The 72,089-nt window shown below is 44.1% G+C and overlaps 1 protein-coding gene and 1 non-coding gene across 2 annotated transcripts; both read left to right on the top strand.

The window, feature by feature from the left end:
- Window positions 1-38,094: 38,094 nt before the first annotated feature.
- On the top strand, window positions 38,095-58,396 carry LOC126098319 (uncharacterized). The gene is made up of 3 exons (XM_049910602.1): window positions 38,095-38,959; window positions 39,149-40,682; window positions 58,099-58,396. The coding sequence occupies exons 1-3, from the start codon at window positions 38,095-38,097 to the stop codon at window positions 58,394-58,396; spliced, it is 2,697 nt and encodes an 898-aa protein (XP_049766559.1).
- Window positions 58,397-65,625: 7,229 nt separating this feature from the next.
- On the top strand, window positions 65,626-65,699 carry Trnas-cga (transfer RNA serine (anticodon CGA)). The gene has a single exon. It is a non-coding gene; the product is annotated as a tRNA-Ser (tRNA).
- Window positions 65,700-72,089: the final 6,390 nt, after the last annotated feature.

Here is a 72,089-nt window from a genome sequence, read left to right as displayed (position 1 = left end):
AGCTTCAACACGATACCACAGTTCATCAACAGTAGTGACTGGCGTATTGTGATGAGCCAGTTGCTCGGCCACCATTGACCAGACGTTTTCAATTGGTGAGAGATCTGGAGAATGTGCTGGCCAGGACAGCAGTGGAACATTTTCTGTATCCAGAAAGGCCCGAATAGGACCTGCAACATGCAGTCGTGCATTATCCTGCTGAAATGCAGGGTTTCGCAGGGATCGAATGAAGGGTAGAGCGTCGGGTCGTAACACATCTGAAATGTAACGTCCAATGTTGAAAGTGCCGTCAGTGCGAACAAAAGGTGACCGAGACGTGTAACCAATGGCAGCCCATACCATCACGCCGGGTGATACGCCAGTATGGTGATGACGAATACACGCTTCCAATGTGCGTTCACCGCGATGTCGCCAGACACGGATGCGACCATCATGACATCATGATGCTGTAAACAGAACGTGGATTCATCCGAAAAAAAATGACGTTTTTCCATTCGTGCACAGAGGTTCGTCGTTGAGTACACCATCACAGGCGCTTCTGTCTGTGATGCAGCGTCAAGGTTAACCGCAGCCATGGTCTCCGAGCTGATAGTTCATGCTGCTGCAAACGTCGTCGAACTGTTCGTGCAGATGATTGTTGTCTTGCAAACGTCCCCATCTGTTGACTCGGGGATCGAGACGTGGCTGCACGATCCGTTACAGCCATGCGGATAAGATGCCTGCCATCTCGACTGCTACTGATACGAGGCCGCTGGGATCCAGCACGGCGTTCCGTATTACCCTCCTGAACCCACCGATTCCATATTCCGCTTACAGTCATTGGATCTCGACCAACGCGAGCAGCAATGTCGCGATACGATAAAACGTAATCGCGATAGGCTACAATCCGACCTTTATCAAAGTCGGAAACGTGATGGTACGCATTTCTCCTCCTTACACGAGACATTACAACAACGTTTCACCAGGCAACGCCGGTCAACTGCTGTTCGTGTATGAGAAATCGGTTGGAAACTTTGCTTATGTCAGCACGTTGCAGGTGTCGCCACCGGCGCCAACCTTGTGTGAATACTCTGAAGAGCTAATCATTTACATATCACAGCATCTTCTTCCTGTCGGTTAAATATCGCGTCTGTAGCACGTCATCTTCGTCGTGTGGCAATTTTAATGTTGCAACTCAGTAAGAGTTCTAGTTCTCAAATATTCGACGAATAAAATCTGGGCACTCGCGCGACGTAGCGTACACTTCTTTTTCACACCCACCCCCATCTCTTCGATAGGTAGTTGGTACCTACCCGCACAGCGATAATTTTCAGGCAATAAGTGACGTGTGTATCAAACTTGGATGAAATCGGTGCAGTAGTTTCGGAGGAGATGTGGAACATACATTCATGTATTTTAATAATATGTTTCTTTTTTCTCATGACCAGATTTTGATGAAATAAAGCCTATACAGTGCCCAAAGCCATGCTCAAGTTACCTCAGAATTCGTGAAGTAGTTTAGGAGATCAGTGTGTTCAAAGACAAACTGACAGACACGGTGGTTTTTTAATTTTATTATTGGTATAGATGACATCTTCGCCACTAGCTGTCGTCTGCTGTCTTCATGAAACAGCTTTGTATGTGAGCACAGTCGTGGCGTATACCTTTGTGGTAGGCTTGGTGAGGTTGGTAATGCTGACGTCAGAGGTTTTCCGGCCAAGTTAACGGGCAAGCAGAATTTGGAGAGGGCACGCACTGTTGCATCCGGGACGTCACTTGGAGCGTACTAACTGCTGCCGCTGTTCCGGGTGCCCTCTGCGTGTCCTGCGTGGTAAAGTGTACGGACGCTTTTACACACACCATGATGCCGGTAGCCTTTTCGCCAATGGCTTTGCGGCAGTGTTAACAGCGGCTCTCTTCAGATCAGCGAAATTAAGCCCTGTCGGGCTGGGCTAGTACTTGGATGGGTGACCATCCGGTCTGTTGAGCGCTATTGGCAAGCGGGCTGCACTCAACCCTTGTGAGCCAAACTGAGAAGCTACTTGAGCGAGAAGTAGCGGTTCCGGTATAATAAACTGACGTGCGGCCGGGAGAGCGGTGTGTTTACTCCATATCCGCATCCAGTGGATTGAGGATGACATGTCGGCCGATCGGTACCGTTGGGCCTTCTACGGCCTGTTCGGGCGGAGTTTAGTTTAGGTAGCGTTTTCACCATAGCCGCTTGAACCCTGGGAGCCTATTGGGTAAGTCTGTCAGTGCCTGTATCCAGAACTCACACGCGAGCTTATCGTGGTAATTATTTCGTGGAGTCAGTCTTTCACTCTAAGCACCCTGATGTAGCTTAGTGTGTTCAAATTGTCGCCAAGTCCTGTGGACTTAACGTAATACAAATCGACGGGCAGTGAACGAGTCCTCTTCACACACGCCCTCAGGAAGTTGTAGTCCATTTCTGTTCGTTCTGAAAGTGTAAATGTATTTCATGTATAGCTCTTTCGACGAATATGTGTGATGCCGTATTAGCACAGTTTCTGTATTCCAAGTTTGCCACCAACAGGTTGTGACTGATAAGTTTGTCTAATGAGGCATGCATTTCCAACTAAATTGTAACTGGAGCCCTTTAACAATGTGCTTGTTTTGTAGTTCCCATGTTACAGTTGTACTAAAGTAAATTTTTTATTCACTTGACCTCACGAGTCCACATACTCGATTTACCATTGGAAACCACCTTCTAGAAATAAGGGCACTCGCACTGAACAGCTACATCGTTTAATTCTGATGTAGACGCAGGTGACTATGTTTCAGAGCACAGCAGAGTTTTCATTGTGCAAGGCAACATTTTCAATTTCAGGGTCACGTGCAGCAATTTGTAGAGTTTAATTTCTTGTAAGAACCGATGTAGAATCACTAACTATGAAAGACTGGGGTTAGCTTCCCAGCCAATTTGTCATGCAAGAAGAATAGGTTAAATTCACTTATTTGCTTCCAGCCATACCGTACGATATGTAAACTTAAACATAAGAATGACATTCACCTTAGCCACTACTTTGTCCAACCTTACATCAACAAGATGGGGCCAGGCCTTCTTTTAAGTAACATTACGTAAAGTATGAATGTGGAGAAGGACCTATCTTCGAATTATTAAGCAACAAGTGTAGATAAAAATCAGTTGTATTATTCCTCAGCCGGCCGTTGTGGACGAGAGGTTCTAGGCGCTTCAGTCTGGAACCGCGCGACCGCTACGGTCGCAGGTTCGAATCCTGCCTCGGGCATGGATGTGTGTGATGTCCTTAGGTAGGTTTAAGTAGTTCTAAGTTCTATCGGGCTGATGACCTTAGATGTTATGTCCCATAGTGCTCAGAGCCATTTGAACCATATTAATCCTCACAAACAACATAGCACAATCTCTCATGGGAGGAATCCTATTCATACCACTAGTTACACACTCAAGCTTCTACCTTCCGAAAAACAATCCGACGCCACCCATGAAACAAACCTTGCACTTCTCGTGAATCTTAACATAGAAAAATTCAATACGAACTACACTAAAATGAGTTTAGAAATCATGTAGTAACCAGTGTCCAAATACTTAATACACTCCTGGAAATAGAAAAAAGAACACATTGACACCGGTTGTCAGACTCACCATACTTGCTCCGGACACTGCGAGAGGGCTGTACAAGCAATGATCACACGCACGGCACAGCGGACACACCAGGAACCGCGGTGTTGGCCGTCGAATGGCGCTAGCTGCGCAGCATTTGTGCACCGCCGCCGTCAGTGTCAGCCAGTTTGCCGTGGCATACGGAGCTCCATCGCAGTCTTTAACACTGGTAGCATGCCGCGACAGCGTGGACGTGAACCGTATGTGCAGTTGACGGACTTTGAGCGAGGGCGTATAGTGGGCATGCGGGAGGCCGGGTGGACGTACCGCCGAATTGCTCAACACGTGGGGCGTGAGGTCTCCACAGTACATCGATGTTGTCGCCAGTGGTCGGCGGAAGGTGCACGTGCCCGTCGACCTGGGACCGGACCGCAGCGACGCACGGATGCACGCCAAGACCGTAGGATCCTACGCAGTGCCGTAGGGGACCGCACCGCCACTTCCCAGCAAATTAGGGACACTGTTGCTCCTGGGGTATCGGCGAGGACCATTCGCAACCGTCTCCATGAAGCTGGGCTACGGTCCCGCACACCGTTAGGCCGTCTTCCGCTCACGCCCCAACATCGTGCAGCCCGCCTCCAGTGGTGTCGCGACAGGCGTGAATGGAGGGACGAATGGAGACGTGTCGTCTTCAGCGATGAGAGTCGCTTCTGCCTTGGTGCCAATGATGGTCGTATGCGTGTTTGGCGCCGTGCAGGTGAGCGCCACAATCAGGACTGCATACGACCGAGGCACACAGGGCCAACACCCGGCATCATGGTGTGGGGAGCGATCTCCTACACTGGCCGTACACCACTGGTGATCGTCGAGGGGACACTGAATAGTGCACGGTACATCCAAACCGTCATCGAACCCATCGTTCTACCATTCCTAGACCGGCAAGGGAACTTGCTGTTCCAACAGGACAATGCACGTCCGCATGTATCCCGTGCCACCCAACGTGCTCTAGAAGGTGTAAGTCAACTACCCTGGCCAGCAAGATCTCCGGATCTGCCCCCATTGAGCATGTTTGGGACTGGATGAAGTGTCGTCTCACGCGGTCTGCACGTCCAGCACGAACGCTGGTCCAACTGAGGCGCCAGGTGGAAATGGCATGGCAAGCCGTTCCACAGGACTACATCCAGCATCTCTACGATCGTCTCCATGGGAGAATAGCAGCCTGCATTGCTGCGAAAGGTGGATATACACTGTACTAGTGCCGACATTGTGCATGGTCTGTTGCCTGTGTCTATGTGCCTGTGGTTCTGTCAGTGTGATCATGTGATGTATCTGACCCCAGGAATGTGTCAATAAAGTTTCCCCTTCCTGGGACAATGAATTCACGGTGTTCTTATTTCAATTTCCAGGAGTGTATTTCGCAACCTCTCCAAGCCTATACCATTGCACCTCAAATGGCAGAAAAGAAAGCTACACAGTAAACAAATAGGAATGAGCTTATCACTAAACCGTCAAACAAAAGTAATCACGAGAGAACGGTACGCTCCATCAAATATAGCTCCGGTACTAAGGCTGTCTTCGTAGCTCTCTCACGACTGGAATGCAACGATCACTAGAAATAGAATAGGAGTCTCCGGCTTCATTTAATTAGCCAATAAATGACGTTCCAACCTTGTGACTGGCTGAAACCAACAGCTCCACGAAAGACTACACTCCCGTTGCAGAGATTTACCAAAGAACTTAAGAAACTACCTGAATCGATACATATTAGAGCAGATCAGTTAAAATCTCAGAGATAGTTGTAAAATAAGCGTTACGCCTACTGAAAAAGGACAATAGCAGGTGTGGAAATGAGTCACTAAACAGGCACCTCTCAAGAAGGCAGACCAGAAATACTGTATACTGCAGAAACTATTAAACTAACCACATAAATTAAGTTCGAAAAATTTGAAGAAAATTGAAAGAAGAATCCAAAGAAAAATACTAGAACCCAAAAATAGCAGTGACTCAGAATACACATTAAGGTCTAATAGAGGACTACAGTATATCTGGAAGCTGTACAAATAACAGATGTAGCGAGAACAATTAGATTAAAGTCTGTGGGCTCATATAAGGGATGAATACAATGACAGAGTAACTAATCAAATCTTTGACTTTCTGAACAGTTACAAATACAAAATCACATGGTTGACAGAAGTAGGACGACACACGGGAAATTTAGGAGTCGATATGTTCACAGTACGAAAAAGAACACCTTTTAAAGACGCAACAGAAAAGGCCGGCTTTCAGGGCAGAACAAAAAAATCAGAAACTAGAGGGGAGAGGACATATGAAGAGAAGGAACGGCGTTCTCGAAGAACGAAAGAACTATTACCCCAAAGGAAACTGCAGCTGCAAACAAAGACGCAAAAACAAACTTGATTTGTCGTACCCTCCAGAAGAGTTATTGGGAATTAAAAAGGAAAACAAAGGATTCTTGGGCATTTATTCGGATTAACTTTTTTCTTTCTACTGCGGACAGGTACCTGTCCCCAAAGGTATTGAAAGTCTCTTAGAATCACCCTGTATGTATTTCATTAGCCTGATGAAGTCTACCAGCAATAGCGGCCGAAACATTGGAGTGTCTGACATGATGCAGTCTCTCTCTCTCTCTCGCTCGCTCGCTCTTTCACACACACAGAAAGAGAGAGAGAAAGAGAGGTACGTCTTTAATTAAAAACCGACCACGTTCCTTTACGACTTCAGCTGGTCGCTGCTGTAACAGCGCAGTCCCGCTCCGAAGCAAACAGCAAAACTGGCCGCCGTTGAGACGGCGCTCCGCTGAGACGTTGCGTCGACCCGACCCGCCTCGTCTGTGTGCACACGACGCCAACTTGGGCCTGTTAATTATGCCCGGCTCGTCTCTTGCGGCTCTGCTAATGAGGTTAAGACAGGATCCCGGCTCAGTCGGCGAGATCAAAGGTACACAGCTGACGGTGGCGCCTGCTTCGCTGCCACGTGTGGATGCCGCCGACAGCTTGACAGCCACGTTGTTAAGAGGGAGTCGTTGTGTGTATGTGAGCAAAGCGGCGGGAAGAGCATACCTATGGCTACTAGTTCTCTCTACATCTTCCCGGAGCTCAGAGCTTCTTTCACAATTCGCATTTCCTCACCAATGTTACTTCGAACCACACTGGCAGAACCTGAAATCTTAGGATTCGTTATGGTTCTACACTGTCGAGTGACATTCATGTAAGTACCTGTCAAAAACCGGAATATCCAATCAGTGAGATTCTGGAAGATATCCACAGGGGTGTGGAGTCATGCCCGCACCAGTCGCCGTGCCCAGCTGCTCTACGTTTCTCGGTTGAGGATTCATGACGGTAAATGCATCATTATCCACTGGCTTTAAATCCGGGGAGTCTGGTGGCCAGGGGGGTACTGTAAACTCATCCTGGCGCTCTTAGAATAATGCACGTACACTGCGAACTGTGTGACATATTGCATTGTCCTGCTGGTAAATGGAATCATGGCGAGGAAAAAGAAACCGTATGTAGAGGAGAAACCTGGACTTAGGGAAAAGCAGAATTCGGTGTGCACTGGGCCGTAATCAGTTACCGTTGGTTGCTCAGTTCTTTTTAAATCATGTACACTTTATTTGGAACAATTGCATTTAAGGTTGACAATAAGGAACAATTATCAAATTTGACTGTTAAGACACAATGTCTAACCTAAAAAATTCTTAAGCAAATTGTACTCACAGCTGAAGGCCTTACTGACCAGAAATTCAAATTATTTGTCGGCTGAAGGCCCCAATAGTAATAACTCAAAAAACAATTTGGCGGCTGAAGGCCTGGATAGCAAATTGTTAAGAACAGTTAAATTTCTCCAAGAGATACTGAAATATTTTAAAGAAGGACAATCATCAAAATTTCACTGTTAAGAGACAATATCTAATTAAAAATTCTTAAGACCAATTGCGTTCATGGCTGAAGGCCTTATCGACAAGAAATTCGAATTATTTGTCGGCTGAAGGTCCTAATAGTAATAATTCAAAATTAAAATATATTTAAAAAAACAGTCATCAGAATCTGATAAAATAAAGAGCGAAGTGGGCCTCAGACAGTGCTCCAAGGATCGAGCTGGGAAAGTAGCTTAACTTCGTAAACGTTGAGACAGGCAGCCAACAGTTGTATTCACGTAACCGGATGGCAACTCAAACTAGTGACAGCTTAAATCGCAGACCAACACTCTTGCAAAATCTACCTAACGTCTGATAACCAATACAACGATGGAATAACGCAGGCAGTGCGGAACTGGTGGACAGCACTATGTCTTCAGAATCCGGTGTTTAGAACATCAAGAAGCAGAAGGAATCACTACGACCAAAGTATTCTAAAGGAAACAAAATATCCGAACCACAATCAAGGAGGCTGTCTGTCGAACTACACGCCTTACCGAACAGCAGCGGCAAGGCGAGGAAAGATACAATGTCACGAAAATACCCTAACCTCCAGGACAGGTAACTGGAGCGTTAGCGGCCACTAGGCAGAAAAATACTGCTGGTTGAACTTCACCGATAATAACACAAGGAATTCGATGATTACTAATAAGAACTGGAGGACAGCTAACTAATTTCTCCAACTCCAAACACTTCACTCGTTGCCCCTCGTCTCAGCGACCCTGCGAGCAGCAACGCGCGAACAAACGGCGTGATCTCAAAATAGTGGAGGTTTCAGTAGTGGGTTAATGTTCACTCAACTCACGTCCCGGGTCCGGTGGACAACGAGTCTGTGGCCCTCGCAACGACAGCCCGTCAAGCCGGCAGTGCCTGCGTGCATGTCCTCGCACCGCCAGAACTCACTGCTGCTCCATCCCAACCGAACTCCCCGAGATACTCTGACCCGGAAAACACTTGACGCCCTTCCAAAGTTAGTACCACTGTACTATACATCGATAACCGCTGCTGCTGCCACTCGCGGACAGACATCACTAGCAAATGCAGTGGCGCCAGTAACACAAGAAGAAAACGAGACGCCACTATCCCTATTACACGATGCCAACCTATCAGTGGCACCAAAGTGAGCCGGAACACGGCTGAAGAGGTGCACTTAATCCCCAAGGGGAGGTACATACTTGTGTTGATCCACTGTGCCTTTCAGAATAACGAGACTACCTAGAGAATGCTACGGAAACGTTCCCAACACCAAAACATTCCCTCGTGTTCGTAGGGTGTTCCCTTTGAGACATTTCATGCCGCACACATCAACGGCCATGTGTCCAATGGAGTGTGAAACGTGATTCGTCTGAAAAGGCCACCTGCCGCCACTCACTGATTGGCATCCAAAATCCAGCCTTCGTCGCCGGTGAACAGCAGTCAGCGACGGTGCTTGAACCAATCCCCAGCTGGTTAGCTGAACAGAGGTCGAGGACACACTGCTGGTAGCCCTTTGGTTCATCTGCGCAGTCAGGTGCTCGACAGTTGCACCTCTGTTCGCCCGTACACTTCACCGAAGCCGCTTTCACCCCTGTCGTTTATGGCCCTCTGTGCACCACAGCTGCTACGGCAGCACCTGAACCGTTTACGAACTGAGTCGTTTCTTTAATGCTTCCACCCTTGGCCTGGAAGCCAATAATCATTACATTCCGGAAGTGAAATAAATCGCTCCGTTCCTGCATTATGAGAACGACTGCGCTGTTTCCCCATCCCAATGACACGCTTCTTATGTTCTCCACTGCTAGTGCTGCCATCTGCCGTGTGTGTGTCTGTTTATTGCACGTTGACGTCGAACATAATGTGAGTTGATCCTGAGCTCTGCGGATGAATGTTTTACTGTACAGACGTTGTGCAGTATCACAGAGAGTTTTGCCGCCCACACGATACATCGTGGGACATGGTCTAATGAGTTTGTTATAATAACAGTTTTGTTTAATACAGCTTACAAAGTTGAGCCGTGGCTTGCTCATCCTATGCGCTGGATTAAACCTTCGTTGTGATTCTGTGTCTAGTCTCCCCCGGTTATCGCGGTTATGCTGTTATCCTCTCCTTCCGCAGGTGGAAGCAGCGTGTGTATCGATATTCGCACCTTGGACTACCTTTGACCTGGCGGGTGGTGTGCGACCAGTGGGTCGGTTGGCGTGGAGCAGCGAGAAATTCTCCACGGGACTTGGAATGGCCAGGGCTGCTGGCGGCCTCTATGTGGTGTCGGAGTGAGTGGTGGTGTTCCCATTGCTACGAGGTCCGTGGCTCACCGACCCTGGACACGAAAGTTGAGCTTTGATTTAATCTACCAGCAAGTCATGACTGTTCAGATTGTGTCTTTTGGAGTTCGTTGTCGGCTGTTGGGATATTCCCGCGCGCAACAACGTGGTTTTCAAGTTGGAAAATTCTAGCCACCCTCCGGTGAAGATTCACTGTATTTAGTTATTTGAATTGAAGTGGACCGGCGAAACCTTCTGCCTTGTGGCCGTTACCGTTCTGGTTATCTGCCCTGGTCGTTGACGTAAATTTCAGGCAGTGTAGTTTCCTCATAATGTTGTTACTGTCCAGCACGGTGTGTAGTTTGACAGCTCCATGTATGATTGGTTGTGGGCGCCAATATCTTCCACGGTGTTCCGTTGAACTCCCAGTTGTGCGCTGGTCAGGTGAAGTGGAAGTTATCTTGTCGGTGGGTCCTTTGACTGTCGGTTGGTTGGGTTGTCGTCGGATCGTGAATGGTTGGCCCGACTGCCTGTTCAAAAATGGTTCAAACGGCTCTGAGCACTATGGGACTTAACATCTATGGTCATCAGTCCCCTAGAACTTAGAACTACTTAAACCTACCGACACCACACGACAACCAGTGATCACGAGGCAGAGAAAATTCCTGACCCCGCCGGGAATCGAACCCGAGAACCCGGGCGTGGGAAGCGAGAACGCTACCGCACGACCACGAGCTGCGGGCGACTGCCTGTATCACCTAATCGAGCGTTAGTGTTTGAATATGTTTGAATTCCAGGTCGACCCTCGAACATCTGAGGGCCCTTCGGTGTACTGCCTTTTTTTATTTGTTCTTGTTGTTTGTGTTTGTATGGCTTCTAGCCTTTTTCTTTCAATTACGGTTGTTTTGCTCTTAACGCATAAGATTCTTTAGGCTTTCAGCCTAATTTAAAGAACTATTTCACCTAAGACCTTTGGCATTTTAAAGATTTTAATGTTGTTGAATTTTAAGTGTCGGGCCTTCAGCCTATTTTGAGTTTGAGTTGTTTGCTCTTAAGGTCTTCAGCCTAAATTAAAAAACTGTTTCACGTAAGGCCTCTGGTATTTAAAAAAATTAATGTTATGGAGTGTTAAGTATTAGACCTTCAGTCGATTTCTATTTAACTTGTTTGCTCTTGAACTGTCTGATTCTTGGGGCCTTCAGCCTAACTAAAGAACTGTTTTAAGATAAGGCGTTGCTTTTTAAATTTCTGTTTTGGTTGAGGTTTGCCTAATTAAGAACTGTTTTACGCAAGGCCTTTGTTTTTTGTTTTTTTTAATAAATGTTATTCAGCCTTAAGTGTTGGGCTTTCAGCCGATTTTTAAATTCAAATTGTTTGCTCTGACAATCTCAGATTATTTGGGCCTTCAGCCTATATAAAGAACTGTTGTAAGATAAAGCTTGCTTTTAAATTTCTGATTATGCTTGCATTTTAAGTTGTTGGCCTTCAGCCGTCTTTAAATTAAAGTTGCTTTCAGCCGGCAATTAAGTCCCAAAGATTAAAGCTGTGTGTTAAAAAAATGGGTTCTTGTAGTGTTTGATCAAATAATAAAGTTGTATGTTCGAGTGTAACTGACAACCCCTTATTTTCGTCCCTTTCCACAATTTAAACTACCTGTCCTGTCCTGCGGGTTTAGCAGGGCGTATCAAAAGTGTTTAGTTTGTTTTTAATTGTTCACGTACGTCGCAGAGATCTGGCGGACGTTGGTGCTGTTGTTACAGCCGCACGGAGGGCAGTACTGCAGGATAGCAATTTTTGACCCCAAGGTCGCTTGTGCGGGAAGCTGTGGCATGGGATCTCCAGTACAGGCGTAAATGGGTAGTGAAGAGTGCTTACCCAACCACATCATTGTCTGTTATTCGATGCTTTCTTCCAACAGGTCGACGACTGCGACCCGGGTGCCGACCATAGCTACAGTACCCATGTCCCGCCTCAAGGACGCCATTTATGAACATTTAGATAATGTTCACACATTTTCACATGAGACAACACTAGACAGTTGGGGTACACGAATTCCGTCCCAGAGCCGAGAGCGGGAGTGGCGAGAGGGGAGGGGAGGGGAGGGGGGGAGAAAGAGATGTGACAGGAAAGGCATCACGGCATCTTCTACCACCAACATTGCCAAGTCCAGTAATTAAGTAGCTGACCTCCTGAAGATGTACGATGAAGGCCAGGAAAAAGAAGACGAAAAAGACTTCCTAAAAAGTGTTAAAGCTAATCTAATGGCCAAGAATTGCATCTGTGTCAACTTGTGAACAGTTAGAGACGCATAGCGAAAGAGAAGAAGGAACCGACATCCACCTTCACTTCCGGTATTTAAGGCCCCTCCGTTCACAATTAACATACGCGGTTGACGTCCTTCAGGCACATAGAGCGTGCTGTCACTACCTTGGTCTGAGCTCTTAGGTAGCCAAATGTGGGGCATAGAATAAAGAGGAAAGTGCCGTAGAACATAATAAGCCATCTATAACCACAGGGCTGGCAAAATATTTCATGTAGCACAAGATAGGCAAGCCATCTTACATCTTCTATAACTGGGGCAGATGGTGGAAGATGGGTCGCCTACCTTCAGATGGATGAAATCAGTAGATATGATGTGCATGTATGGACAAATAAATGTTTACAATTTCAGAAAAAACTGGATGATTTATTCAAGAGAAAGAGTTTTACAAACTGAGCAAGTCAATAAGGCGTTGTTCCACCTCTGGCCCTCATACTAGCAGTTATTCGGCTTGACATTGATTGACAGAATTGCTGGATACCTGCTGAGAGGTAGTGGCGAGTTAGATAGTCAAAACTTCCGAGATGGTTAAAGGGCCCTGCCCTCAATGATCGAAACGTTCTCAACTGAGGAGATATCTGAGGATCTTGCTGACCGATGTAGGACCTGGCAAGCACGAAGATAAGCAGTAGAAACTCTCGGCATGTGTACGTGGGCATTATCTTCTTGACATGTAAGCCCAGGATGGCTTGCCATGAAGGGCAACAAAACGAAGCGTAGAATGTCGTCGACCTACAGATGCGCTGTATGGGTGTCGCGGATGAAAACCAATTGAATCCTGCTATGAAATGAAACCATCACTCTTGGTCACCGTATGGCGGCGACAGTTAAGTCGATATACTACAGCTCTTTGGCACCTCTCCAGAGACGTCTTCAGCGTGGAATTTCATTGACTGGAGTAGGATTGATGTAACCTGGTAGTCAAGGGAAGACAGGATTCGGTTGTGGACGGGCCCGTAATCAGTTACTATTGATTGCCTTTTACAGTCACACAATTTATTTAAACCAGTAATTCCAGACTCAATAATAAATAAAAATACCACACGTTATTAATGAAGGAATAAACAACTGTGTAGATAATAGTGTTTTCAGTGAGTTACAATTTAGCAAATCACCATTAAATACAGATACAGTAGATAACAACCTGATCGTAGACCGCCATACGGAACGACTATCAGGAGCGTCGAACGGTGTGGGCTGCCATTTCTTTTCGTAGCAGGACACCTTTGGTTGTCTCCGCGGTACTTTTACAGCGCAGCGGTACGTCGACGACATTCTATGCCCCGTTTCGCTGTGCTTCATGACAAGCCATCCTGGGCTCACATTTCAGCAAGATAATGCCTGCACACACACGGCGAGAGTTTCTACCGCTCGTGTTCGTTCTTGCCAATTCCTACCTTGGCCAGGAAGATCGCCGGACCTTCCCCAATTGAGAACTTTTGGAGCATTGTGTATATGGCCCTCCCATCAGCTTGGGACCTTGATGATTCATCGTGCCAATTGGACCGAATTTGGCAAGATCTGGAGATCATCCAACAATTCTGTCCATTAATGCCATGCCGAATAACTGCTTGTAGAAAGACGAGAGTTGGGCCAACGCGTTATTCACTGGCTCAGTCTGGGAAGCTCTTACTTTTGAATAAATCATTCAATTTTTCTGAATGCGTAATCACATGTTTTTTCTGTACGTGTGCATCACGCCTACCGATTTCCGTCCGTTTCGTTTTTTTTTTTTTAGTGTATCAAAGTTTCGTTTATTTGAGGAACTAATATATTGTCTAGTTTACACTAGTTGCCGCTAGATGTCAGTTATGCAAAGTGCAAAGACGTTTCTGGTTAAGGTACCAAACTGATCCACCGAATGGCCGGAAAACTCACATGTGATATCGAAAGTTTGTAGCCACAGGATGCGTATCTAGAGAAAAGATTCCTGGCGGCCCTCAAAAACGTCGCACGTCAAACTGTTTTCTAACGTAGTCTGACAAAATTAACTCGTCGTGCTAGTCGGGAGCTACAACAGCTTGGACCAACAATTTGGCTTGTTTTGAGGCGTCGTTGCGTTATCAAACCGTATGACTTACACCTGTTGCGGGCTCTACATCCTGACAAGTAAAAACTTGTGGCCTTTTCTCATGAGTTTCAGAATGATATTAACAATGATAACGCTTTCGTGCGTTTCATCGTATTCAGTGATGAAGCGACTTTCCACCTTAGTGTTAATGTAAACTGACTCAGTGTTCTAATTTGAGGCTCACAGAACCCACATGCACACACTGGACATGTGCGAGATTCACTCAAAGTCAATGTGTTTTGTGCGATGTCCCACTCATATGTTTACGCTCCATTCTTCTTTGATGGAAACACGTATAACAGTCAGCAGTTATAAAACTGGTTGTCTCCGAGGCTGAGGGAGAACAACTTCATTTTTCAACGAGACGGGGCACCTCTTCAACGGAGTCGCCAACTGATTGATTACGTGTGTGAAGCTCTACCGCGCTGTTGGATTGGTTCAACAAACAACTGGCGCCTTAGCACTTCTCAGCTCGTCTTCACGGTCACTGGATTTGACGCCCTGTGATTTCTTCCCGCTTGGTTTCATTAAGAACAGCGCTTATGCACCCAAGCTACCACAGAACCTAGAAGAGTTGAAGAACCAAATGCGTACTGCCAACATATCAGAGATGATGGACATGCTTAACCGAGTATGGGAAGAATTCGAGTATCGTGTCGCTGGTAGAGGACTGAACATTGAAAGGTGGCTACACTGAGCCACATCGCCAAAGATCGCGCCAGAGAGTATTGTTCCGCCGCCTCCACTGGCAGTGATTATTGAGACGTAGCGGCAAGCAGTTCTTACCGAGAAGTTGTGGTGGACACTGCATGTCGTGAAGTCAGAGTGAGATGTGGTAGTGGAGAGTGTTGTTCCATGTTTTATGCAGTGGTTTGATGGGAGAGATAGCAGATGTTGTTCTAATGGAGATATTGTAATGGTCAGAGTGCATTTCGTCAATATATGGAGGTATTTTCTTTTATTCTTTTATTCTTTCAGTGACCTGAATAATGTGTCATTACAGGTTCAGTCAACAAAGCATCTGGCGTGTGTTCTTGTATTAGAGTGTAATTTTGGTTTTCTTGCACAATTATAGTATTTCTAATTTTCTTTTATCACGTCAGTATAAATGGTATTTAAAATTTCTTGTCTTGTTGAAGAAGAACCGTGCCAGATGTGCGTTGAGTCACACTACCACACACAGAACAACTACACTTGTGCTTTGTTGGCTTCGTAGATTTTATAGTTGCTGGGGACTTAATTAATTAATTGTATTAACTGAAATTTTCTTACATTCTTGGTTGTTATTCAAAGCAGTCAGATTGCGTACTAAAACTAGTCAAGGCCAGCCGTTTACGAGACTTGCGTAATCGGACTAACAGCAACTAAAAATATTTGCATTTTAAATAATTAAGCCCCCATGCAACATCTGCAGTCTTAATGTGAGAAATTCGTAATTATATGTCCCAAGGTTCATAGTCTTACGTTTTAATAGCCATATGTGTACCAAATAAGCATATTCTGTTTTAAACACAATGCATTCTTCGGGTGAACTTTATTCTGCCCAACCTGTGTTAATGAAGTTTTGTCGCGAAATATTGTAGTAGTGATTTCCGTTATTTCTCCAAATGTCTTCGTAAAAACTAAAAAACTACAATGCTGTTAAAGATAACGAATTATTCGACCCGTTAGTCGAGAACCTATAAAGTCTAATCAGCTAGCAATTATAATAAGAGATACCGTTAAATAAGTAAAACACAGCTTCATTTTCATTGGAAAATTTTGTCATATAACGTATTTTCCTGATTCATTAAATTGATATTCCACTGATGATGGCACAAATGCGACGAAAGAGACTTAGGCGATAAATCCAACGTGAAAATAATTTGTATTTTACGAAAACAGGCGCAACCTAATCTTATAATTTCCTCGACGACGTTTTAGCTGTGAATGAACTGAAAATTTGCGGTGTAAAATCGATGATAGTGTCAGTTTCACTGCAGGCTTCAGTCCCGAGATGGATTGTAACTTCCGTATAAAGTGGTTAGCGGAAGCTATACATTATGTAAATATATGAAAGGGAAGAGTAATAAGAGTAGTCTGGCTGATTGGTCAAAGGCAAAGGGGTGTGGCGTAATTCGCTTTTATCTTAGGTGAAAATCCTCCGCCGTTTCGTCTCCATCGGCTGAGAAAAACGCTAGTCCCGTTAGTCAGTCCGTCCAGAGGAACCCCCCCCCCCGCCCCCCCCCTCCCCGCCCATGCAGCAAATGTCTCCCTCCACCCTCTTTCGCAGCCGCCTCCACCGAACGAAGGCGTTTTCTGAGGTGGGCGCCCTTTCTAATTTTGAGGGTCGACGCGCCCCCTAACGACATGCAGATTCGGTTATGGCGATGGTGCGGGGTGAGCAGAGGTCTGCTGCTCCTTCCTGAACTCGGTTCTCCCGCAACTCCCGCCGCCGTGTATCGGGAGAGGCTGTTCAGCCCACCACCCAACTCCCCACCCCTCACCCTTCCCCCCCTTCAACCACAACTTGTGCTGTACTTTGCTCACTCCTAATCAGTGACAGTTTAGCGCGCTAAACTTTTGTGGAAGAACGCTCGCTCCCGCACAAGGTAACCGAAAAGTGCACTTCTACTATCGTCTGACTTGCCGTCTCATCATACGTAGAGTGGTACTGCTACAATATAGCACGCCGGTACCGGGTAGAATAACCTGGCGATCGTAAGCCTAACAGCTCAGAACTAAGGCAGTCCGAAACACAGCCGCAAAGAGATGGGAAAGTTAATATCTACTGCCGAAAGTTAGAGTTTCCTCTTCAGCGCAACTTCAGCTAAAAATGTGTGGTTGTTTTGCCAATTGAAGACTGAACCAGTATTCGATTACGCTATTGGCGACAAACAGCTGGAAGCAGCAACTCCCATGAAATACTGAGGAACAGCCACCCGGAGCGATCTACAGTGGAATGACCACATAAAATAAACTGTAGGAAGAGCATTGGGAGACTCTTAGGAAAATGTAATTCATCCACGAAAGACGCGGTTTATAAAACACTCCTTCGACCGATTCTCGGATACTATTCAGCGATTTGGGACCCTTACCCAGAAGTATTAAGATTCAGCGCAGAGCGGCGGTTTGGTCAGCAGGATCGCTTACCCGGTGAAAGGGCGTTACGGAGATGCTCAAAAACGTTCAATGGCAGACGCTACAAAAGAGGCGTTGTGCAGCACAGAGATAGTTTACTGCTGAAATTTCCAGAGCGTTGTTCCAAGAAGAGTCAGACAACGTAGTGCGACCTCAGTCTCCCTCAGTCAGCCAGCAGCAGTAGCAGAAAAAGAAGAAGAAGAAGAAGAAGCAGTACAAGAACCATGAAGCATCAGCAGCAGTCGTGATCCAGCACAGCCCTGCAGAACAGGAAGATACGGAAAAGTAAGTATCCCATATAACATCTTTGTCTGTAGTCAGCATTATTATAATTATTATTGCTTGTTTTCTTCTCTTGTTCCATACGTTAATGCTTCCTCCTCTTTGTTCAGCAGCAGCCTGCAACATTCGTAAGCCTGCAGGGGCGTGCACCAAGGTATCAACCTCTGCTGCATCCGGGCCTGCAGCAACCTCAGCCGCCATCTTGTCGAGAGCTGCACAACCTGTGAACCTGCAGCAGCAACAATCTTCAGCATCTCTGAACCTGTAGTGACCACTTGAGATCCTGTAGCGCAGGTAGCCTACTTGCTGGAGCAGGACACAGAGCTGTTATTGTCTGTCCCACGTATCGATTTGTGTGATCAGGACAGGTGGTCTGCTCCCAACACATCGAATCTGCTCGTGGTCCTAAAAAACAGCAAGATGGACTGACATATGATCCATCGCAGCAGAACATCCCTGTGTTAGTGCAGGCACAGAGTGCGGATGCTGTGGACAAAAAAGTATCAAGTGTACCTAAGCTTTTCACGTCTACATACAATTTAATTCCTAGTGGAACAAAATTTGTAAATGTGGGTACAGAAGCAAATCATGGCTGGGGCTTGCACGTGAGAAAAGAAATTGAAAATGCATCAAAGGGTGTTAAAGTTCCTATTTCTGAGTTCGACTGGGATTAAATTTGACATGCGGAACACTAAGTCAATCATCAGATGACTACAGCGTATTATTCAACCCATACCCTCGGACATAAGCCTTACTGGTGTGACACTGTCTGTTACAACAGCCAATGATGACCCTGAACTATGTGTGTAATTCGGTGACAAGAGTGTTTATCTACATTGTAGGATCACCACCAGCATGTGTTTGGGGGCAGACTACGTGTCCTCATCACACAAATTGGCATGTGGGACAGACAATAACAGCTCTGTATCCCGTTCGAGCAAGTGGGTTATGTGCGCTACTGTGTCCCAAGTGGTCCCTACAGGTGCACAGAAGCAGGAGGTTGTTGCTGCCGAAGGTCTCGACAATATGGTGGCTGAGGTTGCTGCAGGTCGTAATGCAGCAGAGGTCAACATCTTGGTGCTCACCTATGCAGGTTTGGACGACTTGAAGGCTGCTGCTGAACAAAGAGGAGGAAGTGTTACATACAGGCCAAGACATAAAACACCCAATAAGTGTAATACTAATGCTGACTACAGACAAAGATGTGATGTGGGATACTTAACTTTTCCATTTCTTCTTGTTCTGCAGGGCTGTACTGGATCGTAACTGCTGTTCATGCTGCATGGATCTTCTTCTTCTTCTGCTGCTGCTGCTGCTGGCTGACTGATCGAGACTGAGGTCACAGAGCTGCTCAGCCTGCCCTATATGCCCTCTGAAATCATCACCATATACTACCATGCTATTGGTTGAAGCCTATCACATGACCAGATTCAGGGTTCCTATTGGCTCCCACCCTTTTTTCCGTACCGCCATCTTGGACTATGCTACAAGAGGGGAGTGGTGGGGGATCGACAGCGCACTCTGGTGGCAGTGTTGTGAACTAGACCAGATGGTCTACTGGTTCATTGTGGAAAGGGGTGAAGTTGATGTGGGGTGTTAGGCTATTTCAGAAAAGGTAGGCAGTTCCAGCACAAGGAGCTATCTGCATGAGTACTGAAATACATGTTCCGACTGCATTGCCATTATTTTCTGAAAAGTATTCACCACATTGTCATCCAATATCTTTTCTTTCCACTCATTGAATAGGAGGCTATGGATACAGTCTTCAGCTGTGTGCTTGCAGGTAGTACACGTATTAAATTCATCCATGATCATAACCAGCATTTCCTCAATTGTACACATGAATGGTTGCGCCAGAGTGAGTTAACGTCTTGCCTCTTGCACTACAGAAGACTGACTGACTCGATTGTTATCAAATTATCTACAGTTACAGTACAAGCATTTATCAGCGTGAGTTGTGAAGTGTCACTTAGCCCTATCCTGCTGCATCTTCATTACTTCATGAAATGTATTTGCTTTCACCAAATTTCATTGCTATTGACACAACCCTCAAATGCATGGCTACAGCTAGTAAATACCTTCTTCTCCTGCAAAGACATCTCATCCATTGAACAAAATAAAAAAAATCGTCTAACCTCCCAGTCTGGTGGCTAGATACAGACTGAGTCTTTTTCCTGCCATTTTCCCCCAGACCACCATCTTGGATTATGTCACAGGAGGGGGGCAGGAGGAGGGACGATAGCACTGTCTGGAAATTGTATTTTCAACTAGGCCAGTTGGACTCCAGACTTCATGGTGAACACACTGGATGGAGCTGCTGTGTATAAACTAAACTCCATCCAAAACAGACATTAGAAGGCCCAACAGTATCGACCAGCTGCCATGTCATCCTCAACCCACAGGATGTGGATATGAGGGGCATGTGGTCACCAAACCACTCTCCTGGCCATATGCCAGTTTACAAGACCAAAGCTACTACTTCCCAAGTAGCTCCTCAGTTTGCCTCACAAGGGCTGAGTGCATCCTGCTTGCCAACAGGACTCACCAGACTGGATGGTCTGTGAGCGCAGCTAGACAGCACTTAATTTTGCTGATCTGATGGGAACTGGTGTTACCACTGTGGCTTACCTCCATCCTCTCCAGCAGCCCAATGCAGCTTTTCCAACCAATTTCTGAATGGGGAGGGGATGGAATGAGGAGGGGAGGGAAGGGGGAGGGGAGGGGGATTAGGAGTGGAGTTAGCCCTATGACCTATTTTCCTGCCAAAATTTGAACTTCCCACCATGACCTCAATGCGACATTGCCACATCTAAGGTCACCATCTTGGAACCTCCATCTTGAATAAATTCGGCAGCAATACTGAGTGGGGTCATGCCGCCCTTGCCTTACTACTGCTGCACGCCTTCATGCTTGATGTCTTCACTGACGGTGATGTCATCTTTCAGCAGTATTGTTGTCCATGTTTCAGAGCAAGAACCGTGCTACAGTGGTTTGAGGAGCATTATAGTGAACTCACGTTGATGTCTCAGCATCAAAATTCGCCTATGGAAACCATCTGGGTCGCTGTCGAACGCCATCACAGTGTTTACAAATCAGGTGCCCATTTTTTGCGCGAATTACGTGACCTGTGCTTAGACATCTCATGCCGTATACCTCTAGAAACCTACCAACAAAAGTCGTACCCCTGATACACAGAATCTGTGATGTATTTCGTTCCAAAGAAGACAAACAAACTATTATGCAGGTGGTCGTAATGTTTTGGCTCGTCAGTGTTCTTGGCTGTGAAAACGTGTCACGATGCAGTAGCACTTTCCGGTTAGGATGTTCTCGCGGTTCATGCAGTAAAACTTCAAGATCAGACACGTCGTTTTAATTCATTGTTTTCTTACTATAAGGAGCAGTCAAATGAAAATGCGATGGGTGGATGGTTCAAATGGCTCTGAGCACTATGGGACTTAACTGCTGTGGTCATCAGTTCCCTAGAACTTAGAACTACTTAAACCTAACTAACCTAAGAACATTACACACATCCATGCCCGAGGCAGGATTCGAACCGGCGACCGTAGCGGTCGCGCGGTTCCAGACTGTAGCGCCTAGAACCGCTCGGCCACACGGCCGGCCGCGATGTGTGGAAAAACGTAGTTACACTGTGTATTATTTTAAAAGTAATGGCCATAACTCTCAATACATTTATCAGATTCTGAGACAAGGCGGTCAAGCCTTCATGGAAAAATTTTTGTGAATGCCCAGATGTCGCCAACGTTGTTTCGATTGCGTTGCAGAAGATTCACTGAGAAGCCCTTACACAGCCTATAACAAGTCCAGATCTCTCCTTCATACGATTTCGATCTTTTTGGAGGCCTGGAGAAAGACATATGTGGCCGTCGATTTGAGCAGCAGGGTACAATCGTGGTTCCACAGGCAACTGCACATTTTTCTATGAAGGCACTGACGGTCTTGTCCAACGGCAGGATAAATTAAGGGTAATATTCAGAAGCCGCACATGTAGTAAAAATGTAACATTTGTGGAGATTTAAAAAACGTAGCACCTCTTACATTTATGCTGAAATTCCGGGTTGGGTTGTTCTTGGGGGAGGAGACCAGACAGCGAGGTCATCGGTCTCATCGGATTAGGGAAGGACGGGGAAGGAAATCGGCCCTGCCTTTACAAAGGTACCATCCCGGCATTTGGCTGGAGTGATTTAGGGAAATCACAGAAAACCGAAATCAGGATGGCTGGACGCGGCATTGAACCGTCGTCCTCCCGAATGCGAGTCCAGTGTGCTAATCACTGCGCCACCTCGCTCGGTGTTGAAATTCCGGTTTTCTTGCCATTTTTCGTTGAAATGAATGTATAGAGAAGAATGCCAATGCACAGTAGACAATTGTGATACGTTTCCTTGATGCTAAGTTAAAATTTACTTAGTTAAGATTTCAGCTTCGTCAACAACTTTGAAGTAAACAAGTGTAAATCATTATTTATCTCATACGTTATTGCTAAATTGGACAGAAATCAACCACATTATGCCTATTTTCCATCCTCTTTGGAATTATATTCCATACGTGGTTCATTTTTTGACACATGTTGGCCAATTGTACATGTCAGAGTAGAAGTTCTGGATGATTTCTTCCTTTGTAGGAATGATTGAAATCACCTCAGATCATGCATTTTGTTGTCATTTACAAGCACATATCGATTATTCTCTCTCTTTAAAACAGTGCTGAAACCACAAAATTTTGAGAAAGTCCACATCTTTCGTACATGTTGGTGTTTCTGTTCGATTTAGCTGATACAATGACTGCATAACAACACAGAAATTGCCAGAACATACAGCGCTTCTCTATATCATGGTTCAAATGGCTCTGAGCACTATGGGACTTAACTTCTAAGGTCATCAGTCCCCTAAAACTTAGAACTACTTAAACCGAACTAACCTAAGGACATCAGACACATCCATGCCCGAGGCAGGATTCGAACCTGCGACCGTAGAAGTCGCGCGGTTCCAGACTGTAGCGACTAGAACCGCTCGGCCACCCCGGCCGGCTCTCTATATCATGTTGGGCCTATATGTTTAAAGTAGAAAATCATAGGTAACTCTATTTTGTCAGAAATGGAGATGTGGCGTTCTCAGTATAAACGTTAAAATGTATTAACAGTAATTGAAATTACTTTTAAAATAGTAAACAGTTTATATACTTTTTTTCTTGTGTCTAATTTTGATTTGACTGTCCCTTGACTAACTTTAGTAGTTACCCATTTTGCAGACGACATTCACATATCACACTGAAGAATGCTGCAAAATTATGTTCTTGTATGACACATAGTTTAAAAGAGAAATAAGCTTTTAAAGAAAAATATCAACATTTCTCAATGTAGTTTTATTGACGTGATTCTGGAAATTTTCCGGATATAAAGAGAATTCCATGAAGTTTCGGGACTGCAATCGGATAAAGTCGACTTCTTGTCACGATATTTCGGCTGTCAACCATTCAGACTTCTTCGGGTCAGTGTTTTTCTCTGGAGATTGCTAGTTCACATCGCGACTTTTATACCCAAAATTGGCTCGGATGGGCGAAGGAAGACGGTAGATGAGCGACCTCTATCAAGTTAGGTGCCTTCTTCGAATTGCTCCATCTATGGCGCACAAGCACATAGGTAATGAGATACTTCATGCGCGCTCTCTGTCGGAAGCCTAATTCGTTGAGTTAAAATTCAGATGTCAAAATAATAATAAAGAAATAAGACGTTTTCTTTCTGAAGAAATTAAAGAAATCACCAGCTCTCACACCTTATGGAGTTAAAGGCTGCCATCACGATTAATAAGATCATGGTAACTATATTTCCACTATTTTCTTAATAATAGAATCCCAGAAGGATCTCGTTGAGGCCAAGATTTCCGTGGCACACTAATCCATGGAATGTCCTGTGGAGATACAATACTCAGCTGTAGGTAACTTACTGAACTGCGAAAGGCGAGTGTGGTGATCGTGTTCAAACCAAGTTTCACGCACTGCGCGCTTTGTCTGACCAACGTAGGCTTTGTCACACTGGCGAGGTATTCTCTATATTCAAGCCTTCCACAATCACAGATCGTGCTTTGGCGAACCGAGAAGACCACACGTCTTTGTAGGCGTGGAAAAAATTACTTTGACATGGCGTTTTTTTCTAATATTCTGCCTAGTTTCGAAGTAATATTGCCGACGTACGGGAGGAATGCCATGGACTTGAACCGCTCCTTCTTCTATTGACCTTATAGCTGGTGACGTTCCTTCTTCTTTAAAGCTGTGCTGATCTGTTGTGGAACACATACAAAAAAAAATACATGATCTTTGAACACTGACTGAAGATGTTCCAGCTTCTTTGCAAGGCTTTCTCCATCGGACACAACATGCACCCTGTGAACCAACGTTCGAAGACGCCCATAGCTTGTGATCGGTGGTAGCAGATAGGACTGTTGATAAAATGTCGTTGTATATCGGCTATATATTTTCCAGATATATCGATGTATTTATTTTATATTTGTTTTTTTTTCTCTACTTTCCGTAAATATTTGAAGGTGTTCTTTTGAAATTGTAGTGGAACGTAATTTTATTTTTACTGCCTGAAGGACTCTTACTACTTTTTAATCTTTTATCACGTTCCTTACTCTTTGACTGTGTAAGCAAGTACAAGTGGCACAAAGAAGAAGTCCGATTGCAGTGGGTGGTGGCGGTGTGAAACGACTAACAAACTTTCCGATGTGAAGAAATAGCACGACAGGTGCGTTTAAAAACAATTTTCTGGAAATGATGAAGTAAAATCTAAATGACAAGATTGGTCATTGAAGTGGGCGGAGACAAGTGAGACGCAATGCTGACGTAATCAGCGCACGGTGCTACGAACAGAAACTACAACGTTTAACTTCACCAAGCAATTTTGTCTATACAAGTGGTATTGGCAGAAATGAAAAAAAAAAAAGAACCGTGAAGTCGACATGAGGTCTTCCAGACAAATCCTATATGTGACGAAACCGAGCGACGAAGCCGTCGTACACCTTTTATTGTGCCACTTACATGCAGTTAACACTGTTAGCAAATTGGTTATCACCAAACGGGAACCTGCGTTATTTCCTTTCAATTCTGGCTCTAAGAAGGACAGGCAGGCTCCCAGTTTATTGATGTGCAGAATATCTAATAGGAAATCAATATACAGCTGTAAAACCGACAGTGTATTTACAATGAGCAGTCGATATTTTATACTCTTGTAAGTCGATATTTTTTCTGTCAATGTATCGGTACTGTCTTAGATACCTCAAGGGCCGATTGTCATATGTTTTGTAAATATCGATTTATTGCACTCCCGATTTTTTGAAAATATCAACACGCCTAGTGGAAGCTAGATGCCTGCAAATACTTCACGGCACGTGTGTGTTGCCGGCCGTGGTGACCGAGCGGTTGTAGGCGCTTCAGTCCGGAACAGCGCGACCGCTACAGTCGCAGGTTCGAATCCTCCCTCGGGCTTGGATGTGTGTGATGCCCTTAGGTTAGTTAGGTTTAAGTAGTTCTAAGTTCTAGGGGACTGATCGCCTCAGGTGTTAAGTCCCATAGTGGTCAGAGCCATTTGAACAATTTTATGAACCATGTGTGTGTAGAATCTTCATCGCCACTCTAGAATCATGTACCAGGGAAGCAAGGAAGAGGATGTTTTTATGAGTGGCTAGATCCTCCTTCTACAATAATAGTCCTCCTTCAGACAATATCGGTAATATTAATATTACAAGCTTTAGTCCCTAATGTGGTCGCTACCGGCACTGTCGTAGCCTAAGATGAACTACACCCGCTCTGCGATCGAACTGACAGACCCAAATTGGAGTGTGAGACTGTGAGTCCATCCGCTCACCGGTGGAGGCCTAAATACCTGCTGTCGAGAGGGTGTTGGTGGTGTGTCTCTGGCCTCTCTCATGATAGGCGCGCTTAATCCGGCGCCTTCATCAAACATCGCGCTACATCTTTGCCCACCGATGTGCTGGCGACAGCTCACACCAGCACAGTGGGGACTAACTGGAAAGCGGAATGCCCAAATGATCCACCCACTTTCCGTCTGACCAAGACGTCCAGAAATGGCCGTCCTTCTCCGCTTCCATGGTAAATATGAAGTTCTCGTGAATCTAAAAAAATGCGTAACAGTTCTGTGTTTATATAATTACAAAATTTGTGTGCTAAGGTAATTGTCATGTGGCTTTACAATACAGAACTACCGTCAGCGAATTATAAAAATGCACTACTGGCCATTAAAATTGCTACACCAAGAAGAAATGCAGATGATAAACGGGTATTCATTGGACAAATATATTATACTAGAACTGACATGTGATTACCTTTTCACGCAATTTGGGTGCATAGATCCTGAGAAATCGGTACCCAGAACAACCACCTCTGGCCGTAACAACGGCCTTGATACACCAGGGCATTGAGTCAAACAGAGCTTGGATGGCGTGTACAGGTACAGCTGCCCATGCAGCTTCAACACGATACCACAGTTCATCAAGAGTAGTGACTGGCGTATTGTGACGAGCGAGTCGCTCGGCCACCGTTGACCAGATGTTTTCAGTTGGTGAGTGATGGGGAGAATGTGATGGCCAGGGCAGCAGTCGAACATTTTCTGTATCGAGATAGGCCAGCACAGGACCTGCTGAAATGTAGGGTTTCGCAGGGATCGAATGAAGGGTAGAGCCACGGGTCGCAACACATCTGAAATGTAACGTCCACTGTTCAAAGTGCCGTCTAAGCGAACAAGAGGTGACCGAGACGTGTAACCAATGGCCATACCATCACGCCGGGTGATACGCCAGTATGGCGATGACGAATACACGCTTCCAACGTGTGTTCACCGCAATGTCGCCAAACACGGATGCGACCATCGTGATGCTCTAAATAGAACCTGGATTCAACCGAAAAAATGACGTTTTGCCATTCGTGCACCCAGGTTCGTCGTTGAGTACAACATCGCAGGCGCTCCTGTCTTTGATGCAGCGTCAAGGGTAACTGCAGCCATGGTGTCCGAGCTGATAGTCCATGCTGCTGCAAACGTCATCGAACTGTTCGTGCAGATGGTTATTGTATTGCAAACGTCCCCATCTGCTGACTCAGGGATCGAGACGTAGCTGCACGATCCGTTACAGCCATGCGGATAAGATGCATGTCATCGCAACTGCTAGTGATATGAGGCCGTTGGGATCCAGCACGGCGTTCCGTATTACCCTCCTGAACCCACCGATTCCATATTCTGCTAACAGTCATTGGATCTTGACCAACGCGAGTAGCAACGTCACGATATGATAAACCGCAATCGCCGTAGGCTACAATCCGACCTTTATCAAAGTCGGAAACGTGATAGTACGCATTTCTCGTCCTTACACGAGGCATCAAAACAACGTTTCACCAGGCAAAGCCGGTCAACTGCTGTTTGTGTATGAGAAATCGGTAGGAAACTTTCGTCATGTCAGCACTTTGTAGGTGTCGCCTCCGGCGCCAGTCTTGTGTGAATGCTCTGAAAAGCTAATCATTTGCATATCACAGCATCATCTTCCTGTCGGTTAAATTTCGCGTCTGTAGCACGTCATCTTCGTGGTGTAGCAATTTCAATGGCCAGTTGTGTACAAACATGAGTTCGAGATTTTCAAGAATCGCTCGAAGGTATATGGGACATTGCTACTTACTATATAAACAAGCGCAGCAAAAGTGTAAAAAACAATAGTAGAAGCGGAGGGCATTACTGGTAGGGCAGACCTCTCCTTCAGAGGACGCTGCCCAGGTCTGATGACCCGAGGCCCAACTCCCCCCCCCCCCCCCCCACCTTCCACCATCACGCAGCCAGCACCTGCTCGCCCTCGGCGCTTCACGACCACGACCAGGTGGGCTCACGCGCGCCGTGACGACCCGCTCCGCTCGGGCACGCACCAGATATTCCCAATAATAAGCCGGAGCAAGCCGAGTGATTCAGTGCCGGGCTGGGTCCGGACACAGGCGCCTCATTACAAAGAACGGCCGCGCGTGTGCCACGAGGAAGCGACCGAGCAGTCATCTCAGGTCAAGGGCGCTGCAGCCACTGGTCGCGCGTTTCAACGCGTCACCGCTCGCGTGAAATGAAATGATCGTGTGACACTGTTGGCCGGGAGACCCCGTCCGGGGAAATTCGGCAGCCGGGTGCAAGCCTTCTTTTAGGTGACGCCATATTGGGCGACTTGCGCGTCGGTGATGATGAGGTGATGACGAGGACAACACAATACCTAGTCATCGGGTGGAGGAAACGTCCTACCCGGCCGGGAATTGAAGCCGCGCCCGCTGCATGGTATGCAAGCACGTTACGACTCAGCTAAGCAGGCGGACACTGCTTCCATAATAACAGCTTTCACTGGTTGTAATCCGGTCAAGCCTGCAGAAAGGAACGAAGAGCGTACTTGGCACGGAATACGCCTTCACCTTGCAAGCCGGCCGATGTGACCGAGCGGTTCTAGGCGCTTCAGTCCGGAACCGCGCAGGTTCAAATCCTGCCTCGCACATGAATGTGTGTGATGTCCTTAGTTTAGTTTGGTTTAAGCAGTTCTCAGTCTAAGGGACTTAGAGCCATTTTTTTCATCTTGCAGTGCTCACATAGTTTACATATCGCACTATTGCTACAAAACTGACCCAACTAAAAAAATAACGTTTTTCCATAGATCAAGAAAAACGTTTTTATGGCAATAATGAAACATTATTAAGACCAAAAAATTTATCAGCACAACGAGATTGGACATAAAATCAAAAACAAATGGTGTTTTAATGATTTCTAGTACTAACCGCAAAGAACTGTCCTTTATTCCAAATATGTCACTTTTAGTGTCTTTGTCAGACATACATCTGTTGCTTACTGTGAGTTCTGACACTTTCCTAAAATAAAACTTTTCATTTTCCATATGTGATTATTGATCATGTTTTATTTCTAAATAAGCCCCACATTGTGCAGCATAATTTTGACTAATAATCTTATGGTGTTCATTGCTGCAAACACATAACGTTCATGGAAATTACATATATTTAACAAAACTTTTCACAAACTCAGAAGTACAAGAATGAGATTTTCACTCCGCAGCAGAGTGTGGGCTATATGAAACTTCCTGGCAGATTAAAACTGTGTGCTGGACCGAGAATGGACTCGTGACCTTTGCCTTTTGCGGGCAATTAGCTCTATCAGCTGAGCTAACCAAGCACGACTGAGGACCCGACCTCACGCTCTGCTTCCTCCGATATCTCGTCTCCTATATTCCAAACTTCACAGAAGTTCTACTGCGAAACTTGCATAACTAGCAGTCCTGGAAGAAAGGATACCTGCAGAGACATGGCCTTGCCACAACCTAGGGAATGTTTTCACTCTGCAGTGGGTGTACGCTGATATGAAACTTCCTGGCACATTAAGTACAAGTCACATCGTAATATCATTTAGCATTACACAAGTCGAACTGTTATCAGACATTAAAACAATGGAATCATAATGAACAGATCAAATATTCAGCTGATACTGAGAACGTCTTTACAATAAGAATCATAATAATTCTTTGGAATGATATTTTTATCGAAATGTAGAATATGTATCTTCTTGATTTCAGGCAGAGAAAACTGGTTAGAATAAGTTTTAAACAATCAACTTTCTGATCTACAAGCAACAGTATAAATGTCACTTCTCTCCACATCAGAATTGGTAGCAGCAAGAATAGGACTTATTTCATTATGAGGTCTCATTAAAGAGGGTGCATTTCTGTGACAATTTGGCTTATGAAGTACTTTATTACGTTCTTTCTTTCTTGTTTCATGAGCTTCTTTTCAGATTAGCAGAATGTCCATCCATCGTGTTATCGTGCAATATGACAAGCGAATGCCCTGAAGACAACGTCATTTTTCTGCATAAACAGAGAAGAGGATGACAGTATTGTTGAAAAACGACACGACTCAAAACCAAGACAATTCAGAACGTTAGAAAATAATTCTTCCATAGTGAAATAACTCAAAATGACAATAATACGTAATTGCAAATAATACACGATATTCGAGGGTATCCTGTTTACTTGGAAGATCTAACAATGGTTATATTAGAAAATGACGGAGTTTTTATCACGAAATCAGAGAAATGCAACATTTCTGTTCATTATAATTAAAACTGACGGAACCCAAAATTCCTGTTCAAAACTGTCATTAATTATTATTTAACCGTTCTACGGTTATTTTGGTTGGTTAAAATGACACAAATAGAAAAATCACTCTGCTCGTTTATGATTTCAATCCAAAAGAACGACACAACTCACATCAACACAGTTTAGAACTTCGTAAGAATGTTCTGTTAGCTATGGAATTTTCTCAGCTAACAATGCAACGCTTTCGTTGTCCTCCGCACACTCCCGCCCCATGCACTTAAAGCGGCACAACTCCCTTCTAACGGGAAAACTATGAAATTATAGTCACTTTTGTAGCAAGGTTGGGATGCGCTGTGCACGCGGGGAAATGCAAAAAAGTTTAAAAAGCCGGCTGGTGACAACGCATCGAGCGCCTGTGTACTTTAAGATAAGACTGCGCCGAACGCTCCGTTTTATACGAACGCGAGTCACGTCCGCATGTGTTACGCAGGTTCGGCAAAGTCGGCGATCTCCCACTGTAACTATCACACAATCAATTATATGAGTATTTTTGCAACGGAGTTTTTTATTCTTTGCACTTTTCCACTCTGATTGTTAGAACACATTTTTGTATCGACTAAACGCTATTTTAGAACGCACAAACAAGAGAAATTACCGTGTAACGCAATTATATTTTAGCATCCTCATGGATCATAGGCAAGACACTCCAATTTCAGCCTGGCTGGAGAAGACTGAGAACGAGAAAGATATTCGAGACTATAGTTCTAGCGATGAAGATATTGTTCTGGAAGAGCATCTGGCATTCCTCTGGTGCAAAGTAAGCCATGGACCTAGGTTTTATTTATTTTTTTTTTTTGTGCCAGTGATACAGAGGGATTATGTGCGTCATTGCTGTGACTATGGAAGAAAAGGAAATAGAAGTACTCGGAAAGTGTGTAATGCGTGTAACATATTGATTTGCTCCCAACATCCTAAGATCATGTCTTGTTTCGAGGACCATCCTGAGAACAGTGTTTGTCAGGATATATGTACACTCCTGGAAATGGAAAAAAGAACACATTGACACCGGTGTGTCAGACCCACCATACTTGCTCCGGACACTGCGAGAGGGCTGTACAAGCAATGATCACACGCACGGCACAGCGGACACACCAGGAACCGCAGTGTTGGCCGTCGAATGGCGCTAGCTGCGCAGCATTTGTGCACCGCCGCCGTCAGTGTCAGCCAGTTTGCCGTGGCATACGGAGCTCCATCGCAGTCTTTAACACTGGTAGCATGCCGCGACAGCGTGGACGTGAACCGTATGTGTATTTGACGGACTTTGAGCGAGGGCGTATAGTGGGCATACGGGAGGCCGGGTGGGCGTACCGCCGAATTGCTCGACACGTGGAGCGTGAGGTCTCCACAGTACATCGATGTTGTCGCCAGTGGTCGGCGGAAGGTGCACGTGCCCGTCGACCTGGGACCGGACCGCAGCGACGCACGGATGCACGCCAAGACCGTAGGATCCTACGCAATGCCGTAGGGGACCGCACCGCCACTTCCCAGCAAATTAGGGACACTGTTGCTCCTGGGGTATGGGCGAGGACAATTCGCAACCGTCTCCATGAAGCTGGGCTACGATCCCGCACACCGTTAGGCCGTCTTCCGCTCACGCCCCAACATCGTGCAGCCCGCCTCCAGTGGTGTCGCGACAGGCGTGAATGGAGGGACGAATGGAGACGTGTCGTCTTCAGCGATGAGAGTCGCTTCTGCCTTGGTGCCAATGATGGTCGTATGCGTGTTTGGCGCCGTGCAGGTGAGCGCCACAATCAGGACTGCATACGACCGAGGCACACAGGGCCAACACCCGGCATCATGGTGTGGGGAGCGATGTCCTACACTGGTCGTACACCACTGGTGATCGTCGAGGGGACACTGAATAGTGCACGGTACATCCAAACCGTCATCGAACCCATCGTTCTACCATTCCTAGACCGGCAAGGGAACTTGCTGTTCCAACAGAACAACTCACGTCCGCATGTAACCCGTGCCACCCAACGTGCTCTAGAAGGTGTAAGTCAACTACCCTGGCCAGCAAGATCTCCGGATCTGTCCCCCATTGAGCATGTTTGGGACTGGATGAAGCGTCGTCTCACGCGGTCTGCACGTCCAGCACGAACGCTGGTGCAACTGAGGCGCCAGGTGGAAATGGCATGGCAAGCCGTTCCACAGGACTACATCCAGCATCTCTACGATCGTCTCCATGGGAGAATAGCAGCCTGCATTGCTGCGAAAGGTGGATATACACTGTACTAGTGCCGACATTGTGCATGCTCTGTTGCCTGTGTCTATGTGCCTGTGGTTCTGTCAGTGTGATCATGTGATGTATTTGACCCCAGGAATGTGTCAATAAAGTTTCCCCTTCCTGGGACAATGAATTCACGGTGTTCTTATTTCAATTTCCAGGAGTGTATTTTTCAACTGAGTCAAAGTCAGTGACGTCATTCTTGCTTTACTTCAAAACCGGGAACGACACAGTAGTAGAGGAAGTAAAGCTATTCTCTAATTTAGGAAGCCTCATTAGACTGGCTGGTGGATGTAGAGAAGCTATCAGAAATGGAATGCAATAGATAAAGAAATGAGCTGCAACCATATATTACTATAAGAATGGAAAATCAAGAACGAGGAGCTCGGATTAAAACAGGAAATACAGTCTTTTCCCCCCAATTGATCAATCTATACGTCGAAGAAGCAGTGATGAAATAAAAAAAAAGTTACAGCAATGGGATTGAAATTCGGGGTGAAGGGATATAGCGATGTTATTGACAAGAATCGTTGGTTCCTATTTTTTTGTGAATGAGAAGCACAATTACACAACCTGTTTAATGCAAAGTCCTAATGAGTACAGAATATGGATGGAGAGTAAACCGATGAAAGGCGAAAGTAATGAGGAGTAGCGGAAGTAGAGGACGAACTGAAAGAACTGTGCTATTTTGGAAGCAAAATGACACGACGGAAGAATCAAGAACGACGTCTTTAACAGGTGTCCCACCATCCTGTTCCTTCTTCGTATAAGTGTTATCCATATATTCCATTCCTCGCTGATTCCCCGTAGGAGCTGCTCATTCATTGCCTTATCGGTGCACCTAATTTTTAACATTCGTCTGTAACACAACATCTCAAAAGCTCCGATTCCCTTCTTTTCTGGTTTTCCGACAATCTATGTTTCACCGCTGAACAATGCTGTGCTCAAAACATACATTCTCAGAAATTTCTTCCTCAAAATACGGCCTAATAGACTGCTCTTGGCTAGGAATGCCCTTTTTGTCAGTACTAGTCTGCTTTTTACGTCCTGCTTGGTCCATCTGTCATGGGTTATTCTGTTGCCTACGTAGTTAGTTAAGTTTCTCGCTGTTCTCATTTCTGCTACGTCTCTACATTTTCGTCTTTCTTCGATTAACTCTCAGTCCGTATTCTGAACCCAGTAGACTGTTCACTCTATTCAACAGAGCCTGTAATCCACCTACACTTATCACTGAGGAAAGCAAGCGAATCTTACCACTGATATCTTTTCGCCCTGCTTTTATTTCCGTCATTGCTTCTTCGATGTATACAGTAGAGTGAACAACACGGGCGAAAGATTAAACCCCTTTCTTACACCCATTTTAATCAATGCAGTTCTTTCACAATCTTATTGCTCCTCCTTGATTCTTGTGCTCATTATATATTAACAGTCTTTACCTGTAGTTTACCCCTACTTTTTTCAGAATGTCAATCATCTTGCACCACTTCACACTGTCGAACGCTTTTTTCTGGTCGACAAATCCTATGAACGTGTCTTGATTTTTCTTCAGTCTTGCTTCCATTATCAACCGCAACGCCAGAACAGCCTCTCTGGCGCCTTTGCCTTTTCTGTAGCCAAACAGATCGTCATGCAACAGATCCTCAATTTTCTTTTCCTTTCTTCTGTACACTGTTCTCGTCAGCAACTTGAATGCATGAGCTGTTAAGCCGATTTTGCGATAATTTCCGCACTTGTCGGCTCTTGCCATCTTCTGAATGTTTGGATAATATTTTTCCGAAAGTCAGATTGATCGACAAACTCATTCACTCTACACACCAACGTGAATAGTGGTTTTGTTGCCACTTCTCCCGATGATTTTAGAAATTCCAATGGAATGTCATCTATCCAATCAGCCTTATTCGATCTTAAGTCTGCCAACGCTGTTTTAAATTTTGATTCTAGTACTGAATGCACAGTCTCCTCCATATCGACTCCAGATTCCTTTCTCATCAGGTCTTCAGACATGTCCTCCCCCTCATAGAGGCCTTCAGTATTTCCACATATCCGTTACCTCTTCTGCATTGAACAGTGGAATTCCCATTTCACTCTTAATGTTACCGCCCTTGCTTTCAATTTCACCAAATGTTGTTTTAACTTTCCTAATGCTGAGTCAGTTCTTCCGAACATTATTTGTTTTTCGATTTCTTCACAGTTTTCGTGCAGCCATTTCGCCTTAGCATCCCTGCACTTCATATTTATTTCATTCCCAAGTGACTCATATCTCTCTATTTCCGAATTTCCCTGAGTATCTTTGCACTTCTTCCTTTCGTCGGGCAGCTTAAGCATTTCCTTTGTTACCCACGGTTTCTTCGAAGTCACCATCCTTGCACCCACGTTTTTCTTTCCAACTTCAGTGATTGTCCTTTTTAGAGATGTCCATTCTTCTTAAACTGCACTGCCTAGTGAGCCACTCATTATCGCGGAATATATAGCATAAGATAACTTCAAGCGCGCTGGCCGGAGTGGTCGGGCGGTTCTAGGCGCTACAGTCTGGAACCGCTCGACCGCTACTGTCGCAGGTTCGAATCCTGCCTCGGGCATGGATGTGTGTGATGTCCTTAGGTTAGGTTTAAGTAGTTCTAAGTTCTAGGGGACTGATGACCTCAGAAGTGAAGTCCCATTTTTTAACTTCAAGAGCATCTCTTCATTCTGTAGTATTTTCGTATCCTACTTCCTTTCACTTTGTTTCTTCCTGACTAGTCTCTTAAACTTCAGCCTAACCTTTACGAAATTGTAAGCCGAGTCTATATTTGCCCCTGAGTATGCCCTACTACGCAATAGCTGATTTCGGAATTTCTACCTGACGACGATGTAATCTAATTGAAATCTTCCCCTAATTCACGGCCTTATCCATGTACACTTCTTCCACTTGTGATTCTTGAACAGAGTATTCGCTGCTACTAAATGAACTTTATTGTAGCTCTCAATTAGTCTTCCTCCTTTCTCACTCCCAGTACCAAACCAATATTGTTACGTAAGTCTTTCTTCTACTCCTCCCCCTAAACTGCATTCCAATCCATGGCGGAGGCTTTCACGTTATCGAGTTTCATTTGCTCCTTGTCTTTAATCGTAAATTTATTTTAATAGTTTTCGTTTTTTCCCGTGTTCTGGAGACTTACCCAAAGAAAAAAGATTGTTTTCTTTTGAGTCCTGGAAGTTTGGAGTTTATGTCTATAAGGTTTTATTTTCTAAAAAAATATTTTAAAAAAGAAACAAGCCATTACCATCGTAGAGACCAGCACAGCGACAGGAGATGTGGCGAGGGGGGCGGGGGGGGGGGGGAGGGGTAGAATCGTGGCCAGGCCTGAGCCTTCGACCCCTGCCAGCTTGAAGCTGAGTTGTGTTCGTTCTTTCTGTTTCATATTTTTAAAAAGCGGTAAAGCGCAAAAGAAAAAAAGGTTAGGTCAGAGGTCTCACAACTGTATTGTGATGCAAGGGCCATGTCACTTGCCAGTTCAAGTTGCGGTGGAGACTGGTGCAGTCACGGTTTTTATTATTCATTTTATTTAATGGATCTGCAAATTGCTAAAAGAAATGCTGTAACGATATGTGAAAATAATTTACAACCTAACTCTTTGCCCAAGACCGACTTAGTAAGCTGTGTTAACAGTCATAAATGCCTGCTATGCGAATACCAAGCTGCTTCACCATACAAACGTCTCTGAAGAGGTACAAATCGTCCGTCAACGATACGGATTTAAGCTTTGTTCGTCACTTAGGACCCTCATGTCAATGGGATAGCTATGGAGGAAGTGGACGTACTGATTAACATAGTATCACTGGGCAAAATCTGTACAATAGTTATTGGATACTTACTGTAGAAATTTGCTGACACCGACGTTAACATGTTCAGTCCGCTCTGGACAACTAAAAAAACTTTTAAGGCAACCGTTGTAGAGGAGCGGAGCATCTGGGTCCGTGTCCCGGTTTGGCACAAACTTTCACTCTTCACCACTGATTTATTTCATTACTTGTAGGCGACTAAAGTTCTGTTTTCTCGTAATATAAATGCCAGATGTCATCCTTTGGCGTCAACTAGAATATCGCATCTTGTAGAGTGCTGTCACAGCGTGATGTACTTCGGGCAAGTGAGAGACTGTTCGTTTACTCTTAGGACAATGTATCTTTGACATGTAGTATTGTATGTTCTGTGACTATGTAATAAAGTGTTGTTAGACTGCTAATGGCTGCTCTACTGTGATTCACGACATAAGAATTTGAGAGTCCATGCTGTGATACGAATTATCTTCCAGTATGCGAAGATTATATAGACAACGCGAAGCCCACAATTTCTCGATTGTCTCACGAAATAGAGAAACAGTTTGCAAAATCGGTAGCAGACATAAAGATTCCCGGGTTTCGGTTGCCCGTGAAACTAATGTTGAATCTGCGTCTAAAGTATATTACCTCTGAATGTGACAATGTTTTTACTGAAGACCATAGCATTCAAACGAAATCACAGTACTATGGGACGACAGTGACCAGCTACTATTCAGTCACAAAGCTGGTTATTTAGGTATTCGAACCGTCATAAACATCGCAAATGGAACGATTCGTAAAGCAGGATTTTTGCAAAGTATTCAGAAATTACTGTTTCAAACATATCTAGGAGTGAGGCGCCTTGCGGGACGCAACTTCTGAAACCCATTTCATCTTTAAATTCGTAGTTCAATGTTTCACAAATTTATAACACTGAGATTTTGAAATACATTGTTCAGTGCATTAAAACTGTTTACAATGAGGGAAAAGTACAAGCTTTTACGGATGAAACAGGTACCAGTTTCAAAAGATTCGAAAAATACTGTCTGAAAGCTTTGCAAGCACAAAGAGAAGCTAATTTACTTAGGACTAGAGTAAAGCAGAACATTTGAGCAGAGGAATTACGTACCAAATTGCTCTTCATCCACGTAAAAGCGGAACTGAATCCACACGTCAGGCGCTGATATTATGTTTACAGTCGAGACGTGGCGAATATAAATACGAGAACGCACTGGTGTACAAAAATATTGTGATCTTATTTAATAGATTAGGTGAGCGAATGACCTTTAATAACGCAGGTGAACAAATGTCGTCTGTCCCTGTGACCTCTACACTAACACAAGATAGGATCGCAGCAAAAAAAAAAAAGAAAAAAAAGAAACGTGAAACAGGGAATAACACGAAAATAAAAGGAGCCTCGCTAATCAGCAGAATGGCCGTTTGATGCATCGCAGTCCGCGCTAGCGGTGAATCGTTAATTTAAAAGCCGTGTTACGTCCGGTCTGCGGTGCGCTGCCAGAGCCTTTATTCCAAGCGGTATTTTCATGTGCGCCGAACAGAAGTGCCCGATACCCGCATTGATGCGAGGTTTCGCGTTAGGAATGCAGTTAATTAGAACAGTCAAGCATACATCCGCTGCCCGCTTATTCATCGGCAGGTAAGCTTTGTGTAGCTGTAGCGTACGTACAGACAGAGGAATTCTTGAAAAGAACCATGCGCTACCGAGGACAAGGCATGTCTCCCGTTTCTGTTTCCGTGTGTTGACGTAAATAGAAGATTAAAAAAGAATTTATCTCAGTTCCAATATCCATACAAACTCTGTAGCGTATATTTATTTCGTAATTTTTTGTGAGAGGCATTAGTGTTAATTAGTGTCCTCGGTAGGCCGTTCCGTTTTCACCATTTTTATATTTACACTAGCTTTGTGACCGCTGATTCGCTTGCTTAGACTGTTTGGCCTGCAGAGTACTTTTTTGTTTTGTTTTTATTTAATCGAATTTTTATGTTGTTCACGCTAATCAAGGCCGTATAAGCATGGTCGTTTCCGAATGTACTTCTGACCAAAACGCAATTCTGGTAGGTGGCGTCCAAGGTTTTTATTACTCATACCTTTTTCGTTCTTGTGTAGATATCTCCATAGAAATTTTCATCCCCTAACAAATACGGCGTCACTGTCCCGCCGAGATAATTAGGTCCTTTTAGGACAATTATCTGAGCAAGCACCCACGCCAGCAAAAGGTTGCCCAACACGTGCTGTTCGGTAATGCAATGTATATAAAAGGTGGTAATAATTTATTTATTTTAGTCAGCAAAATGTCTTGGGTAAATGAGTATTTAAGCACGGGCAACCATGGCTCTATACAATACGACGGAGGTGTTTTATATCCGGGACCTGAGGAAGACATTGAAATGGGGGAAAGAATTCCATTAACAAATGTTAATCGTTCTCGTAGTACTAATGATATTCGAACAGTGCAAAGAGAGGATGCTGCTAATCGTATACGGTATGGCCATAATGCAGCATACGACGATTTGGATACCAGTGGCGAAACAGTTGAATTTGAACGCGTGCCTGACACAACGCCAGAAGAAAGCAATCTTGGAGTGCGGCGGCGCCGCCCAAATAGACCACGAAATCGTGGTCGAGGTCAACCCAGTGCAGATGCAGCAACCTCTAGCGAAACGGTGCCCTTGTTATCTGAAAGTGTCACGGACGGGGCAGCAATTAGCACAGCTCGTATTACAAGTTCAGGACAGATAGCGATAGCGGCTGGCGCGACGACTGCTGCCGCCGCAGGTGCTGCTTACGGCGTTACAAAACTAGTTGAACGTGTACAGAAGAAAGGATATACTTTACCTGGTAGTGATTACGTAGGACCTGGAAATCCTATAAATATAGACGCACCGCGCAGTGGAGCAGATGCCATTGCTAAAGAGCACGACGTTGGATACGATAATTTGCTAAAGGAAGCAAGGGAACGACCATTTACAGAAGAAGAAATTATACAACGAGTTCAACAATTGGATGCAAAAGCTATAATTGATTTTGCAATTGACTGGAGTCATACACGAAATTGGCATTCATTTGTTGGAAAGTACGGACTGAAATTGAAGACAGCTGTTGAACAACATATCGGAAAAGTTTTGTACCCGCAACAACCGAATGCCGAAAAAACAGGTGTGTAAATTTAATTTTTGTTGTTTATAATATTTGTTGGTTATATTTTTAATTGTAACGTTTCTTGCCTTCAGAATTATGAAATTCCACCGTGGGAACGGTCTAATTGGGAGTTTATGCATGAAGGCCAGAAACGGTATGCCTATGAACAATGGCTAATGTCTCGTGTTCGTCGTGGTTTGCCTATAGATCACGACCGCCCATCAACATCTGGTTCAGCCTCTCGAACAAGTTCTGTAGACGAACATCACGTCGACGAAGAAGTATCACATAGCGAAGAAGACGAAGACGAAGAAGCACCAGAAGAAATACAACAACATTCTGCACCACAACGTTTAGTACCATACTCTGACAGTGACGAAGGTATGAGTTCGCCAATGCAGGTAGATTCAGGTAAACGACAGGCTGCAGCAGGTCAATCTGGTGGATCTAAGAAGAAAAAAACGTTAACAGGCACCGCAGCACCATCTGCTAATGTACTGGGTGATTCTGCTAATACTCGTGTTGATCCATTACCTGCTCCTTCTATATTAGATACTGGTAACATTACAAGATATCGCAAAGTTCATAGATTTTTCACATACGGTTTAGCATACAAAGTGATTGAACATGAAAAAGCAGTATGTATGATTACTCCTTTAGCAGAAATTCCCGTTGATCGGCCATTTCTGTATATGACGCCTTCTGAATTCGATTTATTGCCTGATGGTAGTAGAATTGTTCATTGTTCTGTAAAAGTGATTGCACGTAATCCTAGAATTGCTTTTCCGACAAATTCAAGTGATACAGAACTTGCAACATTAAATCAAAATAAGAATATGATTACAAGTGTAGGTATTAATTTGAAAATACCTGGTATTAATGTAAAGCCTACAGCATTTACTGCAAATGCACCTATGGAAACAACTGCTATAGATCATAAACGAAAGTTTGATCCCATTTGGAAGTCATGGTACGGTTATAGAAATGATGAAGCAGACTTCCTTACTAAAGTGCCTGCACATCAATTTGGACAACCAGTTAATTTAAAATATTATTATGCGTGTGTTTCTAGCTCAAAAGATAAGGGTTTACATAATTGGGGTTGGAAATGCGTACAGTCTTGTGTTTCTGAAGTAGATGCAGATGCACGAACAGGAAGTGTTATTGTTGACTATACGTATACTCCAACATTAGGTTTTCTGAAAATTCCAAAAGTGGCTAATGTTGATATTTTTCCTATTACAACTACTTCTCAAAATGTAATTCAAAGGTATAATATTAATGCCGACAAGCACTGTAATCCCTTTATGTCATGTGATAATTTTTCTTTAACCCCCTTTGAACCAGCAAGAATGGAAGAACAATTAGTGGGATCTGTTACTCCCGTCACAAATGGAGAAGTATCAGGATATAATAATTTAATAGAAAAAGCTGATATTGCTTCTGTGGGATATAATATTAGACTTCACGATACAAATGTTCAACCTAGCCTACATGTAGGCATTAATCCTACATATGCTTTAAGCACAAGCAGTTTAAATAGTGACGTTACAAAATATACTGATACTCAAATGTTGTTTGAAGTTATTGCAGAATGTTCAGTTTATGCAGATGGTCTAGAGACACATTATCCTAGAGCAACTGTATCAAATGTTCAAGTATCTGATATGATTTATATGTCTAATGTAAAAAGGAATGAGGAATCATCTGTTTATAAGGGTCAATACGAAATTAAACAAGTGTAATTTCAAATGTAACAATTATAATTTATTTTTATTTCTTGTAATAATTGACAATAAAATATACATTGTACAGATTCTTGTGTTTTATTTAATAATCAATATTATACATTTGGAGTAATTGAAAGAAAGCCAGAGGATACGGCTTTTTACAAGCATTTTTTAAATCATCAAACTTTCTCCACCTAATTGTACGTACACGAATTTCTTTAAAATCTGGGTGAGAACAAATAACTGGTTCAGAATTTGAAATTAACAATAACGGAGTACGTCTTAATATAGCGTCTCCTTTGTACTTTACTCTAATATTACAAGCAATACCTTCACACACTTTTTTAAAATCTTCAATTGCACCCTCCTCTAAAGAAATTTCATTACCAACAATGACACGTCTATTAACAGCATCTTGTAATGCAAACTGATTTGTTTTATTATTACAACGTCCAATGTGGCCAACATTTAAACCAAGTGAAATTATACAATCAAAAAACCAATGTTTGCCACTATTGGGTGGACCAACAATACATAATGTGTTTAATTTTTTATTTGGTACATATACACTATTACCTTCAAATTCTTGCCATTGATACAATCCTTTTTTATTGAACCAAGATACAAGATTTGTTAAAAATTTAGTAACTTCGTCAGTATCATCTGCACATTGAAACAATAAAAGTTTATTTAGCCAAGCAAGAGAATCCTGAAGAGTATAATAGTACTCCCAAACATTTGTGGAATGAGAATAAAAAATATTATCTTCTGAACCAGAAAACAATAAATTTTCTATACCATGTAAATCCAATTCATTTATGGTTTTTTTATACAATTCCAAACCCATATCGAAAAATCGTTTGAATTTAGGGTCAATCAAATTAATAAAATATGGATGAGCAGATGGTATTACATTCACTAAATTTTCTGGTGGTATACAATTGTATGACATTAATATGGAAAGTACCTTTTTTGCCGTCGTTTCAGGGTTGCACCTTTGGTAGTCAGAGATTGGCTTGCGCTTTGTATGAGGCCATTTACGTGAGCCATCTCTGGTGAGTTCTTGTTGCAACTGATCATTAATTCGAGGGTTTTCCCTTTCCAATACTGAGAGGGATCCCTCGATGAAACTGACCCATTGTACAATTTCAAATTCACCAGGCACTCTCTTATGGGTTCCTCTAATCCAAACTTGTCCCCGACTTGGCCTTTTTTGCAAGAAGAAATATATGAGTATATTGAACCAGTCGAGGTCGGACATGGCTGTGATTGCTCTCCTTCGTCGTGGACATTTCTTAATTCTGGTGGCAATAAATGGGTCAACCCTAAATCGGCATCTACATCGTCTAGAGGAGTATGTGCAATCGTGGACGAGGTGGATGTGGTCGTCATCATGTTTCCATATGATAATTTCTCCAGGGTAGACTGATGCGATAGAAGCAATTCGTCTACCAAATTCATCAATATCGTTCGGTCCTCTGATGACAATGACATCAGTGTAATACCATCGTTCTGAGATTTCAGATATTCGCAAAAGTTCTGGCAACCAAACGATAATTGTGAACAGGAATTTTCGAATTTCGTCAAACAATTCAAAATGGTGAATATGTATGTTCCTAAGGGTCCATCGGTGGCTCCCAACTGGCAGTGTAATCTCGTAGCTATCCAAATGAAGATTTTCAACGTTGGATTCGTCAGGTGAGCTTGAACCAGCGTGAAGATGGACTGAAAGATTTCCGTCAGCGTCTCCATTAGAGGTCTGCAAGTAATAAACCAGGTAAATCATCATCGTCGTCTTCGGAATCAAATACTTGGCTTAATGATCCACCACAACGTACACTTCTGAATAAAGGAAAATTGGCACAGAACATGCACCAAAGGCTATATTGCTTAATTTGTGGAGGACAAATTACACCATTTGAAAAATATGGTGGCTTGGTAACCATATTAATTTTCATATCAGTTAGAAGTGGATGTAGTAGCGGATTTTGCCAGGAATCTGATAATTTATATAAGCAATTTTCACAAATGGTAAATACGAATTGCTTATAAGTAATTTCATAAAAAAACATTTTAATTTTAAATCGACTTTGCCAGAATGTAGTAGTATCGAAGAAAGACATTGTGGTTAAAGCGAGTGTCTCCCATGGAACTGGAATTCCAGCTCTTATTTTGGAAGCTGCTTCTATTGCATCATTTACAATTTCGTTTATCATTGGGACATTTTCACTTCTATCAAAAATATAGCATTCTGGCAGTCTATATGAATTCAGCATGAAATTGAATTTTGAATATCTGAATTCCAGTAAAATATCATCTCGTATGGTTTGTGGTACTTCTAATTGATACACATCTAAAGCATTTGTAAGTCTTCCACAAACAGCAATTCGTGCAAGTTTGTACAAAGTGTCCATTATACAGAAATGTGCTTACTGTTTCTGGGAGCTCGTCACACACAATAGACTTTTTCGAGGTGTAGTCAGAGGACATACTGTGAAGACAACAATTTTACGCCCCTTATATACTAGATTGGTTGCTAAGCAATTTCAGTTATCAATACTTACATTTCTATCACTCGATACAGCACGTGTTGGGCAACCTTTTGCTGGCGTGGGTGCTTGCTCAGATAATTGTCCTAAAAGGACAAATTATCTCGGCGGGACAGTGACGCCGCCATCGCGACCTTGGGACCCGGGGGCCCCTTTTTTTTTATCAGTTGCAGACCCTCATGAATCGAAACATGACTGCGTCGCGTCGTTTCATGATTCGAGGGTCTGCAACTTCTATGCGAGAAGTGGAATACCATTTTCCTTCAATTTAGATTCAATTTTTTTTTAATCTAACGAAACATTTTCTTAAAACATTTTCATCTCGTATAGCACTTCATTAGGGGTGGAATTTCTAGAGCCGGCCGCGGTGGCCGAGCGGTTCTAGGCACAACAGTCTGGAGCCGCGCGACCACTGCGGTCGCAGGTTGGAATCATGCCTCGGGCATGAATGTGTGTGATGTCTTTAGGTTAGTTAGGTTTAAGTGGTTCTAAGTTCTAGGGGACTGATAACCTCAGAAGTTAAGTCCCATAGTGCTCAGAGCCATTTGAACCATTTTTTGATTTTTTCAGAAACACTGAAACATATTTTTTTGTTTTGTTTGCAACCGAGAAGTCAAATACCAATCATCACAGATGTAGCCTTAAAATCCTCTAATAGCTCCTTAGTAACTATTTATTTTCAAGAAAACTTTCACCAACTACTTTAGTCCCTTAGTGGTTGAATTTCAGAAATGCTGAAAGTTTCTTTTTTTTTGTTTTCTGACTGAGAATTTTCGTAGTTCTAGAGTTCTAGCTTCAAATTCCCTTAATAGCGACATACTTTCAAAAAGTCTTTCATCCCCTATTTCACCACCTTTTGAGGCACCAGTGATCTAGCGGTAGCGTCCTTGATCGGTAACGAAAGTATCTTCTCGATCCAGGGTTCGAAACCCGCCACCGCTTAAATAATGATTGATAATCAGCGCTGGCGGTCGAAGACTTCCGGCATTAGAAGTCACTGTCATTCTGCCGAGGGCCCTGTCAGAAAGAATGCGGAGGAGCGGACAGAGGTTCAGGGCACTCTCTTGTCCTTGGGGTGGGATGCTGCCCCTAAAGGTGGAAGAATCAGCTATGATCAATGGACACCTGACGGGTATTCACAGGATATGCGCAACTGAAAACGTGTCATGATGATATCTCCATCGGCAAAAGATTCCGGAATAGTCCCCCATTCGGATCGTCGGGGGGGGGGGGGGGGGGGGGAAGGAGGGGGGGACTGACAAGGAGGAGGTGAATAACCAACGATAGGATAACGTTCTACAAGTATGGACAAGTATGGACAAGTATGGAATTGGAATGTCAGGAGCTTGAACGTGGTAGGGAAGCTAGAAAATCTGCAAAGGGAAACGCAAAGGCGCAATATAGATATAGGAGGGGACAGTGATGTGAAATGGAAAGAAAACATGGATGAGTAGTTGGTAATATAAACAGGAGCGCTAAATCGTATAACGTGAATAGGATACGTTATGAATAAGAAAGTAGGGCAGAGATTGTATTACTGCGAATAGTTCAGTGATGGGATAGTTCTTATCAGAATCGACAGCAAACCAAAACAGACAACGATAGTTCAGGTATACATGCCGACGTCACAAGCTGAAGATGAAGATATACACAAAATATATGAGGATATTGGAAGGGTAATGCAATAAATAAAGGGTGATGGAAATCTAATAGTCATGGGTGACTTGAATGCAGTTGTAGGGGAAGGAGTGGAAGAAAATGTTACAGGAGAATGTGGGCTTTGGGCGAGGAATGAGAGAGGAGAAAGTCTAATTGCGTTCTGTAATAAATTTTAGCTAGTAATAGCGAATACTCTGTTCAAGGATCACAAGAGGAGGAGGTATACTTGGAAAAGGCCAGGAGATACGGCAAGACTTCAGTGAGATTAGAGCATGGTCAGACAGAGTTTCCGAAATACCGCCTGACTTTCTTAAAAATATCATCCACACAATCCCGAAAACTGAGAGAGCTGACATGTGCGAGAATTATCGCACTAACAGCTTAACAGGTCACGAATTCAAGTTGCTTGCAAAACAATATACAGAAGAACGGAAAAGAAAATTGAGAATGTGTTAGATGATCAGTTTGAGTTTAAGATAGGTAAAGACACCAGAGAGACAATTATGACGTTGCGGTTGATAATGGAAGCAAGACTGAACAGAAATCAAGACACCTTCACGGGCTTTGTCGACCTGGAAAAAGCGTTCAACAGTATAAAATGGTGCAACATGTTCGAAATTCTCAGTAAAATAGGGATAAGCTGTAGGGAGAGACGAGTAATATACGTACAAGAGTCAAGAGGGAATAATAAGAGTGGACGACCAAGAACGAAGTGCTCGGATTAAAAAGGGTGTAAGGCAGGGCTGTAGTCTTTCTGTCCCACTATTCAATCTCTACATCGAAGAAGCAATGATGGAAATTAAAAAAAAAAAAAGGCTCAGGACCGGAATTAAAATTCAAGGTGAAGGGATGGCAATGATACGATCGGCTGATGACATCGCTATCCTCAGTGTTAGTGAAGAAGAACTGTATGATCAGCTGAGTGGAATGAGTAGTCTAATGAGCACATAATATGGACTGAGAGTAAATCGAAGAAAGACGGAAGTAATGAGAAGCAGCAGAAACGAGAACACCGAGAAACTCAACATCAGGACTGACGACCATGAAGCAGATGAAGTAAGCTACTTAGGCAGCAAAATAACCAATGACGGACCCAGCTAGGAGGCTAGTACTGGCTAAAAGGGAATTCCTGGCCAAGAGAAGTCTACTAGTATCAAACATAGGCCTTAATGTGAGGAAGAAATTGCTGAGAATGTACGTTTGGAGCACAGCATTGTGTGGTACTGAAACGTTGACTGTGGGAAAACCGGAACGGAGGAGAATCGAAGTATTTGAGACGTACTGCTATAGACGAATGTTGAAAATTATGTGGACTGATGAGGTGAGGAATGAGGATGTTCTGCCTAGAATCGGAAAGGAACACTGACATCTGTCAAGACATGAGGGAATGACTTCCATGGTACTAGAGGCAGCTGTAGAAGGGAAAAACTGGAGAGGAAGACAGAATTGAAATACATCCAGCAAACAACTGAGAACGTAGGTTGCAAGCGCGACTCTGGGATAAAGGGCTAGAACACTGATCAAGCAAATATAAAAATAAATGAATGAAAGAGTAGAATTTCGGACACTCGCTCCTTAAACGATGCTTACAGTATAAGATCTACACCCTGCACAAACTTTAAGTTTCTATCCTGAGCGGTTTGGTCTGGGCGATGAGGGGTCAGTGAATCAGTCTGACCCCATTTCACCGCCTTAGAGGTTCAATTTTCAGAAACGCTGAAACGTGTATCTTTTTTAAATTTGTAGCCGAAAAGTCAAACACCAATGTTCATAGAGGTAGCTTTACAAATATTTTAGTAGCAATTTAATAACATATTTTCAAAAAAAGGTTTCACGCACTATTTCACAGTAATAGGGCTAAATTTCTAAATGTCATAGTGCATCGTTTGCCCACAATGGGGGTTGTTGTATATTTCGAAGCTGGACACCCTAATAGCCAATAGCTGAGATGGAAAATCCTAAATGTTTCACCATCAGCAGAGATTTACCACAAATGTGTAGCCTGATATCATTCATGACTATTTGACTGGACCCTGTCATCTTCCTAACAAGCTATGTTAAGGAAATTACCGTATGTTTCTCAGTGAAGTACAATCGGAAATGCTAGAGAATGTCCCGCTAGCACCCACGCAACGATGGTGGTTCAAGCATGGCGGGGCGACTCTACTCTTTGTTGTTGATGTTACAGTTCATTTGGACAATGTTTTTTCCAGTTGGATTGGCAGGGGTAGGCCAGTACTGTGGCTACCGTATGCACCCAGCCTCACAGCTATGGGCTTCTCTTTGTGGGGGAAGACGAAGATTTGGTGCACCAGACACCGACAACCACTCCAGAAAAGATGGTTGGCCGAGTGTAACGTTTGATTGTTTGAACCATCTTAGAGAGTCATTAACACACAGGCGCAAATTGCGTATTAATATAAACGAACGACATTTTTAGCGATATCTCTAAAACGATATTTATCAAATTGCAGCTTGAACATCGTCTCTGAACTTCACTACAGAGCCAAAACATTTATGGCTCTGTAGAGGGGAAACGTTGCACGTGTGACGTTTCTTCCACATAAAAAGTTCTATCTTTTCATTACCTCCAAACACTGTCCGCCAGTTTAGCTGGCTGCTAACGTGCTTGTCTCTCACGCAATCGGGCCCAGGTCCGAATCCAGGCCGCGTTGGAGATTTCTTCCTTCGTTTTGTCGTTCTCATTATCATTTCGTCCTCATCACACGCGCGCAAGTCACCCAATGTAACTTCGAATGAAATAAGATTTGCACTTGGCTGCCGAACTTCTCCGAATGGGGCCTCTCCGCCAGCGATGCCATGCGCTCATCTCTATTTTACCTCCAAACATTAAAATATTGTGGACACATAGCTTTTTTACACGCAGTATATACATATATATTTAATCAGTAAAACGCAGAAAATATTTTGCTCGATGTTTTGTTGGTTTCTCCACATCCCCCCTAAGTTTCTCTCAGTATATCTGAAACCACTGTATAGATAAACATTATATCTATACAGTGGATCTCAGAAATTTAGAGAAAAACTTCGAGTGGTTGTAGACTGAAGAGGGTGTCTCGGGGAGAAAATCTAGGACGGAAACCCGTGACCGGATGCGTCATCCAACGACTTCGAAGTTTTAGGCGCCTGCTGCTACGCCACCTCTTCGAAGGGAAACGTGTCTTGTATGCCGACGGATCATAGGCGGAAATCTTGCAGTGATATCTGTTATTCAGTGATCGCTAGTGATAGCCACGGTGGCAAGTGGAGAAAACGGAGTTAGCAGCTGCGTAGATTGGCCTTGCATCCTATGAACGAAATGCTCTTTTCCCTTGGCGGTTGACGATTTGGGACACGGATTTTAATCTGCATTTTTTTTTCTATACATCGAAAACCACTGGAGATTTTAGAAGAAAAGTGAACAGCGAATGGAAACCAGTGCCCGAAGCTGTCGTCCACTGAGGCAAAAGAGCATCAGGTTCGTAGGGGACAACCCTTGGCTATGGCTATGCAGCAGGTAGCTCAGTCTTCTCCATTGGCGATCGTGGCGAGCAGTCGCGATCATTGAATAACAAACAATATTGCGAAACGTTGCGCCCACGGTCCATTGGCGTACAGAGTTACGTTTGCTGTCAAAGGTGTGGCCTGGTAGCAGGCGCCAGCATCTACAACTTCGTCGCACTGTGGAGATGTTGGACAGACATGGGTACTCATCATCATCTCTACAACCCTTCAAAGTTTGTCCCAACATGTCAGGGACACCCTGTGTTTTCAACATGTTTATCTAGTACAAATCTTCCTTTTTTGAAACGGTATTAAGTATCTGTAATGCTGGATTTACATTAGGAGGAAGAGTTGAAACATAGTGTTTAATGATTTCTGAGCATTTCGCCCGTAAAGTACTTCATGATGTGGACTGTCACTGATAATCAAACTAAAATACATTATTTTTATATGTCACTCATTTGTTGATCAGTGAGTGCTTCGATAGTTCACACCAACAAATTCAGGAGTAGAACTATGTTCTTACGTTCTTGGTGTTAGTGCAAAGCACAAACACCTTTTTACTGCAGCAAGCCAAGTAAAAACAGGTAGTATATCGTCCTTTGGTGTAGAACAGAAAGTTGCTTCATAATGCAAACATGGAATTTTCGTGATGCTGACGATGACGTGAACTATCGAAACATGTACTGATGAAATAATCAGGCAACTAGCATAGAAAACTGTTTGATATGTATTTACTTATTTGCCTCAGTCAAAGCAGGGCGCTTCTGGAGGAATGAAGAATGGTGGTAAATGGGATGCAAACATTTTCAAACATACTTGAAAAAAGAGACAGCATTGGTCGTATATTTTTTACTATCGCAAAATCGATTTTCTGTCACTGAGTGACCATCTTCAGTGCTGTATTGTATAACTTAAATTAGGATTCACTGTTGTCACTAAGCTTACGGCAATCACATAGCATAGTAAAAAAAATATATACGACCAATGCTGTCTCTTTTTTCAAGTATACCTGTTATCTGGTCGTAGTGCACAAGACAACATGGAGTCGCCAATCAATAAAATTTTCAAACATATAACCAAGTGCATGCAAATGCTTCTTTTTTTCATTTTTTTTCATTGTTCATTTTGGCGCCACCTTACTGAAATAGAGTTTATGTGGAGTTCTACTATTATTGGTAGTGAATACAAAGAGGGCAGCTCATGCCATGGGCTAATAATTCATCACAACGACTTATGCTACCATCTGCCTCGAGGAAACAGCATATGCGGCTAATTAACGTTCGTTTTTCCGCAGACAAGATAACGTAGAACGTTTGAAGAGTAACAGCATTGATGTAAATGCATACACCGAGCACATTACACGGTGATTGTTCAAGAGCGATCAACGTGGAAATTTGTTGCTCACGTTTCGCAGTTAAGTAACTTATAAATGGTTGGGAAAATCTCCCTTCATAATACACTGTCACAATTTTTAACCGGAACTCTGTGTTTCCTGTGAATAAATATTTTTGACTGTTGTCACTGACCAATAAACTACTAGCCTCAGTTAAATGTTTTTTGAGCCTGTAGCAGTATTAGTGTCCCTCCGAGCACTGTATACGTACATTTATCAGTATCTGTTTACTGTTTGGTTGTTTCACATTGAAACTTCCTAAATTTACGCGTGTCGTACTTTCGCGAATTGTAGACACAGTTTTCGATGTTTATTGCCTTTCCTTAACCAACTATGCAGTAAGTTTGGAGTGTTTTGGAGGATTCTGTTTTGTACGGGTGCGGATGCGTAGCGTATTTATATCAAAATCTGTGTGTCGTAATGTTGCATCGATAAGAAACATGAGGCCACTTACACATCATTAGCTCTGCCATCTTTGCCCAATCAGAGCACAGTAGGGCGTTTCTCATTGGTGGAAGGTTCAGGCCAAGTGGAATGTTTCGATTTGGCAGCTCTTTGGTGACAGTAGCCTTTACTTAGAAGTTGGACGATTCGTGCAGCGTTGTATCCAAGACGATGCGCGAATTAGTTCGATCTTTCGGGTAAACTGGATAATCCCTTCAACACAAATGGATATGTTACATGTAAATTTCTGAAGTATTTTACTTTTCTAATTTAAACGACGTTATTCAACTTGCGATTTGAGATAAGGGATTCTACTGTGAGTCTAATAATAGTGGGGCAGCTATTTTCCTTTTACACAGGATCGCTATAACTCTGGAGTTGATCCTATTTTATTTTTGGCACACAGACGAACTTTAGTGATGTGTGTAACCCAGGGTGACTTGATTCCATTAGAAAGTGCAGTTAAATGTATTACATTAACTCTCTAGTCCTTGGCTTCATCTCGTGGAGCATCTAGGGCACGTCTTTGTTTTATTACCTCGGAGCCAGGAGTGAGGTCCAACCCAGCGGCTTTAGCAGGCTGGAGTCTGCCTTCCATTTAACTACACGATTTTGGTATGAGGTTGGATTTGGTTAGGCGAGGTTAGGTTAGTGGTGCTCAAGTTGTAAGCTGCTGAATTGAGTCAGGCACATGCCCAAGTTTTTAAATGGTCAGGCATAACTGACTTCGTAGTCTTTGCTATTCGTCTCTTGGTCGGAGAGATTGGTTTTGAAAAAGGTCTGTGCGAAGAAGAGAGCTTATTGACTTAGAAATAGTTCGACATGCCCCTGTTTGGGACTTCGAATGTTGCGGAACTCTGAGGGCTAGTGGCCGTAGACTCATAGTCGGACTAACAGTAATTGAAGTTAAGATTTTCGTGCACTTTAACTGATTTGATGTATAGCTCAGTGCATTTCGCTTACAGTCGTTACTGTCTACAATGGATCTGCTTGCTCTGCAAAATTATTTATTTTGCTTTGTTGTATCTGCAATGTGTTCAGTAACAAACTGTGTTCGGCCTCCGCCGGCCGGGGTGGCCGAGCGGTTCTAGGCGCTACAGTCTGGAACCACGTGACCGCTACCGTCGCAGGTTCGAATCCTGCCTCGGGAATGGATGTGTGTGGTGTCCTTAGGTTAGTTAGGTTTAAGTAGTTCTAAGTTCTAGGCGACTGATTACCACAGAAGTTAAGTCCCATAGTGCTCAGAGCCACTTGAACCATTTGTTCGGCCTCCATTCGGAGTCAATTTGCGTGTGATTTGAATAACCGAATGATTAACATTGATCCTTCGGCTCTACCCACATTATAATTCCACACTACCATATTCTCAATTTTTTTCCTTTAATAATCCCAATCCACTTATTGATTTGTTTAATTTTTTCGCTGATTCGTCTCTGCTAAATCAATGTGCCTCATGAATGATCCATGATTCTTTAAGGGCTTAAAGCAACAATTCATGACCGAACGCCTTTTGATCAGTTGGGACGTATTCAGATCTAAGGTGCTACAGTCGCCTTCTGGTAGACAGCTAGTAGCGAATTGATCTGGAATGGTTATTAATTTTTCATTATTTGTAACCCGACGTCCAGTGAAGTTGCACCTTCATCCATGGTTCTCAGTATTTCGTGCCAGGAAAGGGCAAGTTGAGCAAATGGTTCAAATGGCTCTGAGCACTATGGGACTTAACATCTGAGGTCATCAGTCCCCTAGAACGTAGAACTACTTAAACCTAACTAACCTAAGGACATCACACACATCCATGCCCGAGGCAGGATTCGAACCTGCGACCATAGTGGTCGCGCGGTTCCAGACTGTAGCGCCTAGAACCGCTCGGCCACCCCGGCCGGCAACTAAATTAAGCTGCTAAATTCTGTCATTCCATGTGACAGTAAATGTTGGTACTCTTTTAAATTAAGTACAATAACTTACTCGATACTATAACGAATATTACTACTGCAGGCGATGTAACTTGATTGGCCCTTTACAAAGTAAATGTTGGTACTCTTTTAAATTAAGTACAATAACTTACTCGATACTATAACGAATATTACTACTGCCGGCGATGTAACTTGATTGGCCCTTTACAAAGGAAAATTCAGGACTACTTTCGCGGTTTAATTCTCGTTCCACTAAAAGAACGAGTGACACGGGTATTAGCTCAGTGGTGCTGAGAATCAGCTGAAATAGATACAACTGAACGAACCTTCATATCCGGTGTAATCCTTATCAGATTCTATACAGGACAGATATTTTTACATTGTGAAGATGGTGTATCAAGCATTTCTCGAAGTACACAGATGTTGTTGACAGTCGCCTGCAAAAAAATTTCTGAACGGAATACTCCGTTCCATGTCAGCCAACACGGATGCTGGACATCGATAACGTGAAACCAACTTGCGCTTTATTCAAATGACATCCTGAGAGCTACGGATTACGGCGGTCAGGCAGATGCAGTGTTCCTACTCTTTCCAAAAGCATCTGTCTCAGTACCATACGTTTGTTTACTGTCGAAAGTACTGTCATACGAGGTATCAAGCGAAATTTGTGACTGGACTGAGAAATTGTTTGTAGGAAGGATGCAGCATGCTTTGATAGAGAGTTGTCCACGGATATAAAAGTAACTTCAGAAGTGCCCCAGGGATGTGTGTTATGACCCTTGCTGCTGATGTTGTATATTAAGGACCTGACAGACAATGTAAATAGTGACCTTAAATTTTTTTAAGGTAGTACGAATATCTGCAATAAAATACTGAGTAATACTGCTCAAGTGTTAGGCACATTTTGATAAAATCTTATAAAGTGGTTCAGAGGTGTTCAGTCCTGCCCACTCGTCGCGTACAGAATGCCTAAGGAATGCTGCGTTCTCGGAATGATATACAACAATTCAAGCAAATAACAGTAATAGTTTTTATTACAAATAAGAAGAACAACAATACTTAACTTGTATTTACAGCAAGTGGTCGCAAGCGATGGGCGAGATGCAAATAAATCAGAGTCCGTTGCTATATGCAATGCTCATGAAAGTTTGTCACACAGTTTGTGGAACACTAATAACTCCTATCGTAGCAGATGTCTCACTACGTCATTACAACCAGTTTGGTTCTTATGACGTTCCGCACCTTTTCATTTCAACACTCCTTAACTATGGGAAGTACCCTCTGGCACGCACGACGCAGCACAAATGTAGGTGATGTAGGTATAACACCATTGTAAGAAAATTAAAGTGTTGTTTAAAAATTTCTTATTCTTTGCAAGTGTAAGAGCTGACGATCTGTTAAGTACAAATGTGTCTTTGTTTTCATGAAGTGTATTGCTTCTGAAATAGAATAAATCAGATCAAATTAAGCTTGTCAGAATTCTGTGAAGTAACAGAGACACGAAATTGTATTATAAGCAGATAAAGAATACTGCTGAGCAGCTCTTTTCTCACAAATTGAGTAGGGATAGATATCGAAATACATGAACAAAAATTTAAGATCTTTAATTCACGATAATTAGATTTCAGATGGCTAAGTTATGTTTTTACTTACTGTGAAATAAATCGAATAATACGCTCGTTTAGGAGTGACGTCTCGACAAGTTTATTATTCGTTATAAGCAGCCAGCAAAAGATACGTGTCGAAAGTCACTCCAACGCTAACATATTACCCGTCTTATTCCCCGAGATGAAAGTATATAGTGGATAAGTCTGGAAGCTAGATGGAACTGTTTGCAGATGATGCGGTTAACCATGAGAGGATAGACAACGGCAGAAGAATGTAGCTTACTGCAGGAAGATATGCATTGAATTGATGATTGTCTTGGAGACTGACTCTTGGCTCAGAACGTAAACAAATGCAAAATGTTGCTCATGAATAGGCGAAGAATGTCTTTGCTGTACGATTACATTATTGGTGAGACATCACTTGAAACTGCTGTAAACTACCCGGGAGTAACCATCCAAGGCGATCTGAAATGGCGAGCGCTACGCAGATGTTCAACGAACTCAAGCAGCAGACGCTGCAAGAGAGGCACTATCGATCACGCAGAGGTTTACTTGTGGAATCATGACATCGTGAACTAAACAGCTTGTGCTATTAGGGTTCTGTGCCTCAGTCCGTACAAACGGAACCCTTACGAATCGCTTTGTTGTACGTCTGTCTATCTGTCTGATTGTTAAGAATCCTTTTTTTCTCAGAAACGGCCAGACGTAACAACTTCACATTTCTGTCACGTATTAAGGTCTACGGTCTCCCGGCAGTCAAAAAATTTTAAGTTTCTACGTCAGTGCAGTCAACAGACACGGCCGTTTACATCACATATTTTGATACTCAAAAACTCACTGATCAGAAACTACAGAGTGCTCCCCGTTGACCTAGAATCATGAAATTTGCAAGGGCACACAGTTTTACAATACAAGCAGCGGAAAAAAATCCGAAAATTGTTAATTTGTAACTACACAACATGAAAAAATTTGTGTCATGGCACAAAATTCACAAAATTTCTTACGTAACTAGTGGGATACTTGGGTACTTGAGTAGTGCTAGTTATTGTAAGAAAACCATGAAACTAACGAAAAGCATTATTTATTTTGCAAAAATTCTGAGTAATCACAATGGCACTTTTAGTTATGAATTGAACAAGTTATATCCTGGTTCTTTTCGGAATGTGAAGTTACCTCTCAAGGATAGGACTCGCTAATGATATTTCTATATAAAGTTTAAGATTGTTATTGACTTGGCAGAATGGCTAAGAGGCACGCCTACTCAACTTGAATAATTATCCTTCAGAATGTTGCTAGGTACGGTCGAGGCTGCCGCGTGTGAAATGCAGTGAAGTGTACTGTGTGGAGGAAATATGGGGCTCGCAATAGCTGTAGCGCACAATGCCGTAAGCTGCAATGACTGCGGTCTGCGCCGCTCGTTGCTGACAAATAAGATAACTCTCGTTCTGTCTGGATTGACCTCCGCCAATCAAACTCTCCCTACACCTTGATGAAGTCAAGGATTCCTGTTCGCCCCTAGTCTAACTATTGGCGTGGTACACCGGTCAGATAACCAGTCCATCGCGATGCCACTCAAAAATTCGCTCGCAGGCGTTTAACTATAACTCTGTCCATTCACACCGCACAATAAGTGTGTCGGCCAACACAGTGACCAACGCTTAATCGTAAGGACTCAGTATAGAGTCGCACTTCGATTCGTTCTCGACAGAGGTGCTCTCCCAGTCAAGTACTGAGGAGAGACTTGTTCCTCGCTTCAAGAGCGACAATGGAACAGCGCCTCTCCATGCCAGACGTGAAGGGGTATATCTTTCGGTCTCTTCCATTACTCTTTCAGCTCAGGGCGTCAGAAATATCGTCTGCCAATCAGCATTGCTCTCCTAAAACAGGAGAATGACGTTTCGTTTAAGGTGACCAATCAGGAAATCTTTAGTAACGGCGTTTGCTGTCTCCCTGTGAAAATCTCTGAAACTGTGTGTTATGTATAAAGAATGCGTAGGTTGGTCGCTCCCACACAGTGTAGCGGAATTTTCTTTTAAGCCAAACATGGGGTCGTTCCCCCTTTCACTTGGGCACATGCTGTCTGCTCCACGGGCGGCCGAGGTTAACTCGTCCTCTGAAGGGACTGGCCTCCCTGTGTGTGGTCTGCCTCTCTCGAACTAAAAGCTCCTGTGACCATCGTGTCTGGAATGTATGTGTGTACGGCAGCCTGGAGTATTTCAACCCCGATGCACGCTTGTTATTTGCATATCGTTTACATGAATTCATACAACATTGACTTTATCTTATCGAGTTTGGGATCGAATGAAGCGTCGTGATATGCAGAATATGATTGTGAGGGCAGAATATGTAAGCAACGAAGGTCAGGAGACCACGACGTCTTACACCTGTCAGAGTCGTAACTAGATGTATCAGGGGTCCCATATCACTCCAACTGTACACGCCCCACACGATTACTGAGTGTCCACCAGCTTGAACAGCCCCCTGCTGACATGCAGGGTCCATGGACTCATGAGGTTGCCTCCATACTCGTCCACCTCCATCCGCTCGATACAATTTGAAACGACACTTGTCCAACCGGCAACGTGTTTCCAGTCACGAACAGTCCAATGTCGGTGTTGACGGGCCCACGAAAGGCATGAAGCTTTGTGTCGTGCAGTCATCAAGAGTACACTTACAGGCCTTAGGTCCCGAAAGCCCATATCGATTATGCTTCGTTGAATGGTTCGCACGCTGGCACTTGTTGATGCACGAGCATTGAAATCTGCAGCAATTTGCGGAAGGGTTGCACTCCTCGCACGCTGAACGACACTCTTCAGTCGTCGATGGTCCCGTTCTTTGCAGAATCTTTTTCCGACCGTAGCGGTGTCGGAGATTTGGTGTTTTACAGGATTCATGATATTCACAGTACACTCGTGAAGTGGTCGTACGGGAAAATCGCCACTTCATAGCTACCTCGGAGACGCCGTGTCCTATCGCTCGTGCGCCGGCTGTAACTCCACGTTCAAACTTACGTAAATCTTGATAACCTGCGGTTACAGCAACAGTAACTGACCTATGAAATGCTCCAGACACTTGTTGTCTTATATAGGCGTTGCCGACCGCAGCGCCGTATTCGGCATGTTTACATATCTCTGTACTTGATCACATATGCCTATACCAGTTTCTTTGGCGCTTCAGTGTAATAACAGCAATGATAGCAATGGCTGTACCATGTTACTTGTGCATCAGCAACGGAGACAGCGTTAGTAAGTGTGCATTTTAAACTGTTAGTTGTTCATCTTCATGTACCACTTTCCCAATGCTGTCCTCACTTGTCTGTTTAGACCAGGGGCGGGCAAACGTTGCACGCGGCTCATGAGCACACAGCGCTGCACGTGTGCTGCTCGCGTGCAATCGTCGACAGGGGCAGTGGCGACAGCCAGCAGGTTGCGGCAGTGTAGTACCAGGCTAAGATGCGGACGTTGAAGCGAAGCGACCACTACGTAGTGAACGTTGTATTTCAATAACAGGAAAATGCAGAGTGAATCAAGGAAACGGAGAATTGGAGATTTGCTATCTTTTAAAAATGAATGGGAGAATCATTTTTTTCTCTGTGCAAAAACGTGAAAATTGGAAATGTGACAGTATTCTAGCTGGTCAGCGGAAGTTAAATATTGAACGCCATTATAATAAATTTCAGTACGTTGCCGTTCTTGGTGCAATAAAAGAGGAATTTCTCAAGCGATTTGGGGATATATCTTACTTATCACAAGGTTTTGAATAGTTCTCGAGACAATCTGCTGTTTCTGTAGATGATATTCATCCCAGTTTGCAAATGGAATTAATAGATCTACAGCGTAATTCTCGTCTGAGAGACAAGTTCCTTTTGGCAAGACGTGTAATAGATTTTTATCACGACTTTCTACAGCAAGAGTTTCCTCGTCTCCATCGTGAAGCCATGAAGATAATGTCAATGTTTCGCTCGACATACGTTTGTGAGAGATTTTTTTCTGTTATGAAAGTCTCGGTTAAGAGCAAACATCAGTAATGAAAATTTACGTAACTGTTTGCGTTTGTCTGTATGTAGAAATTTTGTTGCAGACATTAAACGTATTGTAAACTCCACCTGTGATAATTAAATAAAACGTATCGTAGGTAATAGGTACTCTTTCAAACCATGATTACTTTCAAGCACTCCTACTAACCTTATTCCTTCATTCAATAAAGCAGGCCAGGAAACAAGGCGCATTACAGAGGAAGAAGCGGAGAGACGGTATGGCGGGGAGGGGAGAGAAGCGGGTGGCCAGCTTGCCCCTGTGTGCGCGCAGAACACCTGTTAACCGCACGCGTGCATGTGCACCGCACACGTGCAGGATTACTGCCCGCCCCTGGTTTAGACATTACTTGCTGTACGTGGATGCGGAGCGGCAGAGACGCGTGACGGCCGGCGCGCGCGCCTTCCGCGGCCCACACGATGCCAGGGGGTCGGCGCGGCTGCTCGCTCCTGGAGGAAGTTCTGCGTGTAGCACACGCCGCGCCGCGGGGCGCCGCCTTTGTGTAAGCCGTAATTACTCGCAGCCCGGCCTCCAGCGACAAGAAGCACTTCAAAGGCCGCCGCCGCGACCTGCCCGCTTCTCGGGGCTCTCCTCCGGTTTTTTCGCAAAAAATTAAGAACGCGGATAAGTTCATTTCAAAGCGCACAGTTCGCCGCACACTCTTGGTGATCAACATTAAGACTCTTAAAGAGATGGGGAAGTTGTAAAACTGTGGCCTGCGGTTAATTTAAGACTAGAATCTCAAAAGGAAAGAACACTATTTCTTGGTTCGTTAGTGCGTTAATAAGTGGAAGAGTAGTATGTGAAGTTAAACTAGTAAGTAAACACAATTTAAAAAGTAAAGTTACTAACGCTAGCCTTACAAAATCTAACGTCTCCAAACGAGAATGCACGCTCTCTAGGCGATCTGCACTGGTGAATTCTGCACCTACACCTAATCTCTGTAATCCCCTTACGATGAGTAGCGGAGGGTATTTTTGCTGGTTCAACCGCGGAAGAGGCGTGAGCTGAAGGAGAATGACGCAGGTGCAGATCGCCGAAGAAGAGATAGCAACAGCAGACCAGTGTGCCCCACGTTTTCGTGTACATATCACGATGGCAGACGGACAACTTGTTCGCCAACAGCAGTGCGGTTTGTTATCCTGTACACACACACACACACACACACGCACACACTTATACAGGGTAGTTCAAAAATGACCAGTATATTTGAAACGGCAATAAAAACTAAACGAGCAGCGATAGAAATACACCGTTTGTTGCAATATGCTTGGGACAACAGTACATTTTCAGGCGGACAAACTTTCGAAATTACAGTAGTTACAATTTTCAACAACAGATGGCGCTGCAAGTGATGTGAAAGATATAGAAGACAACGCAGTCTGTGGGTGCGCCATTCTGTACGTCGTCTTTCTGCTGTAAGCGTGTGCTGTTCACAACGTGCGAGTGTGCTGTAGACAACATGGTTTATTCCTTAGAACAGAGGATTTTTCTGGTGTTGGAATTCCACCACCTAGAACACAGTGTTGTTGCAACAAGACGAAGTTTTCAACGGAGGTTTGATGTAACCAAAGGACCAAAAAGCGATACAATGAAGGATCTGTTTGAAAAATTTCAATGGACTGGGAACGTGACGGATGAACATGCTGGAAAGGTAGGGCGACCGCGTACGGCAACCACAGAGGGCAACGCGCAGCTAGTGCAGCAGGTGATCCAACAGCGGCCGCGGGTTTCCGTTCGCCGTGTTGCAGCTGCGGTCCAAATGACGCCAACGTCCACGTATCGTCTCATGCGCCAGAGTTTACACCTCTATCCATACAAAATTCAAACGCGGCAACCCCTCAGCGCCGCTACCATTGCTGCACGAGAGACATTCGCTAACGATATAGTGCACAGGATTGATGACGGCGATATGCATGTGGGCAGCATTTGGTTTACTGACGAAGCTTATTTTTACCTGGACGGCTTCGTCAATAAACAGAACTGGCGCATACGGGGAACCGAAAAGCCCCATGTTGCAGTTCCATCGTCCCTGCATCCTCAAAAAGTACTGGTCTGGGCCGCCATTTCTTCCAAAGGAATCATTGACCCATTTTTCAGATCCGAAACGATTACTGTTCACGCTATCTGGACATTCTTCGTGAATTTGTGGCGGTACAAACTGCCTTAGACGACACTGCGAACACCTCGTGGTTTATGCAAGATGGTGCCCGGCCATATCGCACGGCCGACGTCTTTAATTTCCTGAATGAATATTTCGATGATCGTGTGATTGCTTTGGGCTATCCGAAACATACAGGAGGCGGCGTGGATTGGCCTCCCTATTCGCCAGACATAAACCCCTGTGACTTCTTTCTGTGGGGACACTTGAAAGACCAGGTGTACCGTCAGAATCCAGAAACAATTAACAGCTGAAGCAGTATATCTCATCTGCATGTGAAGCCATTCCGCCAGACACGTTGTCAAAGGTTTCGGGTAATTTCATTCAGAGACTACGCCATATTATTGCTACGCATGGTGGATATGTGGAAAATATCGTACTATAGAGTTTCCCAGACCGCAGCGCCATCTGTTGTTGAAAATTGTAACTACTGTAATTTCGAAAGTTTGTCTGCCTGAAAATGTACTGTTGTCCGAAGCATATTGCAACAAACGGTGTATTTCTATCGCTGCTCGTTTAGTTTTTATTGCCGTTTCAAATATACCGGTCATTTTTGAAACACCCTATATATATATATATTTGTGTGTGTGTGTGTGTGTGTTTCTGGGAATTTAAACTTTCCTTACAGCAGACGACTCCAGAAGATATTTATTGCTGAAAGTTTTTCAGGCATTTCTCTTTAGAACGTTGGGAGCGTCTGTCTGACTTCTGTAGTAGTATGTGGGTGGAAATTGCATCTTGCAGGAGCCACAGGGTAAAGGGTACATCTCAGATTAATCCGTTGCGCAGAATAACAGAATAGAAGATCAACCCCACGATCACACAGGTGAAACGTACGTAAGCATCCTGTCCGATCACCTGCTCCCATTCATATCCATTGTGCATTTCGACCGTCTTCGGCAATTCCAGCAGGACAATGCGGCACCCCACACGTCCAGAATTGCAGAATTGCTACAGAGTGGCTCCAGGAACTCTCTTCTGAATTTAAACACCTCGGCTGGCCACCAAACTCGCCAGACATGAACACCTTTGAGCATATGTGTGTTTCCTTGCAAGTGCAATTCAGAAGAGATCTCCACCTCCTCGTACTCTTCCGGATTTATGGACAGACCTGAAGATTTCATGGTGTCAATTCCTTCTAGTAGTACTTCAGACATAAATCGAGACCATGCCACGTCGTGTTGCGACACTTCCGCGTGCTCGCGGAGGCCCTACACGATATTAGGCAGGTGTACCGGTTTCTTTGGCTTTTCAGTGTATGACTAGCGGAAAAAATGCTCCTATCAGAGCACAAAATGGCCGATACGCTCCAGTTTAAAGACTGACTTAAAAGTCGGGTGCCAGTTTCTTCATTCTGCCTTCCTCTGCAACTTAATTTACCCAAAAATTTAGGCATTCGAACATATTCGTGCTTCTTTAACTCACAAGCTCCCCTAACTGTATCTCGCTCACACCCACTAGTCCATCGCTGTAAGTCTCTCATACACATCCACTCCTACTCACTTATTCAGCCCAACTCATTCTCATTATCTATTTGTCTTGTCTCTGTCTCCTTTCTCATAGCCACAGTCTCTTTTCTGTCTGTCCTACTGCTACTGTCTACTCTCACTGTCATTATTCTCTCTTCCACATTGTTTTTATCTTAGATTCTGTGTCTCGTTATCACTAGCTCTCACCCATTTCCACTTCCTTTGGCACTGTCCCCTTCACTCTTTTACTAGCACTGTTCATCACTGTCAGCGATGCTGCACTGCCACTCAGCCCCTGTCTTTCTCTCACACTGCCATTGTCTCCTTTGTTCTTTCCATGCCGCAATCACTGTCTGCTGCCGCCGGCCACGGTGGTCGAGCGATTCTAGGAGCTTCAGTCTGGGACCACGCGGTTGCTACGGTCGCAGGTTCGAATCCTGCCTCGGGCATGGATGTGTGTCATGTCCTTAGGTTAGTTAGGTTTAAATAGTTCTAGGGAATTGATGACCTCAGATGTTAAGTCCCATGGTGCTTAGAGCCATTTGAACCATTTGTCTGCTGCCTTCAAATATTTATTAATTTTCTGCCTCTTTCCCACTGCCACCGTCTGCTTCTCTCCTAGAACAGGAAGAGCAAATACGTTTTCATGTTAAAATTCTTGGGAAATTTTTTAAAGAGGCTGAGGAAGGAAGAACGAGACAGCCGATATCCGACTCTCCAGTCACTGTATTTGAGACAGGAGCATATTTCCCCTTTTTGTGCATTTTTCCTCTGTTTCTCTTGTTCTCGCCGCTAGAGCAGGGCATGTCACTCATCTGAAAAGAAATTTTTGGGTCAACAAAATTTTGACCCTTTACATATGTGAAACTGAAATAACAGAAAACTAATTTTACACCTTAGATCGGTTTTTCCGTGCACAAATATTTTACATGTGTTTCAGTAATACAACATAGGTTTCCCAGAAGCCTTCTGATGATAGCGGAAACACTTTACACCGTATTTCTCTGCGCTACGTCATCTTATAAACTCTATTTTCGCCTCACACCGGATTTTAGGCACGTATTTTATGTGTACAGGTAGGAGAGTTCTATTTTATTTCGGAAACGAATAAAGATATCAAGAAAAGTTTCCAGTTTCGTCTAGATCGGGATCTTGGGAACGTATCACCAAAATTTTCAAAAATGGTTCAAATGGCTCTGAGCACTATGGGACTCAACTGCTGTGGTCATAAGTCCCCTAGAACTTAGAAATACTTAAACCTAACTAACCTAAGGACAGCACACAACACCCAGCCATCACGAGGCAGAGAAAATCCCTGACCCCGCCGGGAATCGAACCCGGGAACCCGGGCGTGGGAAGCGAGAACGCTACCGCACGACCACAAGATGCGGGCACCAAAATTTTCACCGTTTACTGTGCGTAGCCGTCTTGGAATCCATGGCTCTGATTTGGTACCCAGAAACCATGTTTTCCAGTTCTCGATAACAGCCAAAGCTTTAAAAATCGGGAGATGTCACTTCTAGATAAATGTTTCGAGAATATACCGTTAAAATGTGGGTTCTTTCTTTGTTCTATTTTCCTAAGCTGGAGGATGTATGTAATGTCCGAAATTTGACCCTGTAGTGTGACACAGTTACAGTAATACTATCCTTCTGTTGGGTATACAAACTGTACCTAGCCACAGGGCTATCCAAAACACTTGACCCTACCTTCCTATCACCAATAGAAACCGAGGTATATGACTCTGAAAACTCTTGATTTATACGCGTCGTTTTGTTACGTAATGGTAGTACATGCTGTCGCATACGTATCGATCGTAAGACTGCATTGTAATCTTCTTTTGAAATCCAATTTATTAGCCAAGATCGCTATATTAGCACGATTACTGGATTACTGGTTTCAGCGATATGTATCGACGTCGTTAGAACCGTAAAACCGAACAGTGGTAGTTCCATCATGCAGTGCTTGTACCACTCGGTCATGATGTAACTATCACTGTCCAGTTTATGGGTCTGAGCAGAGTAATATATACTGCCGAAAATAGTACTCTAGTAATTGTGTTTACATAGCGATCTTGGCAAGCAAATTGATTTTCAAAAAAAACACTGCAGTGCAAAATTTTAAATCGCCCCCCTGCACTGAATGACAACGTTAGGTAACCAGATATTAAGATTGTCAACACTACACACGCTTTCGTCGCCACTATCTGCTGTAACTGAGAAAAGATAGTGAAGCACCCAGAGGACATAATTGGATGCCAATGTAATTTCGCACACATACGCACCATCCGCAAGCATGGAAATGATCAGAGACGCATAGAACGACCAGCAGCGTGCTTTAATGTCCTTCGTGTTTGGTGTTGTTACCAGGCCTGGTAGGGTGTATAATGGCCGTGAACAGAATGACATATTGAGTGATCACTGTGAAGGACATAGACATGCCGCATACTCGTACGAGACCAGTGTTATCAACACATGACAGTTTGAAAGGTGTCTCACTAAGGGTCTCCATTTGGTGGACTGGTTGAATCGTGTGAGTGAGTAGGAGTGGATGTGTATGAGAGACTTACAGCGATGGACTAGTGGGTGAGACCGAGATACAGTTAGGGGAGCTTGTGAGTTAAAGAAGCACGAATATGTTCGAATTCCTAAATTTTTGGGTAAATTTATGAAGTTGCTGAGGAAGGCAGAATGAAGAAACTGGCACCCGACTTTTAAGTCAGTCTTTAAACTGGAGCGTATCGGCCATTTTTTTGCTCTGATAGGAGCATTTTTTCCGCTAGTCATACACTGAAAAGCCAAAGAAACTGGTACACCTGCCTAATATCGTGTGGGGCCTTCGCGAGCACGCGGAAGTGTCGCAACACGACGTGGCATGGTCTCGATTTATGTCTGAAGTACTACTAGAAGGAACTGACACCATGAAATCTTCAGGTCTGTCCATAAATCCGGAAGAGTACGAGGAGGTGGAGATCTCTTCTGAATTGCACTTGCAATGTAATGACGCAATGATGTATCAAGTCGAACTCATATACTATATAGTAACTACTATTGTAGTGGACTGACAAGACAGCCAGTCCACAGTGACGGGTAACCGAAAGGCACGCGTTTACTCACGCCGTCTGGCGTTTGGTCTGAAACAGGATACGTAATGAAGGCTATAAAGAAAAGTAAGTAGCTGCTGGAATACTTAACTTTAATCCATCATTTGTATACAGCATTCTTGATGATACAAGTGAGACTCTCTCTAGAGATGGTTAATGGCGCCTTGCTAGGTCGTAGCCATGGACTTAGCTGAAGGCAATTCTAACTAGCTCTCGGCAAATGAGAGAAAGGCTTCGTCAGTGTAGTCGCTAGCAAAGTCGTCCGTACAACTGGGGCGAGTGCTAGTACGTCTCTTTAGACCTACCTTGTGGTGGCGCTCGGTCTGCAATTACTGACAGTGGCGACACGCGGGTCCGACATGTACTAATGGACCGCGGCCGATTTAAAGCTACCACCTAGCAAGTGTGGTGTCCGGCGGTGACACCACAACTATTTTCGTTGTTATTATTATTATTATTTGTATTATAAGTATGGCGCGTTCGAATATGACAGTGGCCTGGTGTTGGACTGCAAGATTCCGATCGACCACGTCTGACCACCTGAAAGGAGGGTCGACGTATTGTGCTCATTGCCCATCGTAACAGCTTGTGCGCCTGCTATTCGAGGACGAATACTGGACACCTTGGCACATTGTGTGGCATCTCACATCACAGACAGGAAACCAGCAGCAGCCAACTGAGGGAATTTCCGTCAGATTCGTAGGCTCCCATTAACACCGGAAAACCAAACGGCTGCGTTTGGAGTAGTGCCGTGGCCGGCGAAATATGGACGGCTGATGAATGATCTGCGGTTCGACATTACCCCAGTTGACGACCTGAGGAATCAGAATGAGATTTTCACTCTGCAGCGGAGTGTGCGCTGATATGAAACTTCCTGGCAGATTAAAACTGTGTGCCCGACCGAGACTCGAACTCGGGACCTTTGCCTTTCGCGGGCAAGTGCTCTACCACTGAGCTACCGAAGTACGACTCACGCCCGTACTCACAGCTTTACTTCTGCCAGTACCTCGTCTCCTACCTTCCAAACTTTACAGAAGCTCTCCTGCGAAAGTTTGGAAGGTAGGAGACGAGGTACTGGCAGAAGTAAAGCTGTGAGTACCGGGCGTGAGTCGTGCTTCGGTAGCTCAGTGGTAGAGCATTTGCCCGCGAAAGGCAAAGGTCCCGAGTTCGAGTCTCGGTCGGGCACACAGTTTTAATCTGCCTGGAAGTTTCATATCAGCGCACACTCCGCTGCAGAGTGAAAATCTCATTCTGGAAACATCCCCCAGGCTGTGGCTAAGCCATGTCTCCGCAATATCCTTTCTTTCAGGAGTGCTAGTTCTGCAAGGTTCGCAGGAGAGCTTCTGTAAAGTTTGGAAGGTAGGAGACGAGGTACTGGCAGAAGTAAAGCTGTGAGTACCGGGCGTGAGTCGTGCTTCGGTAGCTCAGTGGTAGAGCACTTGCCCGCGAAAGGCAAAGGTCCCGAGTTCGAGTCTCGGTCGGGCACACAGTTTTAATCTGCCAGGAAGTTTCAGACCTGATGAATGTTCCCATACTGTCAACGTTTTCGGGAGGCGCAGTGGGGAGCCATCGGGTATGACTTTCAAGTCACGGAAAGTAGTCAGAGAGGTACCGCTTGCGGTAACTGTGAGCGTGATGTTGAGGCAGTCACATGGCCACCAAAATTCACAGATCAGACACCAGTAGAAGATGGTCATCTCGAAAGTCGACTCCTTCCAAGTGTCAATATCCAGTATGTCAAGCATCAGTTACAACAGTCGTAGGTCAGTTTGCATCACGGGAGGACGCAACGGCTATATGACAACCTTCCTAAATAAGTCAGTGCATGCATCCAGCCCAGATGGGATGCAATGTCATAGTGATAAGCGGATTCATAATGCCAAGTTGTTTGTAAATGCGACTCGATTTTGTAAGCATTGAAGTAACACCCCATACCCTCTCAGCCCGTCAAGTTTCATTGCGTTTTCTCCTTCCTTTTAGGCCGTCTGTTTGGGATTTCTTTCTTCCATTTCGTCCGTTAACATTATTGTATTATTTCTCCTGTTCCCTGATCTGATCAACTTCTCCCGTTTTGATTCCGTCTATAACGCTGCCATCAATTTCCGTTTTGTGTCACTCCTCATTAACGACAGAAATGTAATGACGCAATGATGTATCAAGTCGAACTCACATACTATATAGTCACTACTATTTTCGTTGTTATTATTATTATCTGTATTATAAGTATTATAGTAATAACAGATACATTGATCTTTACAATGTGCATATTTTTATTATTATTATTATTATTATTATTATTATTATTATTATGTACTCTTCATTAACAGTGAATATTACAATGATCTCCATATCTATTACAATTTTTAAAGTAATAGCGTGTATAATAATCGTTAAAAGTGAATATTAATATCACTGTTATTATTGCGTACTCTTCATTTACAGTTAATATTATATTAACTTCCATATCTATTATAAGTATTATAATAATAACAGGTGCAGTGATAGTTTCAATGTGCATATTATTACTATGATCATTGTTATTACTATTATTATGTTCTCTTCATTTACAGTGAATAGTACAATGGTTTCCATATCAGTATTATAGTAATAACAGGTATAGTGATCCTTACAATGTGCATAGTAAATGAAAAGTACTTAATAATAATAATAATAATAATAATAATCTCAATTACTGAGGATTTTTAACGATTACTATGTCTAATTTCACTATGAAAGGTATAATAATAACAGCTACAACATGTGTCATAAATGAGCAGTAAATGATAATAACAAATAAATTGTATTTCAGTCTAATTAACGATTCTCAATAATTTTCTCTTCAAGTTTTTGTCAAATATGAGTAATTTCTTATAATAGAAATTTTGGGTACCTCATAGAGCGGAACACAGTTGGAGAGGAGGCTGACCAGTTCAGAGGAGAGTGATAAATAACAGGATACGGTTAGCAGGTCAGAAGGAAGAGAGAAAGCCGAAATAGGTAGGGATGAGGAAAACGTGTAGTCTTGACAAACTGATAGAGATACTGGTTCGATGGTGGACTGAAGAAAGACAGCCAAATATGTAGAGTCATAGGCCGACGAAAAAAGATAAAGCTTTAAGCGCCTCTTCAACGCAGAATTATTTTGGATAAGATTCAGTTTAGTGGGTAGTTTGGGTCACACGGCTGAAATGGGGAACGAGATGGGCAAACATTTAGTGTTCCGCACAAGTGCATTTAAGGTTCCCCTTGTCAATTATTGCTGTTTCAGAACTGCGATAGTTGTTTGATAAACGAGGAGAAGAAAAGAAGATGCTCGACACTAACCGAGAAAGGAAAGGGGCGTGTGACAATCTCGTCGCCTATCCAATCGCATCCACCCTAAATGAGCATGGGAAGAACGCACGTGATAAAGCAATTTTAATTTTACGAGCAAGCGTTCTTGGCTTGGTTCTTCCGGACTTTTTCATTATTTTTGCCGAGTTAACTTAAAAGCTACTATAAATGAATCATTCGTTTCAAAGCTCTATATTTTCCAAAATATTATATGTACAAATACCATTGACGCATGAATAAAACTGTAAACATTGGCCACATTAAAAATATTCCCTGAGGGCCTCTCTCATCGCGCGACATACTACGTCATAGCGGCAGGCAAGTTCATTCCAAGCCCTTTGTTGTAGCACCCAGTCAATGGTCACCACAGCAGCATTGATTCGTTCAGTGATCTCAGTCCAGGACAGCGGTGGTACGTAAACACGGTTCTTGACGCGCCCACAAATGAAAAAGTCACGAGGCGTTAGTTCAGACGACCTGGGGAGCCAAGACAACAGAGGCACATCACCTTCACACTACGCCGAATCCAGCGATGCGGCAGTTGGTCTTGGAAATAGCGACGAACATCGATACTCCACTAAGGGGGTGTTCCGTGTTCTAGGAACCAGTAGTCAGATGTGGAAATAACCACAACTGCTGCATGTCAAGGCAAGAGGTACCCTCCACTGTCTTCCCGCAGAAGAAAAACGGCTCATACAGCTTCGTCTGTGATGTATGCTGCAAAAAGTGGCATTTGTCTCTGAATAAGGAACAGTGTGAGGTCGCCCACAAGAGTACGAAAAGAAATACGTTGTATTTCGGTTTCACCGTATAGCAAATTAATTTAAAAGCTGTCCGTTCCACTAAATACCTAGGAATTATTATTCATAAGAACTTAAATTCGAACGATCGAGTAAAAAATATTTCGGGAAAGGCAAACCAAAGACTGTGTTCCATTGTCAGAACGCTTTCAAGATGCAACAGGTCCACTAAAGAGATTAGCTGCACTATGCTTGTTCGTCCTCTGCCAGAGTACTGCTGTGCTGTGTGGAATCTTCACCAAATAGGATTGACGGAGGACTGTGCAGTGTGGCCGCTCTGTTTGAGACGCCATGTCACGGATTGCGCCACACCTCCCTCAGGCATGGGTGTGTGTGTTGTTCTTAGAATAAGTTAGTTTAAATAGTTTGTTGGTCTAGGAACCGACGACTCAGCAGTCTGGTCCCTTAGGAATTAATATACACATCGAAAAAGTCCAAACAAGAGCTGCCCGGGTATGATAAGCGAGTTCGGAGGGCAATCATCGAAACAAATGCGTTTTTCGTTGAAGCGATATCTTTCCATGGAAATCACCAGCTTTCTCCCCTGAACGTGAAAATATTTTTTTTTGTTGCCAATCTACACAGGGAGAAATGATCATCATAATAAAGTAAGAGAAATTAGTCCTCGTACTGAAAGGTATAAGCCTTCATTTTTTCCTAAGTTTTGTTAGAGAGTGGAACGGTAGAGAAACAGTCTGAAGATGAATTGATGAACCCTCTACCAGACACTTAAGTCTGAATTACAGAGAAGTCATGTAAGTGCAGATCTGGACTGAACAGAAAAATTAACCTTCGGCGAATGTCGTTCATGTGTCACAATTGAAGAAGGATTTCGGTGCCCCACACTCTCCCATTGTGGCGAACAACCTTTCGAGATAAAGGTTGTTTCGTGGCCGAGTGTCAGCTTGGAGGCTAAATGTTCGTCCTCAGATACTTCGTGTACTATGTTGCAGAAATGAAGGCGCTGGCCATAGTCTTCTTCCGGCTAGAAATGTAGCTGCCGTCGTAAAAATCTTCGACGCGGTTTACTGTGGTATTTCATGTTCGTGGCTTGCGCGGACCGTTGATTTTTTTGAACTGCTACGCTACTTCTGCTCACCCTCTACACGGTTGCATCTGCCACAACTGATAAGTACTTTTCTGTCTGCACATATAACAAATACACTCCTGGAAATGGAAAAAAGAACACATTGACACCGGTGTGTCAGACCCACCATACTTGCTCCGGACACTGCGAGAGGGCTGTACAAGCAATGATCACACGCACGGCACAGCGGACACACCAGGAACCGCGGTGTTGGCCGTCGAATGGCGCTAGCTGCGCAGCATTTGTGCACCGCCGCCGTCAGTGTCAGCCAGTTTGCCGTGGCATACGGAGCTCCATCGCAGTCTTTAACACTGGTAGCATGCCGCGACAGCGTGGACGTGAACCGTATGTGCAGTTGACGGACTTTGAGCGAGGGCGTATAGTGGGCATGCGGGAGGCCGGGTGGACGTACCGCCGAATTGCTCAACACGTGGGGCGTGAGGTCTCCACAGTACATCGATGTTGTCGCCAGTGGTCGGCGGAAGGTGCACGTGCCCGTCGACCTGGGACCGGACCGCAGCGACGCACGGATGCACGCCAAGACCGTAGGATCCTACGCAGTGCCGTAGGGGACCGCACCGCCACTTGCCAGCAAATTAGGGACACTGTTGCTCCTGGGGTATCGGCGAGGACCGTTCGCAACCGTCTCCATGAAGCTGGGCTACGGTCCCGCACACCGTTAGGCCGTCTTCCGCTCACGCCCCAACATCGTGCAGCCCGCCTCCAGTGGTGTCGCGACAGGCGTGAATGGAGGGACGAATGGAGACGTGTCGTCTTCAGCGATGAGAGTCGCTTCTGCCTTGGTGCCAATGATGGTCGTATGCGTGTTTGGCGCCGTGCAGGTGAGCGCCACAATCAGGACTGCATACGACCTAGGCACACAGGGCCAACTCCCGGCATCATGGTGTGGGGAGCGATCTCCTACACTGGCCGTACACCACTCGTGATCGTCGAGGGGACACTGAATAGTGCACGGTACATCCAAACCGTCATCGAACCCATCGTTCTACCATTCCTAGACCGGCAAGGGAACTTGCTGTTCCAACAGGACAATGCACGTCCGCATGTATCCCGTGCCACCCAACGTGCTCTAGAAGGTGTAAGTCAACTACCCTGGCCAGCAAGATCTCCGGATCTGTCCCCCATTGAGCATGTTTGGGACTGGATGAAGCGTCGTGTCACGCGGTCTGCACGTCCAGCACGAACGCTGGTCCAGTTGAGGCGCCAGGTGGAAATGGCATGGCAAGCCGTTCCACAGGACTACATCCAGCATCTCTACGATCGTCTCCATGGGAGAATAGCAGCCTGCATTGCTGCGAAAGGTGGATATACACTGTACTAGTGCCGACATTGTGCATGCTCTGTTGCCTGTGTCTATGTGCCTGTGGTTCTGTCAGTGTGATCATGTGATGTATCTGACCCCAGGAATGTGTCAATAAAGTTTCCCCTTCCTGGGACAATGAATTCATGGTGTTCTTATTTCAATTTCCAGGAGTGTGTCTCTAAACTGTCACGCTCCGTCCTCACATCTCTACTTCTGCCAGTATCTCATCTCCTACCTTCCAAACTTCACAGAAGCTCTCCTGCTCTCCTCGGTCCGGCACACAGTTTTAATGTGCCAGGAAGTTTCAGGAAGGAGGGTTGCGGTATGGGGAATGTCGGTGGCATTCCCTGTATGATCTTGTCATTCTAAAAGACATAATGGATCAACACAAGCCTGCATCTACTCTTGGAAATCGTGTCGACGCCTACGTACGGTTCGTTTTTCCTCGGTACGATGTCATCTTCCAGCAGGGCAATTCAACGTGTTACCAACTCGCATTGTACGTGCCTCGTTCGAGGAGCATCAGAATGAGTTTACCTTATGCCGCTGGCCACTTGACTGACTTAATTTAAAACCAATCGAGAATCTAAGAGACTATCTCGATTGGATTGTTCTGGCCACGCCGCTGGAGTCGGCATAGCTCCATATCGCTCTCGGTACCTTACAGAACCTCGACGACCTTCTTCCTGCACGTTGAAATCTGGTGGTCGCAGGACAGAGCGGATCAGGTTATGATTGTGGAAAGGAGCCAAAATCAGTTATTGTCAGTTGCCCAAAACACACAAACTTTATTTCCTAACGTCACTTAATCAGACAAGCCCTCAAAAAGATTAAAAAACAATACGGCTGAAGGCCTGAACACAAGTTATTGAAAATTGCTTTAAGGGATCCATGTGGCTGAAGACCTTACTTTAAAAAAAAATTACGTAAATAGTCAGCTGAAGGCCACACACTGGACATAGAAGGACTGAAGGCTTAAGGCCTGGATAACAAAGATTTCAAATGGAGCCAAATCTCCTTTTTAAAATTAGT

The sequence above is a fragment of the Schistocerca cancellata genome, chromosome 1 (genome assembly GCF_023864275.1).
Source record: "Schistocerca cancellata isolate TAMUIC-IGC-003103 chromosome 1, iqSchCanc2.1, whole genome shotgun sequence".
NCBI classification, from domain to species: Eukaryota; Metazoa; Arthropoda; class Insecta; order Orthoptera; family Acrididae; genus Schistocerca; species Schistocerca cancellata.
The sequence above is the reverse complement of the archived record's forward strand: the minus strand, read 5'-3'. Positions and strand labels throughout refer to the sequence as shown.

What these genes read in the sequence shown, in the direction of transcription:
- LOC126098319 (XM_049910602.1), top strand. Translation starts at nt 38,095, where the DNA reads ATGTCTTGGGTAAATGAGTATTTAAGCACGGGCAACCATGGCTCTATA. An exon ending in ACCGAATGCCGAAAAAACAG is followed by an intron (nt 38,960 to 39,148) that starts GTGTGTAAATTT and finishes GTTTGCCTATAG; the next exon opens with ATCACGACCGCCCATCAACA. An exon ending in CAATACGAAATTAAACAAGT is followed by an intron (nt 40,683 to 58,098) that starts GTAATTTCAAAT and finishes GCACACGTGCAG; the next exon opens with GATTACTGCCCGCCCCTGGT.